We start from the raw sequence: 60,948 nt of genomic DNA on the forward strand, positions 1-60,948 counted from the left end.
GAGGAAAAATCACTTTTGTAATCAGGATCATCCATTTCAAACAGTTGACAAGAAGGTGTGAGTAACAGCAGGGGGAAATTAGTATGAAGAAATTAATTTTTATAGTGACCCACCCACTCCCAGTCTTTATTCAGGCCTAATTTGATGGTGTCCAGTTTGCAAATTAATTCCAGTTCTGCAGTTTCTCATTGGAGTCTGTAATCCTTCACTAATCATTACACTCTGCTGCTCTATTCTTAAATTACTTTCAGGAAACTTAATTCTCTGTTATTAGATCCTTCATTTAGATGTCAAAGTTGGTAATATTGTATCTTTAGTGTTAAATAAGGTTGCCCTTGTCTCACACACAGGCAGGATGATACTTTCTCTGAAAGCTTCTTTAGTGCCTTCTTATCCCATTCCCACTATTCTCTGGGAATATAGACTGTGGAGGAAAATCACTTCAGCTCTCCTTCAATAGAATTCAATCACTTTCACCACCGGCTTCTGGTAGTGCTCATTACGTTCTCCTGTGTAAGAGCCCCAGATGTCTCATGGGGAAACTCAGAAAGCATTCCACTTAGAATCAGGTCTGTGTATGTATAGTAGTATACTCTGTATATTTTGTGTGGTTTATTACTACTATTTAAAAACTAATTTTTGAAAACATTAATAGATGTTTGAGTTCATCCCCTGCTGCTTATTTTCTATATAAAGTCATAGGACCACATTCATCCCTTGTGGAACTCCCCAGAGGCCTATAGAGTTTTCTACCGATAATAAATTTGGCTCATAGTGCCTGATCCTGTAGCTGCTACTCAGACAAAATTCCCAGGGCCAAATTCAATCCTTAGTGGAAACAACATAATTCTGTCTATTGCCTTTATTGGAGCTGCTGATAGTTAAACAGATGAAATTCAATGTTGATAAATGCAAAGTAATGCACGTTAGAAAACATAATCCCAACTATACATACAAAATATTGGGGTGTAAATTGGCTGTTACCACTCAGAAAAGAGATCTTGGAGTCATTGTGGATAGTTCTCTGAAAATATCCATTCAATGTGCAATGGCAGTCAAAAAAATGAACAGAATGTTGGGAATCATTAAGAAAGGGATTGCTAAAAAGAGAAAAAATATCATATTGCCTCTATGTAAATCCATGGTACACCCACATCTTGAATACTGCGTCAGATGTGGTCGCCCCATCTCAGAAAAGATATATTGGAATTGGAAAAGGTTCAGAAAAGGGCAACAAAAATGATTAGAGGTACGGAATGGCTTCCATATGAGGAGAGATTAATAAGACTGGGACTTTTCACCTTGGAAAAGAGATGACTGGGGGGGATAGGATAGAGGTCTATAAAAGCATGACTGGTGTGGAGAAAGTAAATAAGGAAGTGTTGTTTACTCCTTCCCATAACACAATAACAAGGGGTCACTAAATGAAATTAATAGGCAGCAGGTTTCAAACAAAAGAAGTATTTTTTCACACCATGCACTGTCAACCTGTGGAACTCCTTGCCAGAGGATGTTGTGAAGGCCAAGTCTATAACAGGGTTCAAAAAAGAACTAGATAAGTTCATGGATGATAGGTCCATCAATGGCTATTAGCCAGGATGGGCAGGGATGGTGTCCCTAGCCCTCTGTTTGCCAGAAGCTGGGAATGGATCACTTGATGATTACCTGTTCTGTTCATTCCCTCTGCGGCACCTGGCATTGGCCACTGTCAGAAGACAGGATACTGGGCTAGATGCACCTTTGGTCTGATCCAGTGTGGCCGTTCTTATGTTAACCATAATTGAATGTGGCCTTGTCCTTGAGTAAGAATTTAGCCTGATTAAGAACTGCAAAGTTAGGTCCAGGACTCTGTTTGTTACATTTATAACCCTCTCTGCAGCAACCAGTTGTGCAGTCATATACACAGCCATATGACTTTAGACTGCCACAGGAGCTGATAAGAAACCAGGCTCCTAATGACTAATGCTTTACAAATTTTTCCATTAAGTATTGGCATTCAGTGTCGGAAATTTCCACTCTCTCCTCACTTGACACAGCTTGTGCTTTCATTACCATATTCCTAGTATTTTGTGTTCAGAGAAGAGAAGTTTGAGAAGTGCTGATGTTTGCTCTCTGAGTAATGTGCATCTGGCTCCAAAGCAGCCCTGGATGCATGGGCATTCTAGGGTGGGCAGAGTAGAAGCTGGGCATGGGTGGACCAGAGGAAGGAAGGGGTGTGGCTGGTACAGGCTTACGTCCTGGCTATTACGTCCTGCAAAGACCCGTGGGGGGTAATTGGGTCAGGGAGCAAGTTAGAGCTGCTCTCAGGGTTGCCTTAGTCTGTGCCAAAGGCCACACCAGCCTGCAGCCTCCATGACCTTGAATAGGAGGCACAAACTGCACTCCTGTCCCTTTGCTGGGGCCTAAACAGGAATGATTGTGGCTTTATATTGGGTGTTACTGGGACTATGAATCTTCTGGCTGGTGATTTGGGATAAGTCCTTTGCCAACTGCATATTTTCATGGATTAAAATAGAATGGAAGCTGACCTTTATGTAAAAACTTTTTCCTTTAAGGCTTTTTAAAGGACTTTTGAAGGCTTTGAAAACATTTTAGTTTTTCATATAAGGGAGTTACATTTAAAGTTTAAATTTTAAATGGTTCTTTTAAACAAAACACAAGGAATCCTAAAATAATCCTACACCCCCAATAGAATCCTGAAGTTTCCATACATCTGAAATTTGTCTGCAGAGCCTCTAAAGCTACACAGCTACAGGCTCCTACCTCTTACAAAATGACAGAAGATAAGGCCAAATAATTGCATTTATAGGGTTCCCAGGTGTCCCAAACATAGTCTCTGTACCCTTTCATGGCAAACAGGCTCATTGGATTGATGCTGCACCTGCCTTGACAATTTTTAAATGGGCCTTGTGGCGCAAAGATGATATTTCATTGCTGGACTCTGAAAAGCATCTCACCTTAGAGAGAAAAGATGGGGTGCATTGGGCTGAAGAGGTACATGAATACACACAAAGAGAATGGAAGGAAGATGGTGTCTCCCTCTGCTGGGAGCCCCACCCCAACCCGCACTCAACAGTTTTACACCCCATTTTGAGCTCTGCAAATTCCTGCAGAGGTCTGTTATTAGTATTAGTCATGTACAGCCTGGGCTAATTCAGCTCACTGCACAGCCTTCTGAGGCCTGAGTGCCCCAGAGGGCCACATAGAATTTATTCTGAACCGGTTTCAGTTTTGAAATCGTCCCCAAAAAAATTTTTTTTAATTGCTGAGTTGTTCTAAGGTAATTTGAAATGTCATATTTGATCTCTTCTGTCATTAGATTTGTTTTTTATGCATCTATTCATATATACTTTTGAGTGTCTTTTATATTAATTTTTAGTACTTATACAGCAACTTCTATTTTAAATATATGATCTTGGAATATGTGTGAATTAATTACTTGAATACCAAATTATCCCCCAAAACATTTGAAATATCAGATGGAATGGAAATTATGATTTTCACTTATCTTTATTTAGCGATTACTCTCCTAGCTTGACTCAACATCCACGTCTCCTCAGTTGGAGACTGTGTGAGGTGCAGCTCAGGTTTCAGTGTCCTGTGATGTCATGTTTTTTGTCCTTTAAAGACTGCCAAAGTCAACCCACACGAAGAGGAAAGCCAAGACCTGATACTCCTAATGTAAAAAAAAACAAAATAATCTTGAATAGTAAAAAATTAAGCTTTAAAGTTCTCTGTTGTCATAAAGAAGCAGTAAGTAGCACAACTCTGTTTTTTCATTATGACTTTGCAGTTCACCTTGAAGATACTGTGTAAAGATCTGGATGAAGTTTTAGTAATAACTTCACTGACTCAGATGTAGAATGTCAGGTAGCTAAGTGAAGAATTCAAGGCCTACCATTTTAAAGAGTACAAAAACCATTTCACTGTTGTGGTTGTAATCTCAACCTGAGGAAGGACATGAGCAGTGGAAATGTCTTTGATTTTTTGCCCTCTCTGACTTCTGTAAAAAGCCTTCATCTGTGTTTTTTGGTCTTCTCCATTCTGATATTGTTGTGTATATGCTTAAGTGCTCTGGGGCTTATTGCAGCCTCATAAAACAAAAATCAAGTTACCATATGTTCCGTTTCTTCAGGAAGAAAAATGTAAATGAAAAACTTTATCGCTTATGTAGCAGCTAAAAATGACTGCAATGGTACCTTGGAGTCACTGGGCTCACTGATGATATGGAACAGTTGTGAGGCATGGCATGGAAACTATATAACAGTCAAAGATTGTTTCATAAACCCCATGACTTTCTGGCCAAACATAGGTACTCACACAGGTTGTGTTCCTCTCCCAACTTTCACTGAGAGCATTGCTGGCTACAGTCCCATGATGCCATTGGCTCCGCTAATGATAAAGGTATGTACATGACTCTTCCAGTAGGGTTCACATGGCACATAGGTCTGATCAGAGAAGAATTAACTCATGTTTTTAATCCTGTAACATATGCTGGAATTTGAAGGCAACTTGTTCCACAAAACTGCTGTTCCCCCACTGCTCTCACCGTCCATACCTCTTGTAGTTGACATATTACCCAAGATAATGTACAGTTGCCAGAGCAGGCTTGTTGGTGCTTCCCAGTGGGGATATAATCACATTTGCCCTCTGTGTGCCGTGCTTCCTTTCGCCAGGTGATTTCAGCCCAATTTTCCTATGTTCATTGCATAAGCATAAGGGTTGACAGTGTAAATACAAATAACTAAGCTTAAACAGCAAAATAAAACTGACCATAGCAGGAAATAATACTCTAGTGGCTGGTCTCCATTGTGCACATTAAGGACTGGAATTGGAGCCATAGTTCAGTTTCCTGATGATGTCATGTTGTGGCTTTTGAATATCGCTGTATATATTTAGTCCCTTGAAACCATCAGGGCAAGAGTTCCTGCCATTAGTACAACTGTAAACTGCATTAGCGCATCCCCCTGGAAAAATCAAAACTGCTGGCTAAGGGTTAATGTTTCAAGGGTAGTCTGCTCTCTGCCATGCATCCTGATCATTATCTTTGTATACTTATTCCTTCTTCAATAACTTTATCAGCTGAGGTGTGCAAAATTCTAGCTCTACAATTGACAGATTTATAATATAGCTATGGCTGCTGTGATTAGAAAATGAATTTTTATATTTTTATCATGGACACAAAACTTTGGTGCAGTGCTCCCCCCTCCCCCCCAAAAAAGGCTCACTTGCTGATTTTTGTTTCCATGGACTCCCAAACTGACTTAAATAAATCAAGACCACTGTGATATTGGAAATGTTGACACATTAGCTCTCAATTCTGAATGTCTCCTACTTGCTCACCAAGGCTTAAAATGTAATACCATTTGTGTGAAATATCTTGTAAAGTTCATGTAGGATCTTACTACTTGCCTCCTATGTGTTGAAAATAATCTGTCTGCTTTTGCATCTGTGCACCACATTTCCTAGTTTTTCATTCAAAATGCTTCGCCCCAGTTGTAAATTTGGGCCTGCACACAGCTCCTTTAATACATCTTCTCATCCCAAAGCATCTTTACAGACACAGGGAGAAGTACAGCACCACCATTCGTTCCTGTCCATGGCTTATTCCTCCATTAAGCCCAGCCTGATCATGTCCCTACAGATGATGTCCTGATAACTAGTCAGTAGTCAGCCTCTAGGTCTGACTGACCTTGGTTGCATTTGCATTACTTTCTTTGGCATCCTATCATCTATTTGTCTTCTACAGTGTCCCCACCTCATAATATTTTCCATTGCAGTCAATCCCATATCCTGACTTCACATCATACTCTCTTTCTAACCTCTTTTTAAAAAATCATTCCACTTTACACCCGCTATCATCCAAAGAACTCTCCTCTCTACTGCCTCTAGCCTTCTGATGTTTCATTTAATATAACTGCTTCCAAACCATAGAGTAATATCGTTAGTACACAGGTTTGATAACTTTTCGTTTTGGAACCAAACAATTTTTTATCAGTCCATAATTTGATTAATTTCTGTGCAGCACTTGTAGCTAAAGCCCATCTTATTTAAACCTCATACTTGATGGAATCACCAACACTGATCAGTCTTCCTCGATGCAAATAAGATTTTACTTGTTCTGTGATTTCACCTCTGCTGCATTTCAACATTTATTTATTTCAACATTATTGTCCCTTTTCCAAGATGCAAACCCTTTTGTTTTCTTGTCATTTAGTGTAAGTCCAAGTTGACTACACCCATTTTCCAAGGGACCAATGAGCAACATAATAAATTCAAACATGTCTGCCAGTTTTCAGATGTCAGATGCATAAGCTAAAGAGCTTAACTCTAGATCACCCAACGTCACACCCTCCAATTTGTCTACCATTCTTAATGTCCAGTTTAAGAACATGATGAAAACCCTCCTTGTTTTACGCCAAACTTTGACTTGAACCAATTGCTTAATTTTCTACCAATTGTTATGGCACTACAGGAGCGGGGAATGGGAGAAGGTTAAGAACTTGCTGTGAGATGCACTGTCTGATTATTGGCATACTGTGTTTCCTCACAAAGATGTGCACACAGTTACATGAATTCACCAGGTGGTCAACCAAACACCAGATTGACCATATTATTAGCAGTAAGAGGCATAGAAGGTCACTGTTGGATGTTAGAGTCTATAGGAGTGCCGAGTGTGGCAGCAATCATGAGCTACTAATGGGAAAGATTAACTAAAAAGTCCAAGAAAAAGACAGGTGCAACTGGAGCCAGATTTGATCGTCATAAGTTAAAGGCTAGCTCTCTGAGGGAGGTATATAAGAATGATGCTTCGAGGGTGTTTCGGTCCATTAATTTGCAATGATAAAGAAATCTCACCACTGACTGGATTGGTACTGTTCAAGGAAACAATACAAAATATAGTGGAGGAAGTTATTAAAAGGCATAAGCAAACAAGGAAAAGCTAGACAAGTAATTAAACAAGAACATTACAGGAAAAGTGTAAACAATCCAAGACTGCTGGAAAGATTGAAGAAATGGAAGTGTTGCATAAAGCAATGAAGAAATCACAAAGATTGCACAAGCAAAAGGTTTGGAAAGAAGTTCAAGAGCTAGAGGAAGGGTCAAGAAAAAAAAATTAAAACAATGTACCAGAAAGTTCTATGGAAACACAGTCAGACCAGCAATACAAGCAGTAAGAGAGACTACCAGAGAACTGACAACAAATACCAAAGAGGTGCTGGAAGTATGGAAGTAGCATTTTGACCAAGTGATGAACCCTGCCATTCGCCAGATGCAAGCAGTCTAGACATGCTAGATGAACAGTGCAAGGCGAAGTGGTTATCACCACTGAACCACCATCAGAAAAAGAAATAGAAAGAGCAGCGAAGCACTTAAAAATGGGAAAGCTATAGGAATAGACAGTATAACAGCTGAGCTGCTAAAATGTGGTGGGACAAGCTCTGTCAAAGCATTAAAGAAAAATATATAAGGTATGAGAGCAGGAGGAGGTACCAGATGACTAACTAAAGGCAATAGTTGTACCAATCCTAAAGAGAGGAGATCCTGTCGATCCAAATACTTGTAGCAGTTTAGGCTTATTATCAGTACCAGGAAAAAATCATTATGAAAGTAATTGTCAACAGAGTAAGGCAAGTTTTAGAGGAAATGGTAGGCAAGGAGTACTATGGCTTCAGACAAGGACAAAGTTGCATTGATCGGATATTTGCTCTTTGACAAGTGATGGGGAGAAAAGTCAGAATCATAGGACTGGAAGGGACTTTGAAGGGTCATTTAGTTCAGTCCCCAGCACTCATGGCAGGACTAAGTATTATCCTGACCGTCCCTGACAGATATTTGTCTAACCTCTTAAAAATCTCCAATGATGAAGATTCCACAACCTCCCTAGGCAATTTATTCCAGTGCTCAACCACCTGTCTTCCCCATCTTCCATGACTTTTTGAAGATAATCACTAATGGCCCAAATATGTCCTCAGTCAGCTCTTTGAGTATTCAAGGGTATATTTCATCCGCGTCTGGTAACTTGAAGACATCTAACTTGTCTAAGTAATTTTTAACTTGTTCCTTCCCTATTTTGATCTCTGATCCTACCTCATTTTCACTGGCATTCACTATGTTCAATATCCAATCGCTAAGTTCAGTAGAAACTTTGCTTTTTGGTGAAAACTGAAACAAAAAAGTCATTTAACACTTCTGCCATTTCCACATTTTCTATTATTGTTTCCCCTCTTCCCCCACATTGAGTGAAGGACCTACCCTGTCCTTGGTCTTCTTCTTGCTTCTAATGTAGTTGTAGAATGTTTTCTTGTTACTCTTTATGTCTCTAGCTAGTTTAATCTCATTTTGTGCCTCGGTCTTTCTAGTTTTGCCCCTACATGCTTGTATTATTTGTTTGTATTCATCCTGTGTAATTTGACCTAGCTTCCACTTTTTATAGGGCTCTTTTTTGAGTTTCAGATCATTGAAGAGCTCCTGGTTAAGCCACGGTGGTCTCTTGCCATACTTCCTAACTTTCCTAAGCAGTGGGATAGTTTGCTCTTGTGCCCTTAATAATGTTTCTTTGAAAAACTGCCAGCTCTCTTGAAGTGTTTTTCCTCTTAGACTTGCTTCCCATGGAATCTTATCTACCAACTCCATGAGTTTGCTAAAGTCTCCCTTCTTGAAATCCATTACCTTTATTGTGCTGTTTCCCTCCTACCATTCCTTAGAATCATGAACTCTACCATTTCATGATCATTTTCATCCAAGCTGCTTGCCACTTTCAAATTCTCAACCAGTTCCTCCCTATTTGTCAAAATCAAATCTAGAACAGCCTCTTCCCTAATAGCTTTCTCTACCTTCTGAAATTAAAAAATAATGGTCTCCAATACAATCCAAGAACTTGTTGGATAATCTGTACCCTGCTGTATTATTTTCCCAACAGATGTCTGGGTAGTTGAAGTCCCCCATTCCCCACAAGTCCTGTGCTTTGGACGATTTTGTTAGTTGTTTAAAAAAAGCTTCATCCACCTCTTCTTCCTGGTTAGGAGGTCTGTAGTAGACCCCTACCATGATATCACCCTTGGTTTTTACCCCTTTATCCTTACCCAGAGACTTTCAACAAGTCTGTCTCCCATTTCCATCTCAACCTCAGTCGAAGTGTATACATTTTTATATATATGGCAATACCTCTTCCCCTTTTCCCCCTGCCTGTCCTTCCTGAGCAAGCTGTACCATTCTATACCAATATTCCAGTCATGTATTTTATCCTACATAGTCTCTTTGATGCCAGTTATGTTGTAGTTGTGTTTATTAACTTGCATTTCTCGTTCTTCCTGTTTATTCCCCATACTTCTTGCATTAGCATACAGACATCTAAGATACTGATTTGATTTCCCCCCATGTTCTTTCTTATCTCTCCCTCATCCCTACTATAATGGCCCATGCTCCCCCCAGATTCTGATGAGAATTAAATGATGGGGAGTAAAGATATCTGCTGTTTTCACTGACTTCATGAGGGCATCTGATTCAGCCTGGAAGGAAGCATTATGGAAAGTAGTAAAATTATATGGAGTTCCAGATAGGGTAACTGTAATTATAAAAGTTGTGTCCAAAAACTTCTGTAATACATGAGCAATGCAAACTCTTTCTTAAAAGGTGACTTGGAAATGTAAAACTAAAACACATACCAAGATTACGAATATGTGTTGAATGGTACTAATGATCAGGAGGAGAGGGGCATTCTGCAATGGTAGCTGATGACACCTGAAAGCAAGTAAGCAAAACTGACCTTGAAACTGTGCTTAGAGCCAGGTTAGAGCAAGGGAGGAAAATCAACAGTGTGTGACCTAAAATAGGATTGGCAAGGCCTGCTAGGTCTATCCTATCTGCCTGAAGAGCCTTCACTGCCATTCAGCATGTAATTAAACTTAATACTTAATTTGTGTGTGTTTAAATTCTATGTCCAGCCTTACAGCAGAGCACCAGCTCTTTATTTTGAGCTGTGCCCCAATATATGCTATGTTGGGGATATATTGGCCAACCACATCATTCTTCTGGAGTCTCTGTACATTAGCAAAAAGAAAAGGAGGACTTGTGGCACCTTAGAGACTAACCAATTTATTTGAGCATAAGCTTTCGTGAGCTACAGCTCACTTCATCGGATGAATGCATCCGATGAAGCGAGCTGTAGCTCACGAAAGCTTATGCTCAAAGAAATTGGTTAGTCTCTAAGGTGCCACAAGTCCTCCTTTTCTTTTTGCGAATACAGACTAACACGGCTGCTACTCTGAAGTCTGTACATTAGGTAAATCCATGCTTTCTCCAAAAATATACATTTTTGCAAAATGTTTTTAATACTATGTGCACTGTACCATACACAAATATGGCTATACCATCCTGACTTATAGAAGTCAGCTGTATACTTCAGAGAGGGGTTCCATGGTTGGTTGGTATGAAGTCACCTGTATAGTCTGTACTGGGACACTCCTTAGAATGAGAAGGAATAATATGCAACAGGACTGAGCATTGCAGGATGTTGAGACCTCCAAAAACTCTAGGTACAATTTAAATTAATTATGTGATGAGTGGCCCACTTTTGAATATAGAGGGTCAGATCTGCAGCTGGTGTACGTCCACTGAATTCCATGCTGACTGCTAATAATAGGCTTTTGATATTCATATTGAGAAGTCCCCTTTGTCATTTTGTTTTGTTTTTTAAACTCTGTTTCCCACAATTTTCACTCCAAGATCCTCCCTTCAGCACTTCCTGGAAGTTTCCGTTATTTATATTTATCCCTCAAGGTTCATATTTTACCTCTTGAACAGAGTTAGAGTTAATTGACATAAGCCCAGACTTTTATTTTGGGATTTAATAGGAGGTTTTTATGCTAATTTCACTTTTATGAAGATCACATGTTTGAGACTTCCCAGATGTGCTTCATAAGTGCTTATTCTAGTTTCATATTGCAAAATATATCCACCTAGGGCCAAATTCTGTGCTGACTTCCAGCCTGTACATCATACATTGAACTCACTGGAATTTGCAATGTAAATTAGTGCAGAATTTGGCCCTCAGTGTCTGCTAGTTTACTGTCCTAACTATACTTGGTGTCCTCTTCTAATTGTTAAATCATTGCTACACTCTCTGTTCTGCTAAGAGGTTATCCAACCTCATTCTGCACTCTCATTTTGGCTGGTTTAACTAGCAGATTCATTGCCTATCTGTTATGGATTGTAATTCTCTTATAATACTGTTCTCTATCTATTTCCCAATATCTGACTTCTCCAGCTTGGAGGCACATAAAGAAAGAGCTATAATACTTTCTACTGAGCAATCTAATTGATTTGATCTGTAAGAGTGTGATTCAAGTATAAGGAGGATTAGAGTCATAAGCATTAGATACTTCAAGTCAAGTTCTTGCTAAATTCTGTTTGTCTGCTTCAGTTTCCTCAGTCAATTGTATATTACAGTCATGTATTTCAAGTATCCTGGATTTCAGACATTCAAATATTTGTGAACATAAAAACTAATAAATGTTTGGACAATAATGCAAATAAGTTACCCTTTTAGTTTAACAAAGCAATTGGTTAATATCTACTGATTCTTCCTTTTTTTTTCTTTTTTTTTTTTTTTGTATAAACTTCAGTGATTGATAAGTGTTAGAGGAACCTTAATACAATTCAGAGTCTTTCACTTCTAATTTACCAGTTCAAATCTGATCCAAGTAATTTGGGAACCAGATATGTTACCATCCGATGTCTTATTGCAGGACTGTCATCTATATGAATGAACTGGATGGGCCCAAGTCCAGTTCTTAATGAGCAGACGTGTATCTAACAAAATAACCATCACAATTGGCATTATTTGACATGCTTGTCAGCTGTGTGAGCAAAGAAGAGCAGGATTAGAAGGACATGGAACCTGAACTATATATCCTTCCTCTTTCTTATGAATAATTATTTATATTACAGTTGTGCTTAGCAGACCCGGGATTGGGACCCCATCATGCTAGACACTGTAAAAACACATAGTAAGAAACAGTCCCTACCATGAAGAGCTCACAATCTAAGAAGCTGAGAAAGACAAAAGGTAGAAGAAAAGAAGTATTATTATTCTTTTTTGTTCCAGCAGGAGCTAAGCCACAGAACGATTAAGTAACTTGCCCAGCATCACACAGGGAGTCTGTGGGAGAGGTGGGCATTTTTAACCCCAGTTGCCTGCATCCCAGTCCAGTGCCTTTAACTACATGACCATTTCCCCGTGAAATAATAGTGCCCCATGCTTATGCTTTTCTGCAGGTTCACACTTTAAGAGTAGGTTTTAAGAATTGGAAGAATCTGTTTAAAAAGAAAAGGAGTACTTGTGGCACCTTAGAGACTAACAAATTTATCTGAGCATCCAATGAAGTGAGCTGTAGCTCACGAAAGCTTATGCTCAAATAAATTTGTTAGTCTCTAAGGTGCCACAAGTACTCCTTTTCTTTTTGCGAATACAGACTAACACGGCTGCTACTCTGAAACCTGTTTAAAAAGAGTTAATTCTGAACAGTATTGAATTATTAGGCTCAGTCCTAATAATACTAATTAACTTTACCACTGAATGTGATAGGTCATACATGTTCCTGGAATATTCAGCTAGAAAGCACCTGCGGAGCAGCTGCTGAATGTGCCAGAGATAACCTAAATATTCCATTGTTTTCAACAGAATACTGATGAGGGGATAGGAGCACAGCAGGGAGGAGGATGTTAGTAAGTTACACATCATTAGTTCAGTGTAATTAAGTACAAAGTAGTGGGGCTTGCATTCCATCCCTTTCAGTTTTAAAGAGGAAGTTCAGTTCTTTAAGTGGAACATCAGTGCACTTTAGCATATTCCTGTTTCTGCTGAAGTGGTGCATCAAAAAGAGTAGGGATATTTGGAAATGACATTTGAAGAGCTTCACCTTGTCTATGGTGATATTCCCTTGCTCTGCCTTTATATGAATAGGCAGAGTATTGAAATGTATATCCACCCTCCTCTCTGATTTAGGTCAACTCCATTATATTTTACAATGTTCATACTTTATCATTATATTCATTTTAAACTCTCTTGCTAATCAGCTCTTCATCTCATCTTAAATTCAGCTGAAAATGTATCTTTGCCTGTACCTTTTTAATTCCTCTCTCTCTCAACCGGCACACATCTCTGTAATGATATTTTATGCCATTAAACATTCATTTGTATTGAATTGGCTCTATTTATATCACTGCCCTACTGGATGGAATTGGATCTGTTTGGTTGTATGTCACAGGCCCCATACTGCTAATGCATTATTATTTGGCTCAAATGGCAGGAGGTTATGATTTTTGGAGCAGGAAATTCTAATCCCCCTTGTTTTACTTCTAATCCTGATGTTACTGTCAAGTTCTGAATGGCCAAGATGTCAAGACAATGATAGCGATGGAGTCATCACGGGCCATGAAGTTGCCACAATATGACTGATGCTATACAAAATAGAGTTGCACTGTTGCATGATTGTAAACTGAATGCTTCTGTTCTGACATACTATAAGAGATTAACTCTCCAGTTTTCTGAGGACTGGTTACAATTTATAAATGCCTTTCAGTTTTGACTTACTACTAAAATTCTCTCCAGAGGATTAGTCTATGCTATGGTAAAGTGCTAATTCCACAGAAAATATCATCATGAAGGTAAATTCCAACAATCCCTTCTGAAATCTACCATAAAATTCTCTTGAGTCATGCTGATGTCTCATCTTTTCTAATTCATTCTCCATCTCCCCTTCTCTTCCACCCTTCTCATTTTTGTATGCAATCACTATAATATACCATCAAGTATATATATGACTCATATATCTAGGAAAAAAGCATCAGGGACCAGTTGTCATTATTTATTATATTCCTCCCACCTTCTACTGCTCATCATTATGGTAGCAAGTTCTTTTCCTAGAGTTCTGTCTCTGCTCAGCAGTGTTGACAGAGCTAACTTGGCAACCAGTTCATCCTTCTTAAGAAACACTGGCTTCTTAAGAGAACAACCATTCAAATGAATGAAATGCTAGAGCATATGTTAACTGGCAGACCATATACCCAGCCTGATTTGAAAAGCCCATTTTGTGGATGTACTTGGCATGTCCTGCAGCACTGAAAAGGTTAATTCCTGGCAGAAAATAATATCAGGTGCTGCTTTTGGTGTTGGGCATCAGAAAAAATATGATAGGTACTGTCCTGCCAAAAAAACCTTATCTGTGAATTGTGGGCTCACAGGCACTCTGTGGATCTTTCAGACAATTGCTCTCAGTTCTAAGAAGGTATTTCCCATTCGGTAGCAGCCATGTAATGCCTGATTAGATTACTTCCTGTCAACCCTCCTTCCCTGGTGCTGAGTCACTCTGCCCTGCTTTACTGCCATACAGAATGGCAAAGTGGCTCATGGTAATGATATTGGGAGGGAGGCTGAGCATTGTGTGCTCTTTGCATGCTAATATGGGGCTGTGTTACTGAGCAATAATCGGGCAATGGAGCAGTGAGGCCTTGAGACCTCCAAAATGTGGGTCACGATGAGATGTTGACCTTCGGAAATAGATATGATATTTTCCCCACTTTCTCTGTTTCTGTATCCCATCAACACTATATCCCTATAAGCAGGGTCAGATTAATGCAGGGGCTTTAGGGGCTGCAGCCCAGGGCCTTGGGCTAAGGGGGGCCCCACAGGCCCGTGGGCCGGATGCAGCCCACTGCTTCTTTTCATCCGGCCCATGGCAAGTCTCTGTGCCATGGGCCGGACACCAGTCCCTGAGCCTCGGCACCCACCCCCCGGGGCTGTAGCTGTAAACACCGGCTCGCCGACATGCCCCGTGGCCCTTGGGTGAGGGGCGTTCAGAGAATCTCTGCACACAGCACTGGCTCTGCAGCTCCCCATTGGCCGGGTACCGCGGCCAATGGGAGCTGCGGGGGCAGCGCCTGCAGGCATGGGCAGCATGCACAGCACAGAGCGGCCTGGCCCCTCTGCCTAGGGGCTGGACAAGCCGGCCACTTCGGGGAGCAGGGCAGCGTGGAGTCGGAGCAGGCAGGGATCCTGCAGCACCACCGACCAGAAGCTGCCCGAGGTAAGCACCTCTCGGCTAGAGCCTGAACCCCCTCCTGCACCCCAACCCTCTACCCCAGCCCAGAGCCCCCTCCTGCACCCAAACACCCTCCCAGACCCCACACCCTCACCTGCACCCCAACCCCCTGTCCCAGCCCTGAGCCCCATCCTGCACCCAAACTCCCACCCAGAGCCTGCGCCCCAAACCTTCTGCTGCACCCCAACCCTCTGTCCCATCCCTGGCCCCACCCCAGAGCCTGCGCCCCCAGATGGAGCTACACCCCCTCCCACATCCCAATCCCCTAACCCAGCCCTGAGCCCACTCCCCCACTCCAAACCCCCAGGAGCCCCACAAAATCTAATAGCCCCAGGCCCACAGGAGAGTTAATCCGGCCCTGCCTGTAAGTATAAAGTTACTAGTATGAGTGACTATGAAAATAAAATTAGTATGGGAGTGACTATGCTGATTCTTCTGCAGACCCTAGCAGAAGTGAATGGGGCTTCAGCAGCTTTGTTCTGCTCTCTCTCAGAGATCTCAGTAGGTAGTTGTGGGCAACTGCTCCTCTTCCTGAAGAGTTCTCAAGTGTTGGGTGCCACAAGATGCCATTCTGTCACTCCTCCTGTTTGACGTGTATGGAACTGTTAGGAGGGTTAGTGCAGAGACATGTCATACAGTGTTGTCAATAAGCTGACGACACATGCTTGTATATCTCCATTTTGACCAACTTAAGTGATGTGATTCAGCATCTCAGCTGCTATCTGGTTGAGATAGAGGCATGGACAGAGAGCAAGCTGGCTGAAGCTTAAACCCAGACAAGACTGAGATGAAGATGGGTTGGTGAAAGCAACCAGAGGAGATGGTGGAGGTAATAATTCCCTTTCATTTAGGGAGTATGTTTGCCACTAATTAGAAGTGTTCACAATGTAGGAGGTGATATACAGTTACCATCTGATGATCATCTTACAGGAGTAACCCAGTTACCTCTATACCATCTATGCTGGTTAGGAGATTGCAATTGTTCCTTTTGGATGCAGACATTGCCACTGTTATTCTGAAATTTGTTAACACAAGATTAGACTATGGAAAAGTGGTCTGTGTAGGCCTACATCATAAAATCGTTTAGAGACTGAAGCTGGTGCAGAATGCAGCAGTTTGCTTATTCAGTGGGGCTTTTTGCTGGAGTTTGAGACACCAGTGCTCAGGGACAGGCACTGGCTTCTTATTGGCCTCCAGGTGGAGTTTAACATGTAGGTTATGACCTAGAAAGCCCTAAATGGCCTGGAACAGCCTACCTGAGGAACCACTTCTCTCAAAGGTGTGGCCAGCAGTACCATTCAAGCTGGATCCCCTTCATTATAAAAGAAGGGGTGGCTGGGAGGGCTCTAGGACTCTAGAACTCAGTCTGATAATCTGAAATTGGTGACCTTCTAGGCATGCTGGAAAAAATACCACACATTGTTTGATAAGGACTTTGGAGAATGCTGAGAGGGATGATAAAGGGCCTACAAGAATTTTTCAGTGGCTAGCTAGCTGAGCTTTTGCTGATCATTTCAATGCTGTTGAGATTTAAATTTTGATGTTAGTGACTAGAGCCTTGGATAGACAGCTTTTTAGTTAGTTTAAAATCTAAATAAATATGCTAATAGCTTTAAGCCTCTAAGCATTCACAGTGTGAGCTAGATGTTTCCAGACTGAGCAGAGAGAGACTGGTCTGACTGCTACTGCAGTTAAATTGTTGTGCCTCCTTTCCTGACATGCATGATTCTTGAATTACTAAACATCACTCCATCCACTTCTGTCCTGTCCTCCTTTGTATTCTCATATGCTCCCTCATGCTTTTTGTTTTCTGTCCCTTCTTTCTCTACCCTCAAGCACAGTAGGAAAGCGTTGAGTATGGAACTCTCATACGGCCAGGTTCACACCCCTCTCTCCGATCAGTGTTCTATTCCTACACCTACAATAGGTGAGCAGAGTGGAAAGCGGAATGGACCCAAACTCCAGTGTTTCCCGCTCTTGCTAGTTTCAGTGAGTCTCATGATACTTAGTGTTTTTCTTAAAACCCTGGTTGCTAGAATCTTGGATTTCATTTTAAAAATAAGTTTCCAGTCTTTGTAATTGCAGAGGAAAGCTTAAAAATATGAAGCAAGTGTTCAGAAATGTTCAGAAGTGTTCACAAATGTTCAGAAACCAGAAGGCAAATAAAAAGAACCCAACCCAAGATTTTTATTTTTATTTTTTAAAACCTCATGGCTTTTAAGCCAGTCTCCTGATTTATTGTGCTGTATTTTGGGTTGTGGGCCCTCATTCATGATTTTTAATGCATTTGGTTGGCAATGCACAAATGCACAAGATATATTGATGATGTAATGCATCACATTCAGAAAATTGGGATATACTGCCAAATGCAGAACTTTCAACAGATATGTGACTGTCATTGTCAAGCCAGTGAAGAATATTACAGATGCTGAGGGCCTGAAGATAATGCTATTTTTCTCCCTAAGACTGAAAATCATTCCTCTCACCTGTGCAATCTGGAAACCATGTCACTGGGTATAGGAAAAGCCACCCTCTTCCTACACCAGTTTTGAGGGTTAGTTTTTTTAGAGAAAAGTAATTGAAGCTACAGTTGGTCCATGTCTCCACCCGATGGAACCACGCAGGGAGGAGATTACTCCAGCAAGTGCTATGGATTTGGGATCCTTTGAACACAAGGCAATAACCTTGTTTAAACATGTTATGATTCTATCCTAGTTGATATGCTAAATAGCTTGTACCTGAGCTAAGTGCCCTTCTCATCTTGTTGCTCTTGATTCTGGAGAATTTCAGTTGCAACCTCATTTATGATTCCTGTTTGTTTGCAGGAGATTTTTTATTTAAACACCATGTCATTTATGAACATCATAACCTTTTAAAGTATTGCTGTGCTCAGTGCTGAACAAGACAAAGATAGTCCCTGCCTCAAAGATCTTACAGTTTTTAAAAATGAATCACAGAACTAATTATTCAGTTTTAGTATTTTTTGTAAGTAAATCTTCAATCAGTTGCAGAAGTTAGGGATGAAGTGGGTTGATGCCTGGATAACCTTTTAAAATCACCAAGATATCTAATTTAGAAAATGGCTATATTTCACAAACTTCAGTGGTTTTTATTACAATATATACTATGTACAACCTGTACTGTATGTGTACCGAAATACATATTACACAATATAACCATTATCTTTGTCACAGACAGAGGTGAAACATTCAGACCAACTGACACAGCTGTTTATGTAAACAGGTAGCAGAGACCACCAATTTGGTCGACTTACCCACTCTACACAAACATACATCATACATCATTTGAAAATGTATGTCTACTTTCCAGTGAGGTATAAGAACGGCCATAGTGGGTCAGACCAAAGGTCCATCTAGCCCAGTATCCTGTCTTCTGACAGTGGCGAATGCCAGATGCCCCAGAGAGAATGAACAGAACAGGTAATCATTAAGTGATCCATCCCCTGTTGCCCATTCCCAACTTCTGGCAAACAGAGTCTAGGGACACCATCCCTGCCCATCCTGGCTCATAGCCATTGATGGACCTATCCTCCATGAACTTATCTAGTTCTTTTTTAAACCCTGTTATAGTCTTGGCCTTCACAACATCCTCCAGCAAGGAGTTCCACAGATTGACTGTGCATTGTGTGAATAAATACTTCCTTTTGTTTGGTTTAAACCTGCTGCCTATTAATTTCATTTGGTGGCCCCTAGTTCTTGTGTTATCAGAAGGAGAATATAACACTTCCTTATTTACATTCTCCACACGTGTCATGATTTTATAGACCTCAATCATATCCCACTCCTTAGTCATCTCTTTTCAAAGCTAAAAAGTCCCAATCTCGCCTTATACGGTAGCCATTTCATACCCCTAATCATTTTTGTTTCCCTTTTCTGAACCTTTTCCAAGTCTAATATATCTTTTTTGAGATGGGGCGACCACATCTGCACACAGTATTCAAGATGTGGGCATACCTTGGATTTATGTAGAGGCAATACAATATTTTCTGTCTTATTATTTATCCCTTTCTTAATGATTCCCAACATTCTGTTTGCTTTTTTGACTGCTGCTGCACATTGAGTGGATGTTTTCAGAGAACTATCCACAATGACTCCAAGCTCTCTTTCTTGAGTCGACAGCTAATTTAGACCCCATTGTTTTATCTGTATAGTTGGGATTATGCATATTGACAGATTTCAGAGTAGCAGCCGTGTTAGTCTGTATTCGCAAAAAGAAAAGGAGTACTTGTGGCACCTTAGAGACTAACAAATTTATTTGAGCATAAGCTTTCATGAGCTACAGCTCACTTAATCGGATGTGAAGAAATCTTCCACTGAATGCATCTGATGAAGTGAGCTGTAGCTCACGAAAGCTTATACTCAGATAAATTTGTTAGTCTCTGAGGTGCCACAAGTACTCCTTTTCTAGTTGGGATTATGTTTTCCAATGTACATTACTTCGCATTTATCAACATTAAATTTCATCTGCCATTTTGTTGCCCAGTCACCCAGTTTTGAGAGATCCTTTTGTAGCTCTTCGCAGTCTGCCTGGGACTTTACTATCTTGAGTAGTTTTGTATCATCTGCAAATTTTGCCACCTCACTGTTTACCCCTTTTTCCAGATCATTTATGAATATGTTAAATAAGATGGTCCCAGTACAGACTCCTGGGGGACACCACTATTTACCTCTCTCCATTCTGAAAAATGACCATTTATTCCTATGCTTTGTTTCTTACCTTTTAACCAGTTACCAATCCATGAGAGAACCTTCCCTCTTATTCCATGACAACTTACTTTGCTTAAGAGCCTTTGGTGAGGGACTTTGTCAAAGGCTTTCTGAAAATCTAAATACACTATGTCCACTGGATCCCCCTTCTCCACATGCTTGTTGACCCCCCTCAAAGAATTCTAGTAGATTGGTGAGGCATGATTTCCCTTTACAAAAACCATGTTGACTATTCCCCAACAAATTATGTTCATCTATGTGTCTGACAATATTGTTCTTTACTATAGTTTTAACCAGTTTGCCTGGTACTGAAGTCAGTCTTACAGGCCTGTAATTGCCGGCTGTGACACAGCAGGGAGTGGGGCGGATTTGACCTGGGAATGTTGCAGGGGAGTTTCATTGTGGATGGGAGACTTCCCTTTAGGGAAGATACCTGAGCCTGTAACCTGAGCCAGGAGGGCGGTTGGGGCGAGGTGACACCTTCAGCCTGGGAAACTGGACAAAGGCTGGAGGAGGAGCTGTGGGAAGGCTGGGTGAGACGGCTGGAGGGGTTTCCAGTTTTGGGGAGTTAGCTGGGGAAGAGGAGGAAGCCCCAAGGCTGGGGTCTAATCTCCCTGCCCCCCAGAAGGGCCTGACTAAGGGATCCTGTTTATGCCTGCAAGCTCTGGTTTGAACTGTGTTCCTGTCATCTCTAATAAACCTTCTATTCTACTGGCTGGCTGAGAGTCACGGTGAATCGCAGGAAGTGGGGGTGCAGGGCCCTGACTCCCCCTCATGCCGTGACACCAGCGTCTCCTCTGGAGCCCTTTTAAAAAATTGGTGTCACATTAGCTGTCCTCCAGTCATTTGGTACAGAAGTTAATTTAAATGATAGGTTACAGAGGACAGTTAAAAGAAAAGGAGTACTTTTGTTAGAGACTAACAAATTTATTTGAGCATAAGCTTTTGTGAGCTACAGCTCACTTCATCGGATGCATGCAGTGGAAAATACAGTGGGGAGATTTTATATACACAGAGAACATGAAACAATGCGTGTTACCATACATACTGTAATGAGAGTGATCAGGTAAGGTGAGCAATTACCAGCAGGAGAGAAAAAAAAAACTTTTGTAGTGATAATCAAGGTGTGCCATTTCCAGCAGTTGACAAGAACATGTGAGGAACAGTAGGCAGGGGGAAAATAGTTTTACTTTGTGTAATGACACATCAACTCCCAGTCTTTATTCAAGCATAATGTAAGGGTGTCCAGTTTGCAAATTAATTCCAATTCATCAGGACAGTTAGCCCTGGTCTACACTAGGACTTTAGGTCGAATTTAGCAGCGTTAAATCAATGTAAACCTGCACCCGTCCACACGATGAAGCCCTTTTTTTCGACTTAAAGGGCTCTTAAAATCGATTTCCTTACTCCACCCCTGACAAGTGGATTAGCGCTTAAATCGGCCTTGCCGGGTCGAATTTGGGGTACTGTGGACACAATTCGACGGTATTGGCCTCCGGGAGCTATCCCAGAGTGCTCCATTGTGACCGCTCTGGACAGCACTCTCAACTCAGATGCACAGGCCAGGTAGACAGGAAAAGAACCGCGAACTTTTGAATCTCATTTCCTGTTTGGCCAGCATGGCAAGCTGCAGGTGACCATGCAGAGCTCATCAGTAGAGGTGACCATGCAGAGCTCATCAGCAGAGGGAACGGGGGGCCTGACGATATGTACCCAGAACCACCCGCGACAATGTTTTAGCCCCATCAGGCATTGGGATCTCAACCCAGAATTCCAATGGGCAGTGGAGACTGGGGGAACTGTGGGATAGCTACCCACAGTGCAACACTCCGGAAGTCGACGCTTGCCTCGGTATTGTGGAAGCACTCTACCGAGTTAATGCACTTAATGCACTTAGAGCATTTTCTGTGGGGACACACACACTCGAATATATAAAAACGATTTCTAAAAAACCGACTTCTATAAATTCGACCTAATTTCATAGTGTAGACATACCTCAGTAGTCCTGCAATTTCACATCTGAGTTCCTTCAGAACTCTTGGGTGAATACCATCTGGTCCTGGTGACTTATAACTGTTTAGTTTTCAATTTGTTCCAAATCCTCCTCTAATACACCTCAATCTGGGACAGTTCCTCATATTTATCACCTAAAAAGAATGGCTCACATTTTGGAATCTCCCTCACATCCTTAACTGTGAAGACCAATGCAAAGAATTCATTTAGTTTCTCCGCAACGGCCTTATCGTCCTTGAGTGCTCCTTTATCATCTGGATCATCCAGTGGCCCCACTGGTTGTTTAGCAGGCTTCCTGCTTCTGATGTACTTGAAAAAAAGATGTTCTATTACTTTTTGAGTCTTTGGCTAGCTGTCCTTCAAATTCTTTTTTTGGCCTTCCTAATTATATTTTTACGCTTCATTTGCCAGAATTTATGCTCCTTTCTATTTTCCTCATTAGGATTTAACTTCCCCTTTTTAAAGGATGCCTTTTTGCCTCTCACTGCTTCTTTTATTCTTTGTTTAGCCATGGTGGCTCTTTTTTGGGTCTCATACTATGTTTTTTAATTTCGGGGATACATTTAAGCATTGAGCCGCTATTATGGTGTCTTTAAAAAGTTTCTATGCAGCTTGCAGGGATTTTACTTTTGGTGCTGTACCTTTTAATTTCTGTTTAACTAACCTCCTCATGTATAGTTCCCCTTTCTGAAATTAAATGCTACACTGTGGGGCCGCTGTGGTGTTTTCCCTGCCACAGGGATGTTAAATTTAATTATATATATATATATTATGGTCACTATTACCAAGCGGTCTAAATGTAAACAAAATGAGCTTTCAAATTATATATGATGTGGGAATGTCTAGGTTGGATGCATTAAACTCCAGAATTATGGCCCTTTTTGAAGAATTGCCACATACTTAAATGCGGTGTTGCTGCACTGTATCCAGGACCTTGTAGGGCTTGTCAGTGTTGTAATAAGCTGGTTTCTTTGTTTCTCTCTGACAGATGCCAAAGCATCACGATGGACAGCTGCTGTTTCCCCGGCAGATATTTCACCTGTGAAAAATCAGGACGAGGGGAAGTATAGTTATGTATATAAGACAAAGCCCCTAATATTGGGTCGTCTGGTCACCCTAGTGGTACCTAGGAATGACAGCATGTTAGAGTCAAATCTGGGAAAGATATAGGAGGTACTATTGGGAAGGAGAAAGCATGCTGGAGAAATAACATGTATCATAGCCTCATAGCAGAGAAGCCATAATCAGAATTGAGTCCCCATCATGCAAAGTGCTGCATGAATACATAAGAAACTAGGGCCCTGACCTAAAGGGTGACAAACATATACAACTATTTTAATTTTGGTTTTGTAATTATATAATTAATGGCATTTGCCAATCAGTGCTCAAAGTAGCATACAGCCTTGGGGTAGTGTTGGATTCTTCATTTCTCCTGGATGCTTATTTGCAACATCAGTAAGCTTGCCTTCTTCCAGCTTCACCTCACAAGAGAACAGCACCCTGTGCAGCAGTGCTTTAGTCATAATGACCCAGCCCGTTACCTCCAGGCTTAACTACTCCTCTACCTGAGATTAAAACTAAGACCACACAAAAACTGCAGTTTGTCTACGCCAGAGAAGTCAGCCTGCTAAATCCAAAGAAAGTACCAGTACTCTGCAACCTACATTGGACTCTCTTCCACGTTTGGATCAAGTCCTAGGCAGTGGTCCTGATCTGTGAAGCATTCAATAGGTGAGGCCTGTGCTACCAGAGAGACCCTTTCTGCTACATTTTCCTTCCCCACCCCACACACACACTTTCATCTGCAATTGACTGGCACAGTATAGCTGAGGCTTCATCTTGAAACCCAGGCACTCTCAGGGGAATGCTTTAGACTAGGATTACCAACCACTGGTGATCAGGACAATCCCAAATGCTGTGACCACCCCTTGTGTAAGTGACATTCCATATTTGATGGCGGCTGTCCTATGACCTTTATCCAACTTGGAGTCTCAGCAAGCCAGGGTTGTGAGTTCAATTCTTGACGGGGCCATTTAGGGATCTGGGGCAAAAAATTGGGGATTGGTCCTGCTTTGAGCAGAGGATTGGACTAGATGATCTCCTGAGGTCCCTTCCAACCCTGATATTCTATGATTCTATGATTCAATGCAACAACGTAAAAGTTCATTCACTAAGTGTGATTTTGTACTATGAATAAAGCATCCAGGGTATAGTCTCTTAAAGATGCATTTTTTGTAGTAGATCTTTATTTCCTTAAAACTTAGGAAGGTCACCTTAGCATCGTTGTCGATTCTTGCAGTTTTAGTGCACCTCTCACAATGTGGCGTTTGAGACTCTCCTCTTTTTTCATTTCAAAAGGGTTCTTGCCCTTAGCCTTGGAGAGAGAAAGCTTGAAACCATGAACTCAGCTAACCTGAAGGAAGGCCAAATGTATTTTATTTTTTTAAAAGTCTTATGGTGGTTTTAGGCCTGTCTCGTGCCCTAACTCATGATTTGTTGAAGGCTTGGAGTAGCGCTGCCGGTTTTGGTTGGATGTATTTCTGGAGGTTTCACTACATGACACAATCTCTAATTAAAGATTCATCTTTAATTCCTGGAGATTCCAGGACAATCCTGGAGAGTTACCAACCCTAGCTTGGGGTAAGAGTGCTGCCTCCGCAAGGGAGGCGGGGAAAGCGCCTGAGAGGGTCCAAGGGACTGGGAAGGGAGCAGGGAGGCGGACAGTCCCCGGGCTTGGATCCAGGCAGGAGCGGAGTTGAAGGGGATGGGTAGGCGCTAGGGGACAGCCTTGCATAGGATGAGGAGAGGGGAGGAGCAGGTGGGGGCGTAGGGAATAGGCTTTCCCTACTACGCATGCTCGCACCTGCCGCCGCCTCCTCCCGCCGCGGGTCGCATGCGGCACTCAGGGGACGGGTGCACCAGGCCGCTGTTAGGGGCTGCGCGCCTGGGGAGCGGTAGCTGCGGGGCCATGGGGCTGGCGGAGGGGAGCTCCAGCTGGGCGCTCCTTCCCCCTCCGCAGCGAGCGTAGCCGTCGCTTGGGGCAGAGCCGTCCCTTCCCCCGCCCCGGCCATTGATGCAGCTGCCGCTGGGCGGCGGCGGTGGCGCGCGCCGCAGAGGGGCCGTTTGATTCCGGGCTGGTAACTGTCGGTACCGGCCGCTGCCCGTAGTCGGGCCGAGGCCTGGGGCCGCCCCCAGTATGCGATGGGGAACTGCTGGGCGCAGTGGTGCTGCGGCCTCTTCTTGCGGAGAGAAGCAGGGCGGATCCAGCGAGGCGGAGGGTAAGGCGGAAGGAGCAGCCCCCTGGGGCGGGGAGGCGCCGCATCGGGCTGGCTCCGCCCTGGCGCGGTCGTTACCCCGCACTCCCACCCCCGGGACCCCGCGGGGCGGAAGGGCCTGGCGGCTGCACGGCGACTTACCGGTAGAGGGGAGGGCGCTGGGCGGGCTGGTCTGTTCCCTCCCTGAGGTGGGGCCGACCCCGGGTTGAGCCGGGGGGGCAAATGTGCCGCTGGCAGGGCAGGACGCGGGGCCTGGCACGGGCGGGGTGTACCTGGGAAGGGTAGAGGGAGGCTGCAGGGGGAGAGGGGAGGGGACTCGGTGAGGTGCCAGGTGTCGCTGTGGCCTGGCGGAAGCTCTGGGAGGTGACCCCGCACCATGCCGAGGGCCTCCAGCCTGGACAGAATCCCACTGAGTGAAACCATTTCTTACGGCCACCAGCTGGCTGGTCTGTTAAGCCTCTATCATACCTAGGGGTGCTAAAACTCACCTAACTTGTGTGAGCCTCGGTTCCCGCTTGTTGAGCTAGCTGGTTTCCTCCTTCCTCTAAAGAGGTAATGGGAGAACTCGACACCCACGGTTTCAACTTGAAGTCTTAGCAAAACCTTGTGGAAAGCCTGAGGAGCTTGTCTACATTTGAGATGCTGCAGTTGTGCCCCTGTAGTGTTTCATTGTAGACGTTACCTGCACCAATGGGAGGGCTTCGCCCATCGGTATAGGTAGTCCACCTCCCTAAGAGGCGATAAGAATTCTTCCATCGACCTAGCACAATCTACACAGGGACTTAGATCAGCTTAACTATGCCACTCAGGGGTGTGTATTCTTCATGCCCTTGAGCAATGTAGCTTGGTTGATCTTATTTTCTAATGTAAATTAGCCCTAGGACTCTAATGCTACTTATGAAATTAAACTGAAAACTTTCTATTGGGAATTGGATCCTTCTGGTACTTTCACAAGGTAAATCCTTTGTTCTCCTGCAGTAATTATGACCCCGGGAATAAAAGTAATCTCTGGTAAAGGTGATTTAGCAGTGTCCAGAGAGGGTGTGAATTTAGAATTCTGACATATAGTTCCCAAGTGCCCCTTTGACTGCACAGCTACCATTAGTTTTCAGTAAATTCTTGGAATGCATTGGGGGCAGTTTTTTGTTTCAGAAAGTGGAGGAAGTAACCAGGGAGACAGCCATTTTAGACATGATTCTGACCAGCAGGGAGGAACTGGTTGTGAATGTGATGGTGGAAGGTAGTTTGTGTAAAAGTGATCATGATTTGACAGATTTCATGATTCAAAGGAAATTAAGGAGAGAGCAGCAAAATAAGGACAGTGGACTTCAAAAAGGCAGAACAAACTCAAAGACCTGCTAGGTAAGGTCCCATGGGAAGAAAATCCCAGGTGATAAAGGAGTTTAGGAGGGCTGTGAGTTTCTCAAGGAAACAGTATTAAAGGCACAACAACTGCAAACTATCCCAATGTGAATGAAAGATCCATATTGGCTTTTTACTATTTTTCATATCAGGAGCTCTTTAATGCACTGAAAATCAAAAAAGAATCTTACAAGAAGTAGAACTAGGGATGAATTGCTAAGGAGACATATAAAAGAATAGCACAAGCATCTCGGAACAAAAAAAAAGGCCAAGGTACAATAAGGCCTTGTCTACACTGACAAGTTTCTGCACAACAAGTTATACCACTTTTATTCGGGGTATGCCTACACTGGAAACTTCAAAGCTCTGCTGTGGGAACGCTCCCGTGGCAGCACTTTGAAGTGCAAGTATGGTCGTGCGTGAGCGAGCTCTCCCAGCGCTCCTGGTAATCCACCTCCACAAGGGGATTAGCTCCCAGCACTCAGAGCCTGTCTACACTAGTGCTTACACCTAGCAAGGGACGTAAAAGGCAAAAAGAAGAGCTTCTTTACATACATTAGGAGCAAGAAAAAGATGAGGGAAAGTGTAGGTCCTCCACTTAAGGCTGGAAGGAGACCTAATACAAGATGACATCAAGAATGCTGAGGTGCTTAATGCCGGTTTTGCTTCAGTTTTCGTGAAAAAGGTTAATGATGAACAGATGCTAAACACAATTAACGTTTATGCAAGCCAATGTCAGGAAAGAATGGGTTAAAGAATATCTAGATAAGTTAAACATACTCAAGTCAGGGAGGCCTGATGAAATTTGTACTTAAGGAACTAACTGAAGCAATCTCAGAACCATTAGCAGTTATCTTTGAGAACTCATGGAGGATGGATGAGTTTCCAGAGGACTGGAGAAGGACAAACCTAACTTTAAAAAGGGGAACAATGAGGACCTGGGAATTATAGGCCAGTCAGGCTAACTTTGGTACCTGGGAAGATACTGGAACAAATTATTAAACACTTACTTTGTAAGCACCTAGAGGATAATAGGGTTATGAGGAATAGCCAGTCAGCAAGAACAAATCATGCCAAATCAGCCAAATCTTCTTCGACAGGGTTACTGGTCAAGTGGACGGAGAAAGAGTAATTGTGATATATCTTGATTTTTAGTAAGGCTTTTGACACAGTTCCCACATGATGTTCTCATAAGCAAACCAGGGAAATGAAGTGTAATGAAATTACTATAAAGTGGGTGCACAACTGGTTGAAAGACCATGCTCAAAGAGTAGTTATCAATGGTTTGCTGTCAAACTGGGAGGATGTATCTAGTGGGACTCCGTAGGGGTTAGTCCTGGATTCAGTACTGTTCAGTATTTTCATCAGTGACTTGAATAATGGAGGGGAGAGCGTGCTTATAAAATTTGCAGATGACACCAAGTTTGGAGGCGTTGCAAGCACTTCAGAGGAGAAGATTAGGGTTCAAAATGACCTTGACAAATCGGAGATTTGATTTGAATTAAACCAGGTGAAATTTAGTAAAGACAAGTGCGAAGTGCTGTTCTTAGGAAGGAAAAATAAAATGCATAACTATGAAATGAATAACTTTGGCTAGTACTGCCAAAAAGGATCTAGAGGGATTCTAGTGGATCACGAATGAGTCAGCAGTGTGATGCAGTTGTGGAAAAGGCTAATATCATTTTGGGGCATGTTAACAAGTGTTGTATGTTACCCATGAAAGTAATTGTCCCACTGTACTTTGCACTGGTGAGGCTTCAACTGGAGTACTGTGTCCAATTCTGGGCACCACACTTCAAAAAAGATACGAATCAATCGGAGAGAGTCCAAAGAAGAGTAACAAAAATACTAAAAGTTTAGAAAACCTGACCTCTGAGGAAAGGTTTAAAAAAAAACGAACTAGACACATTTAGTCTTGAGAAAAGAAAACTGAAGGGGGACCTGATAAGTCTTCAAATATGTTAAGGGCTATTATTATTATTTATTATTAAGAGCATGTTAATCATTTGTTTTCCATGGCCACTGAAGGTAGGACAGGAAATAATGTGTTTTAATCTGCAGTCAGGGAGATTAAATCTTAAGAAAAATGTTCTAACGATAAGATAGTTAAGCACTGGAATAGGCTTCCAAGGGAGGTTGTGGAATCCCCATCCTTGGATTTTTTTATTTTTTTTTTAAGAACAGGTTGGGCATGCACACCTGTGCATGCGCGCACACACTCCCCCAAATTCAATAGCTTTAAACTGACTTGGAGTTTAGCTTGATCAAAAGTTAAAACATTTTATGTTTTTATCAACATTTTGAACAACTGTGGCTATTGGTTGATCAAAAACTCTACTGTGCTTGTATTTAGAAAAAAGTTCATAAATTAATAAACTGACTGTTCAAATTTGTGTTCTTTTGGGGGTCTTGATATCTGCAACGTAAGCCAAATATGAATCAATTAGCAGCTGTAAAAATCTAAGTGTAGTCTGTGGGGGAAGGTCTTTAATATATTTCTATAGATATTTAATAAATATTTGCCTTTAGTATATGCTGAACAAATATTTTGCCCAAAGATTAAAAATAATCACCTCTCTGCTGATATCCAACATGAAAGCTTTCAGTCTAGAAAGATTTATTTTTTCCAGTAAGATATGAGCAACTGAGAAAGGGAAAGGCGTTAGAAAGTTGTGAATCTTGTAGATGTTTCATAGAACTGCGGGTGGGGAGAGAGAATATTATGGTATAAGTTGAGACGGTTTAGGAATTCCGAAGACCTCTGTAGCAAATGCTGTGTAAAGTGAATGTTAACTGATAAAATTGGCAGAAATCCCAGGTTCCAAACCATACTGTTAATGTACACAGATCCATACTTATGGGATCTGATGCTGCTCTCGTTGAAGGTAATAGTAATCACTTCTGGGAGAAGGTTCAGCATCTCTGAGGAAATTAGTGCTTCACCTTCATTGTTGTATGCAGTGAGGTCTCTAACTATAAAATTGGAGAGATCTCTTGTAATACTATTTACTTTGCACTTTAGTGCATTTATATATGAGGCTTGCAAAGCACTTCACAGACACTAATCTAATTTGAATTTATCTTTTTATGAAATTGCAAATTGTATGAAATTTTAAAATAAAATTGCAAATTGTATGAAATTTTAAAATAACTTTTTAGCAAAATGTCTACTATATGAATTACTGTAGTAATTGAATTCTCAGTGGGAACAACAAGAAAGGTTGCTTAAGCTGCCTGCTAAGCTACAGAATTTGGTCCTTTTTAACATTACCATTTTTAATTGTGTCCTGAAACAAATTTCTGTTAATATTGCTCTTCAAATAAAACTTAATGTCTGTGGCCTCCAGCTGTAATTAAAAAATAGGTCAGGTCTAGTTTGTCCCTGTCCTCAATCATAAGCTTTTTCTCTTTGCTCCTAGAGAGATCACATCGTTCATAAAAGGCAGCTGTGGGGAATAAGTATAATTGGAGCTCCTGGCATTCTTTTGCTGTCATTTCCATGATAAGATTAAAGTATAAACATTTTTATCACTTATTTAAAAAACAAAATCAGTTTAAATTTTTTTGAATAACTTTCCATATGTCCATGTTCTTGCATATCTAATTTTATTAACAAGAATTTAATATAAAAACCCCCCTGCATCAGTACTTAAATAGGATTGTATTTAGCTTATTTACTCCTTCTGTGGAGTGTAAATGTGAACCCTGTATGTCTTTTTCCTATACAGTATTTTGTCAACTTTAAAGGTTTAATTGGCTAACCTGTAATGTCAAAAAGGTCATGATTTTGTATGAGCTGCAAGAGATGGAGAAGTGAAGCAATACTGTAACCTTTTCTTTTAAAAGTTCTTTCAAGAAAATAATCAAATGTATCCATATTTAAATATAGAATATCATAACATAATATACATATGCACACTAATGACGTACTAATCTATTCTTTAATTTCAGCTCAAGTGAGACAAATGGTAAGGGGTGATGAAAGCAACATTTTCCCCACTCCTTCCTTGTTCACTCTGGGCCCTACCCTGAGAGGTGCCCAGTGCCCTCATGTCGTCCATAACCTTAGTGGGATTTCAGGGCACTGAGTTCCTCAAAGGATAAGGCCCACACTTATCATTTCTGTAAATAAGAGGGAGCAACAGAGCCAAGTGACACAAGATGCTTCTTCTGTTGCTTTTTATCCATCCCTTTAGACCAGTGGTTCCCAAACTTGTTCTGCCGCTTGTGCAGGGAAAGCCCCTGGTGGGCCGGGCCAGTTTATTTACCTGCCCCGTCCGGAGGTTCGGCCGATCGCTGCTCGCACTGGCCGCGGTTTGCTGCTCCAGGCCAATGGGAGCTGCTGGAAGCGGCGCGGGCCAAGGGACATGCTGGCTTTCCCTGCACAAGCGGTGGAACAAGTCTGGGAACCACTGCTTTAGACAATTATTCAATTTAAAACAGGAGGTATGCATTCTGGAGACCGTTTTCAAACATGCTGCTATTGTGAGCTGAAAATGAAAGCAACATGGGGGAGCAATTTAAATGGCTTGGGAGATTTTTTGTTTTCTTTTGGTTTTTTGGTAAAAACAAATCATTAATCTGAGTCTTTTTAAAAATTATTTGGAAACTTGTGCTATTGCAACTGTAGATTAAAACTTAACAAACTAAATAATAATGAACTGAATCATAAATACAGTTTTTAAAATGCCACTACTGGTAGGGTATGTTTCTTGAATTTTGCAAAGTTGGTATTGGCAGAAATCAAAATTGAAAATTAAGAAGCTGATTCTGGAAACACTTCAGGTGCATGACTATGCTCGTGAATAGTCCCACTGACTTCAGTCGGCCTGCTTGTGCTTAAAGTTTAGCTTGTGCCTGAGTGTTTACAGCATCAAGGCAAACATTGTATTTTTAGTTAAACAAAAAAAACTTCCTGAGTGGCATAAAATCTTTTACTTCAAAACAAAATTGCTTCCATGTTAACTATGAAAAGTTATTTAGACTTTAATGTTAAACTTAATGTGAACTTTTTTAAACATACAGGCTGAAAATTTCAAAAACAGAAGGCTAAAGTTAGGCGTATAAGGATTTTCAAAGTCACTGGAGTAACTTAGGGCCCATTGATTTCTAACTGCAAACCCTGATGGAGGCATGTAACCTAATTAATTTGTTTTCCTTCAATATTCTGCCTTCAGTGTGGTCAACATGACAATTATGTTGCTGATACTTGGCTGAGGAATCTGCCTCTTAAGGGCTGCACTCATGGGTGAGAGCTGGGGGTGGGGGTGGGTGGATCAATTACACTTTTTTTTGTATGCAAAAAAAAAAAAAGTGGGGTTATGTGGAGTTCTGGGCTGCAGCATATTGTGTGTTCTTTCCAATCCAGTAACATCACTCAAGGAACTGGGCTTTCTTTGGGCCCTCCCAGACTTGTTACAGTCCATTGGGCTTGCTGTAACATAGCTGTTTTCTCACAACCCTGGGAGACCATTCCATAGCCTAGTACATCTCACCAGTCTGGAAGTTTTCCTAGTGTCAGCCTAAATTTTTCTTTTCTTAATTTCACCATTTCTTTTTTAAAGGTGTGGTGTGTGTGCACATGTGCTCTTTCTCTGTGGTGCAGAACATTTTGGGAGCTGAAGGTCTAGAAAAGCTCCTCTAACAATGAATAAGAGCAGTCACGGTTGGGTTACCCTGGAAGTTATTTCTGGACAGAACAGTAGTTTTTATTTACGCCTGTGCTAGAATTTATAATATATTGATACAACCATACCTAAATCAGCAGTGGTCTGCTATTTGAGAGCCTATATTCTGACTTAAGGGGTGATAGCCTGAAAAAAAAAAGTCTTGGTTGAAAGTCTTGGATAAACTTCAAATTATTCTCGCCTGACTCATTACTTTGGAGTGGAGAACCTCCTTAAGATATACTTAAGTCAGTCAGTGAATCAAAGAAAGGCTTGGGTTTCTGTAGTTGCTATGCGCAACCACCGTCTGCCAAAAATGCATTTGGTTCCCAAACTGTGGTCCATGGAGAACTGGCAAGTCAAATGGTGCTGGTTTACCAACTTGTTTTTTGATGCTTTTTTGGATAAATCAGTAATCTTTCTGCAAAAACAAGGGATATAAAATGTTAGCCCCCTAGCTACATCAGTAAACAGTCAAAGAATGACACTCTACAAGCTGGCATTTGTTACATAGAACACAGCTAGCAGGCATAATGGGTCATACATACCATGAGCAATGAGTTTTTCAGAGGCTGGCCAGAATCATCTGTCTTGAGGGAAATAGGCAAAATGTACTAAAACTGGTTAACACAGTGTAAAAATAAAAATGCTCAATGGCAGCAAATGCAAAGCGATCAGCATCCTGATGCATAAACTCCTTTCCCAGTGAAGGAGTAATTCTTTTTACACCTTCCAATTTGAAAAAAAACATTTTTACATCCTCAGACGCAAGTATTTTTCACACTCCAGTTTGTCTCCCCTGTAATATAGTGCATCAGTTAATATATAGCTCAATTAATAATTGACGATAATAAATTGGCTTAAGCCTTAACATTAAAATGAACTCACAATGGCTTTTGAAGTATTTTGCTCTTGAACCGCTTCTAATTTTCTAATTAAAATGGTACTGATGTAACTATCAGACCTGATTTCATTGTGTCATAAATAATTTTTAGAGTATTTTGAGAAGATATTTGACCTATAGAACTACTAACCTGCAATGAAATTATGGGTTTATTTTCTAGATCAAAGTATTTTAGAACATGTTCAACTGGAGAACACTTCACTATAGAGGTAAGTACTTTTTTTCCTAAGCCTGGAAAACCTTTTTTAAACATTGCACCCCAACCAGACTTTCTGGCACTTGTCATTGTTTGCGTAAAATGGAACCTCTTAACACTATATCAGACTAAAGCACTAAGTGAATCATGAAATAGCAATTGTCTTGCCACTTCTCTTGGTCAAGTAAAAAGACTTAGGCATGTCAGTATTCTAAACTGTAATGCATAGAGGAATCAAAGTATTAGTTTTCTGTGCCCTGTCCAGCAACAGATGAGACAGTAGCAAAAATTCTCAAGTCCTGACTTTACTACAGCTTCCACTACTGCTATACTGGGAGTGAAATGTATCACATTTTTGCCATTATAAATGCATCCTAATTTAGTCTGCTGGATCACAGAATCTGATCTGATCTCTCAAGATCCACCAACTGTGAAGGGTACTCTGTGTTGACAGGAAAATCCTGACTGTCAAGCAAGGAAGCGTCTCTATAGTTGCACAATCAAAGACTATCAGTTTAGCTAAGGGCAGAGTCTGTCACTTGCCTAATCTGTCAGCTTCATGGGAATAACAGAGTTGAGTGTGTTCATAGAACATGTCAATATAGCACACATGCCCTTGTCCCAAGAACTTGAGGATAGCTCTTTCCTCAAAGATGGAACCTGGCATTGTTGGGAATAAATTTGTAGTAGCTACAATTGCTACCTTACTTGGTTGTCAGCAAGGGAAATAGAAGGTTATGTGGACAGAAAAATCTCCCCTTCTGCAGCATAAATCTGTCTGTGAGTGTTCCCTGCAGCAGCAGACTGATAGTGGAAAGACGGTTCTGTCCTTTTCTTAACCTCCGAGGTGGCTTAGACCAGTTTCTCCCTTCCCATTTATAGTAGTTATTCTGTACCTTATAGGAACTCCTACAGGCTGTGCTGCCCACTGATGCTAGTAGATTGACTCCACTAAAGATGTAGGAAACAGCGCTGGATGGCTTCTGTTGGTTTTATTTTGGTCTTTGTGATAGGTCAATCTACTGCAGTGGCTTGTGCAACTTATAAGGCTGCATATATTTTGAATTCAGCCTTCTGTGCTTAGATCCCTTTTTAAAGCACCCTGATGTTTTTATGGGCTCTTATTCCTTGATATGCAAAGTTGTCTTCTTGCTTAGAATCCTGGCTTCTGTTTCAAGTAACTGATTATTCCACCTGAATTTGTTACAGTATATCCCCAAAGTGGAAAGGGATGAATCAAGGTGTCTCTGGGGAAGAGGTACATCTATGCTGCAGCTTTTCAGGAGGCAGGTTGTGGGAGGGGAGTCTGGGACCATGTTAGGATCCATAACTGGAAGAGAGGATTTTCCATCTTTGGCTGAGGAAAGCTTGTATTTATTTCTTAAGAGATGTCAACAGTGCCTAGAGCTTTTGTATAGGCAATTTATTTGTTTTTATAAGTTAAAATAAACTTCATCATTTTTGCCCTCTGAATATTTTTTCAGAAAACATGTCATGAATTTCATTTGTTTTAATATTTTAGTGTTAGAGGTAGTTTGCATTACAGCTTTTGGCTTTGGTGCACTTTTATACTAATATACAGTACTTCCGTGTCTGTAGTGCCTGTGACTGATAGTTTTACGGCTCTTATTCATATCAGAATACATGACTGAGAGAATTCATCAGTCATTAACTAATAAAACCATAAATTATCCTCCCAACAGAGTTGCTTGGGCACTGTATAATATCAAATGCAACAAAACTTTTTATTCTAACTCTTATCCTCTTAATTATTACATTCTGTGTAGAAGAAAACAACTTACAAGCAATGTTTGTAGGGAAGCTGGTCACACTCCAAAAGCAATAGCTCTTCACAAAGTAGAAGATTTGATAATTGAATATTATTGTCTTCAGCTTTAATTGGAGCAGCGTTTCCACAAAATATGCCTAATAGGTAAAGCTGTTGTAATTATGCTGATTTTTATGTGTTCATTGAAGTGCGGTGTTTGTATCACAATGTCTGCTTGTCAGTAACCTTGTATACTCTGTTGTTTTTCTTTGCAGTTTGAGAATCTAGTGGAAAGTGATGAGGTAAGTACTTGGGTTTCACAGTACAGCACTCAGTAATTCAACACACTTTCACACTTCTGTTTGTAGTCCCAAGATCCACATCTTGCTAACCCTTCTGGCTACAGCTAACTTCTGCATTGGTCTCTTCATAGAAGAGTTGCTGGTATTTCTTTGACGCTATCAGAGCTTGATTTTCTTCCTCTAGGATAGTAGTAAATAATATTCCTCTGGTTGCGGGGGATGAAGAGAAGTGGGGCTGCAAAGGGAAGTGCAGGATTATTATAATGGGAATTATGAAAAAAATTATACATGATAAAAGATTCAGTCTTTAGGTATATCCTACATAAGAGTAGGAATACTTGGCTAACTGTAATCTTTTTGATAAAAGCATTTTGATAAAAGCACAAACATTCCCCATTCCCCAAAATTGAGTAGTGGCAGTACAGCATGCTTTTATACAGAGAATTTGAGTTTGGCACCTGAACTATTATAAGCTCTAACTTGAACTGGTAAAAGCGCTGTAGTCAGTGTCTTTAGTCCCATCTAGGAATGTGTGCATTGGAGTTACTCTTTGGTAATGCTCCCCTTCATTTCTGAAGCCTAACACAAGGAAGTAGTTCACCAGTGCTACAGTTTGTTGCTTTCAGTCCATGCTTCATTGCAACTTAAGGTTTTTGAAGGAAAGTAGTAAAGAGAGGATTTCTGTGTCAACAAGCCTCTTTTCCCAACTCCCTGGCAACTCCAAAAAAATAAAAATAAAGACACAATAAATACCATTCGGGAGGTACAGTTATAGAACTTCTCAGGGACCTGGAGGGAGGTGAACTCTGTCCATGTGACCCAAAATGCATTTGAAGACATGGCACAAGAGTGAAATTACTGCATATAGGGCATACAGACTACACTTGCTCTGCTAGTTTTTGCTATCTAAGAATGAACTTGTTCAGATTTTGGTAGTGCAAAATTTAAATAGTAACCCTTACTGGTCTCTTTTGCACCTTCAATAAACAGGATTGGCATCCCTTGTGGTTCCAATGTCTGTACATAAGCAGTAATCTACAAGGTGTAGGTTTATAATGGATACCAGCACAGTTCAAGTGTTCTGAGGAACTAGGTCAAAAGTGGCATTTTTCAACCATCTGTGAAGTGCAGATAGTTCTGTGACTGCTGCTTAGAAGTGTCCTTGCACAATGGCTTTAAAAACGTTCTTTAAAAAAAATGTGGCATGTGTCAGTCACTGGCTTCTGAACAGCTCACCAGTTTTCTCAAATGGAAAATTGGAAAATGGACTGCTTCTGGCATGGCTTAGTGTTTTTTCTTGTCAAGTTTTTAAAAAAAGAATTATAGACCTTTCTAAAATTAATCTAATAGGTTCTTTAGTGCCTCTTGAGGGCTAGTAGCCCTAGAACTTGACAAAACTTGTACACCATTTTGACTGGAGCAAATCTCTCTCCTGGGGTACTGCAGTAGTTGGCTTCACTGCCCAGCCTCAGGAAAGGTGTTATGCTGGACAAACAGCAAAGGAAGAAGCCAAAAAAAGAAAATTTGCTTCTGATGCAATTCTTCCCTCATGAAATTCCTAGGCAGAAATGTGTGCCTTTCAGTGACTGAGGGCAAGTCTACACTTAAAAAGTTTCAGCTGTGCTGCTGCAGTGCTTTAGTGAAGAGCTTCTCCCGTCGGCATAGTTAATCCACCTCCATGAGAGGCAGTAGCTTTTTTGATGGAAGAAGCTCTCCCGTTGACCTAACGCTGTCTACGCTGGAGGTTAGGTCAATATAACTGCGTCGCTCAGGAGTGTGGATTTTTCACACCCCTGAATGACGTTATACCAAGTTAAGTTTATAGTGCAGACTGACCTGAAACAAAGACCCAAGTTGCTGAGGTCACCTCCTCCCAGGCTAACGCAGAATGAGGTAAACATATCACTGATCTGGTTGGTACAGAGTAGAAGATTCTGGTGCTGTATCCAAGCCAGACCAGAATATGAAAACATGAAAGTTGCTGTCTGGGCAACACAGTGGGGGAATGCCAATTCAAGTTTTATGCAGTTCTCTCACCCTGCTTGTACATAAATTGGCTCAAGCCACAAACCATGCCAAAGGACCAAAATAGGCCTCACAACTTCACTTCCGAACAAGCATGTGCTGATGATGATGGACAATATGTTGGCCAGTCATGTCAGCAAACACGGAGGTCCCTAGGTCCAAAACGCTTCAGAGGGAAACTAATGTGTTTTTCACATGGGCTGAAAAACACCCTTTTCCAGCAAGAGTGCTTCACGTCTGGGAAAAGGGTGACATAAGGGGAGACTAGCTAAGCTGACAGACTAGGAAGAGTGGAATCTTCACCATGAGGTCTTCAGGAATCTGAAGTTTTTCAGGCAGCAGCTATGGAGCTCTCTTCATCCATGGACAGTACCAAAGTTGCCCAGGTTTTACTCCTGGATAAAGAGCAAAGGGTGGTAATAAGTTGTGCTATTTAACAAATGGCCCATCAGCCTGCTCTATATGTCCCATGTAGTTTCTGCATGTTGCTGCCTATCATGTAAAAGGGAAAAGAGGGTTGGGGGAGAAACCTAATCCCACAAACTCTTTAATGGCCAAAACAAGCTGGACACCATAAGAGAGGACCTGCCTTGTGATCTACCTATACAAGAAATACCCTCCTTTCACAGGCTGCCAGCATTCTATCACAGTGCAGACAGGCTGAGACTAGCTGCCTGTTACTCAGAAAGGTGAAGATGGAAAAAGAGGATGCTTGTAGCTCATTCTGTTGGATCTCTAATTACATTTGTGTATTGCTTCTGATCTTTAAACTTTTGTCTATGAAAGTTTGGTGGTGGTGTTTGTTTTTTTTTTTTAAATAAATGTAGATTGGTTAGTTTGTATATTAAGAAGTAGGTAATGGATTATCTTAATTACATTAATTTTATTTATAATTTAACAGGGAGAAAGCCCAGGAAGCAGTCATAGGTAAGACGTGTTTCAAGAGCTTTTTTTAGTAGCTTATGTCCTCTTCCACCATGTCAGTCAAGTTACATATGACCAGCAAAATTCATGCTGACTTTTCACTTAACTGATGCCTGAAAATTCTAATGCCAGACAGTTACCCAACTTCAGTGGATAACTGTGCACTTACAAGATATTAATACTTGTAGTGGTAATTTATTTTAATATAGTTTAAAATACTTTTTAATGGAATTTAATCAACAATAAATCCTTAATTTTTTGTAACCCACCTGATTTTTATATTTAATTCTGAAATGATGAACCTACACCTTAAATCTACTAGTTTTGCAAAGTTTACATTTATGTGGCATTCACAACCACTTGGATCTGACTAAAACAGCAAATAGCACCACAACCACAGGGGGATGTTCTTCTTCACTGCCTTTGGGGCACATGAATAGACTGTGCCGTGAGGATGATAGGAAGCAAGACACAGTGATCTTGAATGGGCGAGGATGGAGGGTCCCAGAGCTCGAGCTCCAGCCCCAGCCCAAACATCTACATAGCAATTTAAGACCCACAGGCCCAAATCAGCTGACCTGGGTCAGCCACAGCTGTGCCATGGCTCTTTTATCCCTGAGTAGTGTACCTTTAGAGTGCTCTGTGCAATTGTGGCAGCCTGTGGCTTGGGTATTGAATCTAGCACCCCAGACTCCGCAGTCAGTCACTGGAGTTTGCCTGCTGTCAGACTCTCACTGCACAGCCTGCGGGGGTCGAAAAGCCAGAGAGGCAGTGGCAGAAGAGGACAGAGAGGGAATGCAATGGAGGAAGATCATCCTAGGAAGCAGGTCCAGGCCCAGGTTTGGCCAAGGTAATTAAGGACCTTAGGTAGCTTTCCCAAGACTGATCCTCCCCTTCTCCATGCTTGAGAGTGAGGGTAAAGAATACAATAAGGAGGGCTGTAGAGAGGTCCCAGTTTCGTGGAGGTGGGGAGGCAGGGTTAGAGGTCCTGGACTGGTTCTGGAGGTGGGGAAAGGGAAAGGTCCCAGTTTCTGGGTGGGGTGGGGGGACAGTCACTATAGCTCTAACATTCACAAAAGTGTATCTAAAATTCACCACAAGCATTCAAAGTGCTAGGCTCGACCCCCTACCTGTATTTACCTTTGGCACTGGCAGCTGATCCAGGCAACATCCTTAATTTTTTTCATAAACACCCCTAAAAAATCTCAAAGCAAGGTTGGCATCTGAGTCAATAGAAGGACTTCAAATAAATCAGTATAAAGCAACAATTTTTTTTCGGTAGTCTAGAACAAGATATTTAAGATTTTTCTGAAGTATCCTTCTAAATTTTAAAAGTTTCAACTTCTTTTAAAGGCTATGACACTTGGCTTTTCTTTTCCTCACAGGTATTCAACTTTGTTCACAGTGTAGATATTTTCTAAAAGTATATTTCAGTGATTATGCATAAAAATATTTTTAAACTTAAATGCGTGTTAGTAAATTAATTGAAGGTAGATCTGTATAATATACAGCAAGATTGCTGATGTTTGAGTTTATTAAACATATACTTTATTTAAACTACTGATGCAAAGTTAAAAGCAAGTGGCCTTTATTTAGGCATACAAAGATAAAACAATGCAGAAGCTTTGTCTGCATTTCCTGTACCTGACTTTCATAAATATCTTGCCTTTTTAAACCTGTAGCTTTGGGTTTTGTACTTTAGGTCAGTTTAAAAAAAAAAAAAAAAACTCCCCTTCTAACATCCCACAAAAATTAGTTTATTGACAAACATTCCACTAGTTGTGGCGGAAAATCTGGACCACGGACAAGGTTCCAGTGAATTCTCCACTGCTCTATAATCCTACAGGCTTATACCACTCACTCAATCTTAACTTGGTCCCCTAATATTTGCAAAAGTATATACAAAAGTTACAATAACAAGTTCCTAAAATTATAAAATCTTTCTATTCCATGAATTAGTATCCAGCATGCTATAACATTTAATATATCCTGCAACATTATCACTTGATTCTGCAACTTCATCGGACGCCGTGTTGGCACAACAACTTGTCTTCAAGAGTGGGACCTTGCTCCCTGTGAAACACAGTGTTCATTGCTTAGTTGCTACATAATACAAAGTGCACATACGTTTACATAATTTTAATCAACATGAAACAGATCTTCCATTCCAGTTCTTTAATAAAAACATTGTTCTGCTTCTCCTACACTTTGATCTGAGAGAATATTTTGAGCTCTGATATAACTTCAGTTACCCGGGACTACTTCCCTTTTGAAATCTTTACTACGTATTAAATAATGTGTAATAAAAATATGTCCAATATTTCTATTAGAGATTAGAAAAAGGGGACATAATTAAATAGGATGGGACAGCAGTGAGTGAAAGGTCATACTGCACTGAGAAATTAGTTGGAATCTTTCAATCTTAATTTTGAGGCTTTTATCCTTCTCTTAAAAGGGGCATAATTTTTATAAAGGGTGAGTTCTTTTTTGGGGGAACGCGATTTCATTTAAATACACTTAAATCACATTGCCTTCAATAAAATGTGTTTTCGTGGGGAATATATCTGTGTATGTAGAGATAAATAGTAATGCTTGAAAAGCTGGGGTGTAAATGTACCTTGCTGTGCATTAACTGTCTGTGTGGACCACACTCTGAGTTCCCTAGAGTGTGCTTTGATCTACTCCCATTTCACTAGGGAAGATTTAATGCACAGTAACAGGGTCCACATGACAGTTAGTGCATGGCATACTAGTATTAGGTAGATTTACACCCCAGTTTGCTGTGCATTAACTGTTTGTTTAGGTAAGCCCTGTAACTTTAAACCTTGTTTTAGATATGAACTGTACTTTCAGCCTGCTCCTGTGTTTGGATTAACTGTGTCTGGCCAATCCAGTTAGAACTTCAGGTCAAAAGGCTGGCTGAACAATTTAGAATTCTAAATTAACTGCTTCCTTCTTTGCCTCATTAGTGTACTTCCATTTATTAGCCTTGTCTTATTAGTTCCCAGTCTAACTAATAATTTACTAAAGAGTGCCTCTGTTTTTTCTCCCTCTTCAGACCTCTGACGGAGGAAGAAATTGCTGCTCTGAGAGAGAGACATTATGATTCCATTGCTGAAAAACAGAGAGCATTTGATATGAAACTTCAGTCAGAGGTAGATAATTGTGATGGTTCTATGACTTGGATAATTTTATGATTAGAAATAATGGCCTATTTAAAAATAAAGCAAAACAAGTTTTAACTTGTGGCAAATCATTGTTCTTGCATTTATCAGTTAACAGGATTTTTAGTTGTCCAGGTACTGTAGCTGTGCAATTAAATGTGTATGAAAGATGATCACTTAATTCTTTTACTGCTTAATTAAATGGAAAATATAATAAATAAGGTAGATAGTCCTCTGTAGAGAGCTGTTAAATTCAAACTATGCCAGCCTTTTTCCTTTGGAAAGGAAAAAATGTGCTGTGTATTTTATTCAGCTTATTTAGTGGAGAGGGGCGAAAACTTTTTTTTAAATGAAAGAACCTAATTCATCATGTCTGCTTTTAACATCATATCCCATTCACTAATTTCCATATCATATCCCATTAATTATCATCACTTCCAGATAAACACCTCTTTAAATACAAATGCATCTCATGTTTAAAACTATTTATATAATTTATATGGTCCTCGGTAAAACACCCTTATTTATTTAAAACAGCTCACTATTTTCCCAGGAGTCTTTGTTTTAATAGGGAAATGTATATCCGACTCAATTTCAATAGTTGTTTGAAAGAAGAAACTTGCAGACTCGCAATACTTTGCATATAATTATGATCAAGAAAATGGTTTCTGACTATACAGTCTGATAGTTTGCTTTTTGTTTGTCTTTTTATGAGTAACTTTTTTTCTTTTAATTTAGTAAACTTGTGTTTTTATTCATAGGAAGATAGATAGGTTCTGCTTTTGTTAACCCTTATTATTTTGTTCATATACAGTTAGCCTTACAAGAGGAGAAGTTAAGAATAGAAGAAGAGGCTTTATATGCTGCACAGCGTGAAGCAGCCAGGGCAGCAAAGCAGAAAAAGCTCTTGGAGGTGAGGGGAAAAAGACCCCAATACATATCAGAGCTTCTGTTCTATATTTTTTGTACACAGACTGTCATAGTTTCATTTATTTTCTCAGAAATAATTTCTGAGATGCAGCTTGGTTTGTAGTAGTGTCTATTTTCATGCATAGTCCCTGAAGTCTAGTATCAAGTATTTTTATAGCAGAGTAGTGCATGTGTTGCATAAAACATTTGTGCCTGTGAATAGTAGCAGTGTTAAATGCCTAGTGCCTGTTGCTATTGAGATTGGGGTCAGCTGATAACACTTAGCGTGGATGTCTTAAAAAAGAAAAATGGCTTTTTGTTTTCTGTTTATCCAGTAGACAGTTGCTGGTCTGTCTTCTGTGATACTTTGACTTCTTCATGCAAGTGTGATTATATGAATAATACTGTATTTTAACCCATACGTGTTAGTACATATATTTTTCATCTCAGTTCCTTAGCTAAAAGATGAGTATAAATTGTCTAATTATATGAAGTGTCTGTAAATTTAAAAGAACACTTAGAACTGTATGTCTGACTTTTTTCAACATCCATTTAAATGCTGTTTGTGGCAGCGGTTACGGTATGCCCAAGAGAACAAAACTTCCCAAACACAGTGTACATGTTAATTACAGACAGTTTTAAAAGCCCCTCGGTAGACTCTCTGAAGAAAGTAAAACTTATGAAAAATTAATCCCTGCAGTCAACAAGATATTAGGTCGGAGCCCATTTTAGGACTAACTACCATTCAACCTTTTCTTATTGAAAAGTTAATGCAGTAGTTCACTAAATGAACAGTGTTACCAGCAAGAGTCTGACATGACCATCATGGCCAGCTCACAGCGAATGGGACACTGTAGGGCAAAGATGAGATTTAGTTTTCTTCCGATATCAAATGTTCCCAGATCATTTCAAGATGCCTTTCTGTTCTGCATTTCTTTTCTCTTTTTTTTCCTATTATTGTGTTCTCTATTCTTTCTCAATGGGTTTTTCTCGCCTTCTGCTTTTTCTTATTCTTCTGTATTTGGTCTCTTTCAGGTCATCATCAGTAATTTTGTTTTATGCATAGGACTGTAAAAGTTCTTTGGGAGAAACCCTACCAAATGCCCTGTTCTGAAAACTGGTCTTTCTTATCCAGATCCTAGGACATATATAATATACCTTTTTGTTTTTAAACAGACTACCTTGTTGAAAAAGGTTGAATGACATTAATCGATGGGGAGGAAATTAGTTACTCTTCAAAAAGTCTCTAAATCTTATTTTTGTTTTTTTATTTAAAAATATAGTCATGTGGCTACAATTAGAAGAAACCAGTAGAGTTCTAATCTTGTTTTAGCCATCTTAAAAGCACATTTCAGGGATATGAACTCAAGTTCTGACATGGTCCAAATAAACTAGAATTCAGTTATATAAAATTCACAATCCAACTCTGCCTGCCTGAAACTCCATGCTTGCGCCAGGCATCAGTCTGTTAATTCAACAAACAGGTGAATCATTGGAAATATGGCAACATCTGAACCTGATTTTGACCACTGTTGCTTATGTTAAATACATCTTTTATAGTTCATTTGTTTCCAATAGAAATAAAGGCTAAGGTACTAAATTGAGTAGAGGTGACATAATCGAGTTCTGCAAAGCAAAACAATAATTTTGAAATACTTGCATATCCTGGGACTTACCTTCTAATTTATAGAATAAGTTTAAAGATGGATCTACTTCATAAAGTAGAAACCAAACATCCAATTTGGCTTAGTATATGTGATCCTTTCCTTCCTTCAATCCACTTTCTCTCATTCACCAAGTATCAATAAGAAATGCACTTTCTCCGTAACTTCCCAGTTCATCGCTGCATTCAGAATCTAGTTGTGCTAATACATTACATGCCAAATACTCCACAGTGGGAAAATGCTTTTGTGTCAAGAAAAGGCATTGTCATATTGGAGTTTTGTATTAAATAAAAATTTTCACTAGACCCATTCATCCCTTCAGAAGGAGCTCTACTACAGCCATGTGGTGCTTGAATGAATCTTTTGTTTTACTACTCGCACATTTTTGTCCTTTTTCTCTCCTTTATGTACCTGAGAAAATATATTTGCTACACACCAGGGCTCTAGCTACTAAAAATTAAACTTGCTCATTTCATTTCAGCTTTCAATATAATCAAAGTGAAGTCACACAGATTAATTTAATTAAATCAGTTATGAAACTGCCCAGCAGGTACCTGGATGGTCTTACATTTTTATCCCCAAATTTTTCTCTCTGGGATTGTGGGGATGGAGATGTTAGTCGTCTTAAAACCAAAAACTGTTCAAAAATGAGTGAAACCCTATGCCCATAACATATACATCTTGAGGCCATAAAAGGAATCCTATTACTAGGTTGTATCTCATTCTCAATCTGTTTACACATAAGTATACAAGGAAGGCTTTAAACTGTAGAATTTAAAGGAACCAACAAATAGTAACGTTTTTGTTCATGCAAATCAAACACTTTATCCTGGTGTAGAAATATATGTGGCAATATTCCTTGTGCTGAGGTAATGTAAAGAAATAAAATTGCTTCTCTAAAAGTAGATTTTTTTTTGTCAGATTAAAGATGTTTTCTACTGAACACATACTAAGGACTGAACAAACATCCAAATCATCATATCTCAACTGCTTTTAGAAAGTACTATGCTGAGATAAGAATAACTAAGAAGGAAAGACGCTATGGTGAATAACCATTCCTATATTCATGTTTGCAAGTAGGATGGTGCCTCATGATCACATTTCTTGTGTGCAAAATTGGTTAAAATGAAGAAGGCTCTTTCCCTTCCAGTTAGAAGGGACTGATACTGCTGTGGAGAGAATATATTCATCCTCTGAGATTAGAAAGAAAAAGTTATTTTTATCTAACACATACTTCATCTACTTAAGAATCTGTATTAATATAATCAAAGTCCTGTCTCTTTCACAGCTGAATTGGGGGAACTGGGATAACATTTTTAGGCCTTGCAGCAGGGAGGTAGTCAATCCCAGGAGGTTGAAACTTGTTTTAATATTTTTAACGATGATACGAAGGGTATTAAGTCTATTTTTTCAGAGTGATTCTTGAAAACTTCCTGATTATATAATAACTTACACTTTGTTTGGTAGCCACATAGAGTACAGAGGATTATGCAGCGAGCACCAGCAGCTAATAATGGAGAATATCAAAGGTAAGATGTGAAACAAAATACTGTTTTTTTTTATTAATGACTAGTAGTGGGGGAGTTTTCAGCATCTGAGGATGTATTTTTTCCCATCTTCCCCCAAACATGTCATTTGCGCTCTTCTCCAGAGCTTCAAGATATCTGGCTGTTTCAAGTAAGGGGATATTTTAATTCTGAAAATGCTGTTTTCCGCTCGCCACTAAAAAGTAGCCATTCTTGCATGTCGTCATCATATTTACACCCCATATAGCAAGGATAGATTGCATTCCTACTGCCATCCTCTGGAGTTACTGGAATAATGCATTCAAAATGCTATTCCAGTCTAGAGTTATGCGAGTTATCCCTTTCTCTGATGTCTTTCATGATTCAAGTTTGAAATCTGCATTATAAATGTAAGTTAATCAAACATTAATAGAATGGTGTCAGAACTTTGTGCTCTCTGCTGTCGCAAAACATTTTTTCTTATTAGCACTAGTTTGGGGAGAGGTATGTGGAAGAAATCAAAGAAACAATATTGGGAGCAAATGGGCAAAGAAAGTGAGCCACACAGCCACATTTTGAATGGATCAGAGGGGAATTATATACTTGTTAAGGAGACCAGAGAGAATATGGTTGCAGTAATCACAGTGAGAGATGAAGAGGGCCTGAACTAGTTTTAATTTTGTGCATGGAGTGCAGGAGTGGGGATTTTTGAAATACCATGGAGGAAGAAAATGAGAATTTGGATACTGGATGTATAGGGTAAATGAGAGAGGGAGGAGTCAAAGATAAACTGCCAGGTTATAGGTCTGAGATGACCGAGATGAAGGTGGTGACAGAGAATGAGGGAAGAGGAGTGGATTTGGGAGGAAGGTTCAAGGAGTCCAGTTTTAGCCATGTTATCTTACCTGCAAATTATCAAAGGAGATGTTAGAGAGCAGGGATGCAGGATTGGAAGGAAGGAGACAAATATGGAATGGATTGTAATTTTGCAACTCATCTGCATAAAGATGGTAGCTAAAACTGTGTGAGCAGACATGATTTCCTAAGGTTAACAAGAGGGTGCCCTCTACAATGCTCTGTGAGATCCCCATGAAAAGTGAGATATGAGAACCTATTGAAAGATGCTAATTCATATAGACTTTTTAAAATGGTGAACCTATAAATATGCTAGAAAACTGAAAATGCTAGGCTTTATCACTGATACATACCTCTGGATGTACCGGTAATAAGCAAAATGTTGTTTTTACAGCTCAGTGGCAGAGGAGGAGTTTGATTGTTCTTTGAGAAATATAAAGCTCCACTATGAAGCTTTTCGAAGTAGCAGTAAGTGATTTTCAAAATACATTTTGAAATTAGATGTTCTATAATTAACTGTGGAGCAAATTGTGTTTGAATATCCTTCTCCGAAGAAAAATCTCCTTGTTTTCCCACGTTTGGGTCTATATTTCTGTATAAGACAAGGTAGGAACTTCTGTTCCTCTTGGATTTTTTGATCTGTGGAGGCATCTGGAGATGTACCTCATATACCCTTCAGACAGGTGCCTATACTGTACCCAGCACTCAGTTGTTTCATCTAATAAAACGAGGTTTGAACTAGCACCCAAACTGAGCTCCTTAGGCTGACTTCTACTGGCTATCCAGGGTTTTCTAGGCACTGAAGCGGCAGTGTCCCACAGAGACATCCAGAGAACACCTAGGTGTTGCAGGAGAAGGTCCTGTATATCGGTGGTTTTCAACCTGTGGTCTGCAGATTCCTGAGGGTCCGCAGACTATCTAAGATTTCCATTCCAAATTTTTTAGGGGTCCGCAAATGAGAAAAGGTTTGAAAGCCATTGCTGTATATGGTACTCTCACCCTTGAATCAGTTCTGACCCAATACCCCCTTCGTATTAATGGACTCTGCATTGTTGGAAGCGCAGTCTCTGAAGTATTAAAAGAGTATCTGGCTGCTTGTAATTCAGGATCCCGTAGAACTCTAGAAATCCTTGTTAACCCTGGCCAGATTCCAACTTGGATAATTGCATTCTACATCTAAATCCCTGTGTAGTTTTAATTGGATACAGTATTCTTCACTGTCCTACCTTAATTGTTTAATGTTGTGAACTGTTAAAAAGCTGCTGTATGCCCTCCCAAAGGAGGATACATTTCATTACATTGGTGGATGGAAGTGATTCATCGAATAGTGATGCTGAGGCTCAATTTTAGTTAGTTTTGCAAGGTGCTTAGATTCTAAGTAAAAGTTGCTGTGGATGTGTGATAGTTTTGGCTATTAAATCTTGAACCCAAATATGTATTTGAATTAAAAACACCTTCTTGATGTAGGACTTTCATCTGATGCTACCATTCTGACACCAAACACGGAGAGCAGCTGTGACTTAATGACCAAAACAAAATCAACAAGTGGAAATGATGACAGCACTTCACTAGATTTAGAGTGGGAAGATGAAGAAGGTACTTATTCTATCATACAGTCGTGTTTGTCATACACTCTTATATAGGTCAAAAACTTTAACCATTTCAGTGACTTATGCATTGTATGCTGTTTCTTCTAAAGAAGAAAATGGCTTAAAACATTTTGAGCATGCTTTTTTAAATGTGTGCTTTATTCTCTTTTAAGATCACACTGTTGGTGAAGATGATGATTTTGTCATAGGAAGATTAGCTTAAACAAGTTTATTAGAATAACTCTAATATTTTCACCTGTCAGAGCAATGAAAACTAAGTTCCTTAGAGTCTTTAGCAAATTTGCTTCAGGTTTCAACATTGCATGGTAACCTTACTAGTAGTAAACCTGCAACAAAATATAACAGTAAAGAAATACTGCCCCCTTGTGAGCAAGTAGCATCAGAAATCTATTACTGCTGCTTGCTTTTGTTGTTACACTACCTAGGATGTAAAAATAATTAATTTAACGGGTAGGCACACGGGTATGCACTGTTTAAAGGTAAATATATTCCTTACCATTTACGTGGGGTTTTCATTCTTCACACGCAACCCAAAATGTAGTGATCTGGAGAAAATCTACGACTTCGTCTTAAATTCACTTTTGAAAGGCAGAATTTTCTTTGAGCTCTCTAAAAATATCCAGGTTCATATTTGAGCATATTTCTGTATTGGGGAATTTCTGCTGAAGTAACCTGAGCCTAAATGATGATTTTTTTGAATATATTATTAAGTACCTTGAACTTTATCCATTAGTGGATTGGCACCCAGTGCGGAGAGTAGGTTTTATTTGCTCTCCTTGGCTTGCCCCACACAGAAGGCAGGGGAAAATTGCATTTTGGACTTCCTCAAGCTTCTGGGTTCCTTTTACAGTCTTTGGTAAAGCCCACTGCTATATCCAACCAAGTGATTACAAAAGCATAGATGAACAAGGTGGGTTACATCTGAAGGGGAGGTGCAATTTTCACCAGCTATAGTTGAGGGGGGAAATGCTGTTGTGGTGACTGAAAAAATGTTGGCAATCTCCAAGCAATAAATCTAACTAGACCACAAACTTGTGGACTGCAATGGTTGGCAGTCTTCAACTGATAAAGCAGTTACAGATTAAACTGGCATTTTATTGCGACCCTTGCCAGAAACATCACTTCCATTTTGATTGTGTTGATCTCTAGCCAGCTGGCTAAATAATGGAAAATTTATTCACATATAATTTGATGAAAAATTGCCAACATTCAAAACTAAGTATTCAAGTAGTTATAATTGAGATCCCACTTTTTGCCAGTCATTGAGTGATTCTGCCAATGGTGGTATCTGGAACATATGAAAAGGGAGCGTATATTTAAAGTTGAATGTGATGGCTGATCACACTGCAACCCATATCATCGCATGGGCTCCCCAGTCGTGTTAAATCTTGAATAGAAAAAATGGCAAGGTAGATCCTTGAGAAATCCCTGCAGGGGAGAAGGCATAGTTTCAGTGCTCTGAAAACAATTAGAAAAGACTGAGCATGACCATCTGAATGGATTCTATCCACCCCGTCCGGGTCTCTCAGTTGTCAACACCACTGACGCAGTGTGGGTGAATGTCTGAGAAGTATCAGCAAAGATATCTGTCCATTTGACCCGCATAGGCTGTTTAGGTACTGTGTTCATGGGTGCTATCAAAAGACGTGTGTAAGGGAGAGATTTGATCTCATACTACAAAAAGCCAGAAAGGTTAGAAGGGTATGGGAAAAACTTTGCGTGCTCAAGTTCTTATATATGATCTGGTTATACATTTTTGCTCTTAATGAATAAGGGATTGTTTGATTGTAGACCAAAAGTATACCAATTTTTAAAATGGGTCTCTGCCTAGTGGCCACCTAACTAGAATAAACCTTGTGAGGGAATTACACTTTGCGTGACCAAAAGAAGTTTCCCAGTTAGGGAGCTCTGAACTAAGGCTTCTGGAAATGTCTAAGTTTGTCTATATACCTTTTTACTTCATTTTCAAATTAGATGATTAGTAGTGGTGGTAAATATTTATATTATGATAGTGCCCAAAGACCCCCATTGGGATTGGGGCAGCATTGTGCTGGGTGCTCTACAAACACAAAAGAGAGAATCCCTGCCCTATAGACCAAGAGTAGACCAAGGGAAGGAGATGAGGATACATCATAAATCAGATGAGTACCACTAAACCATATATAGTAATGTTGTGGAATCACTGTATATATTTGCAGCATATTTAATCCTGTTTGGTATAGTAATTTGGTAAAGTGTTGCAGCCAACACAGGGGAATTCTAGGTAAAGAGAAACTGATCTCAGAAGTAAAAGTTTACAGCTTAGGTACAAGTGATCATGACTTGATCACATTTATAATGTGCAAACAGAAGAAAGTCCAGTCTAGTAAAAAATAAGAAACACACACACATATATATATTTAGTTAGTACTTCAATAGGGCCAATTTCACAAAGCTGAAAACAACTGTAAGCCAAATCTGCTGGGAGGAAGAATTTAATTAGAAAAATGTGAATGATGATTGGGAGTCATTTAAGAACTTTATTAGATGCTCAAAAATCCACAACAGAGGAAGAAGGCTGTCCTGGTTAAAAAACCAGCGTGGTTTAATGGAGAAGTGAAGGCAGCTATAAAAAAAATATCTGAAACAAATGGAAGAAAGGGGGAGGTTCATAGTAATGGCTACAATCAGAAATTAGGAATTGTAGAAAATTTGATAAGTCAAGGTATGAAATTTCTCCTTGTATCCAGGGCCAGCAGAGTTAAGGAAAATAAGGAGTTTTTTTAAAATATATAAAGAATCCTGACAAAGGTATTAGTCCATTACTAGAGGGAAATGGTAGCATTATCAGTAATAATGCAAAAAGGCAGAGTGTTCAAGAAATATTTCTGTTCTGAATTTTGGGGGGAAACAGATGATGCAGTTTCATCTTAACGTTACTCCTGGGGGAATTCTGTGCCAAAAAATTAAGACGTCTGTGCACAATATTTTAAAATTCTGTCAAAATAACACAATATAATCACACTAGTTTCAATTATTTTGGTAATTTATTTCAAAATACCTGTCAGCAAGTATGTCTGTAATAATACAGACAACAAAAAAGATTCAGGAAATGTTTTTGGACAAATAGATTTACTGCACATATTAATACAGAACTTTTGAGTAATTCATTTAAACTACAATACAGAAACTTATTTCCTGGACCCCTCAGAAGCCGTGCAAAGACTTAGGGGGAGTCAGGGGTAACGGAGGAGCTGATAGAGATGGAAGTAATTGCTGGGAAGGAGCCTGGAGTGAACCTGGAATGTTGTTGGGTGTGGGTGGGAGAAGTATGGAATGTTTTTTTTTTTGTTTGTTTTTTTGGGGGGGGGAGGGGGGTGTTAGGGAGTGGAGGATCCTTCTCTGTGCAGACCCTGGCTGACCTGTAGTCTCTCCCATTCAATCAAGCACATCTTCTCTGTCCCCATGTGTCCCTGTCCCCCCCCCATATCCCATGCCTTCTCACCTGGCCCCACAGGCAGGGAACTGTGAGGAACGCAGCCTCTCGGCCTTCCTATCCACTGCTGCCTGCTACATCCAGTGAGCCGGCTGTCCTTTGTTCTGGTGCCACAGCAGCCCCGGTAGGCGAAAGATGTAACTGCAGTGTCTCTCCGGCAGAATGTATTTTCTGCAGGGGACATGAATTCTGCATGTGTGCAGTGTTGCGGAATTCTCCCAGGTGTATACAGTGATGGTAACACACTTTCCATTTCACTAGTATCTTTGGAAGTTGTTAAAACAGAAGCTACTAAAGTTGGACATTTTTAAATTAGCGGGTCTAAATATCTTGCATCCAAGAGTTTTAAAAGAGCATGCTGAGGAGCTCATTAGACTGTTAATGTTGATTTTCAATGAGTCTTTGAATACCAGGGAAGTTCCAGAAGACTGGAAGAAAGCTAATTTTTAAAAAGGGTAAATGGGATGACCTAGGTATTCATAGGCCCATCAGCCTGACATCAGTCCCAGGCAAGACAGAGTAGCTAATATGGGACTCGATTAATAAAGAACTGAAGGAGGGTAATGTAATTAATGCAAATCAGTATATTTTTATGAAAAATAGATCCTGTGAAACTAACTTGACATCTTTTTTTGATGAGATTACAAAGTTTGGTTGATAAAGGTAATAGTGTTGATGTAATATATTTGGACTTCTATAAGGCATTTTACTTGGTATCGCACAACATTTTGATTAAAAAACTAGAATGGTATAAAATTAGCATGGCACACATTAAATGGATTACAAACTGGATAAATGATAGGTCTCAAAATGTAAGTATAAAAGGGGGATCATTGAGTGCGTATATCTCCAGTAGGGTCCTGTGGGAATTGGTTCTTGGCCCTGTGCTATTTAACATCTTTATCAATGACCTGGGAGAAAACATAAAATCATAATTGATAAAGTTTGCAGATGACACAGATTGGGGAAGTGGTAAAAAATGAGGAGGACAGGTCACTGATTACGAGCGATCTGGATTGCTGGAGGCCAGTTTACCAAGCAAACAATAACATATAGCCATATTAAAACCCAAAATGTATGTGACAGGTTCGATCACAGAAACCCGCTTGGGACTGTCACCTGATGTGCTGACACTACCTCTGAGCCTGTTTTCTCTGCCAGTTTGGGCTTCCAGAACCCTGCCTTGTCGAGCCAGACATGCCAGTCTGCTCCAACACAGACCCAGGGTCTGAACCACATGCCCCAAAGCTGAGGCTTAACTGAAAACAGCTTAAGAAGTGCTCCTGTCTTTAGCACCCAGACACCCAGCTCCCAATGGGATCCAAACCCCAAATCAGTTTTACTCTGTATAAAGCTTATACAGGGTAAACTCATAAATTGTCTGCCCTTTATAACACTGATAGAGAGAGATGCACAGCTGTTTGCTCCCCCAGGTATTAATCACTTACTTTGCGTTAATTAATAAGAAAAAAGTGATTTTATTAAGTATAAAAAGTAGGATTTAAGTGGTTCCAAGAAATAGACAGAACAAAGTAAATTACCAAGCAAAATAAAACAAAACATGCAAATCTAAGCCTAATACAGTAGGAAACTGAATACAGGTGAATCTCACCCTCAGAGATGTCCCAACAAGCTTCTTTCACAGACTGGACTCCTTCCTAGTCTGGGTCCAGCAATCATTCTCACCCCCATAGTTACTGTCTTTTGTTCCAGTTTCTTTCAGGCATCTTTTGGGGGTGGAGAGGCCATCTCTTGAGCCAGCTGCAGACAAAATGGAGAGGCTTCCAGGGCCTTTTATATTCTCTCTCTTGTGGCCAGAAACCCCTTTGTTCTTCTGTGTAAAGTCACAGCAACAAGATGGAGTTTGTAGCCACCTGGGCAAGTCACGTGTCCATAAATGATTCAGCTTTTTGCAGTCCGACGCCATTGTTTACATGTTAGTTTGAATGTTCTCAGGAAAGCTCAGATGTGGATTGACGTCTCCCGAAGTCCATTGTCAGTTAAGTGTTTCTTGATAGGGCACTTACTGAGAATAGTCTTTTCTCAAGAAGCTGACCAAATGCTTCATTGAGGCTACTTAGAATCAAACACATTGAGATACAAGTATATAGCCAATATTCATAACTTCGGATACAAAAATGACACACGCATACAGACAGCATAATCGTAACCAGCAAACTACAACCTTTCCATAGACACCCCACTTGACCTCCTCTGTACAAGACCTGGTGCAATCATAACACCCTGGTTGCAATAATCTATACGGTCACAGTTCATGTCAATAACGTCACAGTATAGATCTGGAAACAAAGAACATAGGCCATATTTATGGGAGGGGGAACTCTATTCTGGAAAGCTAGGACTCAGAGGGAGCCTGTGACTTTGAAAAAGATTTGTGTGTTGTGGTGGATAATCAGCTGGATATGAACTCCCAATGTCACACTGTGGCCAAAAGAGCTAACGTAGTCCTGGAATGCATAAACAAGGGAGTCTCAAGTAGGGGTATAGATGTAAAATAACTTCTGTATTTGGCACCGGTGCAACCACAGCTGAAATACTGTGTCCAGTTCTGGTGTCCATAAATCAAGGAGAATATTGATAAATTAGAGAGGGTTCAGAGAAGAGCCATGATAATGAAGCTCAATATATTTAGCTTAACAAAGAGAAGGTTAAGGGGTGACTTGATTACAGACTGTAAGTACCTACATGAGGAACACACATTTAATAATGGATTCTTCAGTCTAGCAGGGAAAGGTATAACATGATTCAATGGCTGGAAGTTGAAGCTAGACAAATTCAAACTGTAAATAGGGCTAAACTTTTAATGGTGAGAGTAATTAACCTTTGGAACAATTTACCAAGGGTTTTGGAGGATTCTCCATCACTGATATTTTTAAAATCAAGATTTGATGTTTTTCTAAAAGATTTGATCTAGGAATTATTTTGTGGAAGTTCTATGGCCTGTGTTATACAGGAGGTCAGGCTAAATTATCACAATGGTCCCTTCTGGCCTTGGAATCTATGACTTTACTGATATTTTCTATTCTTGCTCTGAATATCTTTATGGTAAACAAGTTATCATATACAGTTAACGTGGAACTGCAATAAAGTTACACTGTCATTTCACCCTGTTAACAGTATAACTTGTTAAAGGGTATTGTGTATCTTTATTGATGACACCTTCAGTGAAGTATCAGTAGCAAAGGAACAAACACATTGAAATATTGCTAAACTTCCCAAGTACCCAGTGAGTGGATGTAAACTTTTTTCCTGGAATCTCAAGTGATAAAGGATGTTTGTTATATAAATAGCATACTGAAGCAGAATCACTGCAGTAATCCAAGTTTAAAATGAGAGGGATTTAAGTAGGAGGGTAGGGTAAACCTGACCATAATGAGAACGGAGGCACAGTAAATCTTTTATTGCCTCTGCAAGCTTTCACTTCTTTCCATTGGCAGAGGAGACAGTTTATACACCTCTGGAGATGATTCAGCATTGCTAACATCCCTTTCTTTTGAAAAATCTCTAACATGTTATGCAGATTTCTGATCAACTTGGCTTAGTTTGTGTATGTATCTTGAATGTGTCCTTTTTGTACAAAGCAAAATGGTATCTGTGTCTAGGGAAACACAATTTCTGAACTTCAGAATCTGTTTCACTCGGTGAAGATTTCTTCTGATATCACTGTCAGGAAGCTACAAGCAGATACATTACTACAGATCATATGATTTAATAGGAGTTAGTAGCTTTCACAGAAATTTCATGGAACCAGAAAGTTTTTAATATGTTTGTATGTGTTCAGAATACATACATACCTATCAAGTAGAAAGGGCAGCAGATTGGTTAGTGGGAAAGACTATCAACAAAACCTGATCCTATTTAGCCATTCTTCTTGCTTTCTTTAATTTAAAAAAAAAGGCTAGAAAATAGTTTCATTATCAAATAGGTAATCAATTTCCTTGGCCAATTAACGACTAAAGAAGGTATTGATGCCCTTACTTGCATTGACATGAACAAGACTGCTTGCAGAGTGAGGTACTAGTCAGTAAGAGCAAAAGTATCAGAATCTGGCTCTAAATGTGCTTTTGTTAGCATTTAATATTTTAGCAAAAATGTGGTGACACATTCTCCTCTTCCCATGGTGTCCTGTCTCTCTCTCTCTCCCCCCCCCCCCACCCGTCCCAAAAAAAAAATAAAGTTATGGCTTAAAAAGTTATCTTAAATTGCAGGCATGAACAGAATGATTCCATTGAGAGAGCGCTCTAAAACAGAAGAAGATATACTCCGAGCAGCACTAAAATTTAGCAGCAAGAAGACAGGAAGTAATCCAGCCTCAGCTTCTGATGATTCAAATGGCTTGGAGTGGGAGAATGATTTTGTTAGTGCTGAGATGGATGATAATGGCAATTCAGAGTATGCTGGATTTGTGAATCCTGTAATAGAACTGTCTGTGTCAGACATAAATAAATCCGATGCTGATCAACAAGACAGATAGTGAAATTGTGTGGCTGTTGTTAATGGCAAAATGTTTAAAGTTAAATGGAGTGTACAGAATTTGAGTCTCGTGTAAGAAAAGGAAGGAAACCATATTGTAATGCTCTTTAGCAAGGAATTGGAATGATTGGTTATCTGAGTTACTTCAGAAATTAAGTGCAATTTTATCATCTACCTTATAATGTTTATGAAAATACTGGGTTGATTCTGTCTTGTATATTTCTGGAAATTTGGGATTCGTATAAAATTATCTGCACTAATTTAAGATTCTCAGCTTGACATAAACTATATTTTAAGTAGCCACTTTGTTTCAATATATTTCTCCTGATTTTGTTTTACATGTTGTCATTGGGCTAATATTTATCTTGAAAATAAATATTCTACATAAGTTATCTTAATACTTGAATGTATTACTTGGTGGATAAGGTTCTGTGGCCTGCAATGTGCAGGAGGTCAGACTAGATTATCATGATGGTCCCTTCTGACCTTAAAGTCTGAGAATGTGAAAGCGGTGAGAGATTACTTTTATAAATTGCCTTTTTCGGTTATGTATTTGATTTGTTCTTTAACATAGGGAGGCAGAGTCAATAGTTTCACATGTGAAATTGTCTATTTGCAATTGGTTTATTACCTCAACTTATTTCTTACCTTTTTTTTATTTCAATTATTTTCTTGTACCAAGCATAATGATTCCAATGGCATATCCAATAGAAATTTTTTTTTACAAGATTTGTCATGTAAAATGATGTATTATGTTTAGTGAAAGTATGCTACCTAAAGATTTTTTATAGCTGCTTTTCTGTACTTTAACAGAAAATTTTGAAATTTGAAAGTTAAAGGAAAATTTAGAGGACCAAAGGTTCAGTTTTTTTCACTTACAACTCATCAAATGCTGCTAGTACCAAAGTGTTTAGAGACATTTTTAACTTGTGGAATACTTACAATTTCTTCAGCTTTGTATGAATAATTCTTAAAGGCAGCATCATGTGAACAGACTTGCAGTATATGGAAAAAGAAAAAGAGTACTTGTGGCACCTTAGAGACTAAGGCGTTCACGAAAGCTTATGCTCAAATAAATTGGTTAGTCTCTAAGGTGCCACAAGTACTCCTTTTCTTTTTGCGAATACAAATTAACACGGCTGTTACTCTGAAACCTGTCAGTATATGGAAAAAATCACTTCTCTGCTAGGTTTGAAAGAAAGAGATCCTAAAACAGAGTTCCCATGGCTATATTAACACAAACAGGAATACACATCCTTTCCAGTTACAAAACAGTACATTGAACTTTTCGAGCTTTCCTGTGCTTTGTAACTGGATAGTTACCACCACTGATATGGGCTGAAACTTAAGCAGGCCTTCAGTTACCGCTAACCATGTGGAATCTGATGCATAATTTCCCCTTACATTTTGATTATGAATTATGTAAAACAAAAACTAACTGGAGAAACTGTGTAAAGCACAACTGTAAATGTGTTTTTCCTGAGCTAGCAGTAAAGCTTTACTCTCCTAATGTAAATTGTATGTTCCTCTATAGCCTCTTTCTGAATAAGGATTTTCATGTGTGGCTCTTTATTTTTAGCATAAAGGCAATGCACTTCCTCAAAGTTACAAAAAGCTACATCATCAGAAATAACTAAGTATATATTGTCTAAAGCGTGTCTAAAGCATTTAGATATCTGAGCCCCTATAATATGGCAGGTTCATGGCAGTTTGATCTTCCTCATGCCTTTTATCTAAAATTAAAATACCAGACACTTTGATTAAATATGTACATACAATGACACTTTAGGAAACAGCTAAATCTTTTAATGTATTTAACATTCCATTTCTTAATTTAAGTTGTAGCTATGTTGTTGGAAATATTTTAATGTAATATCTACATTTGCAATGCCTCTAATATGTTTTTTAAGAGTTTGTACACATCAAATGTATATTTTTGTTTTGGTGTAAGCAACTACTGTGTAATTTTTTTCTTGACATATTCATATACTGAATTCTAAGGAAGGGCAACTTTCTCAAGCTGTAAATAAACTTTTTTTTTTTTTACATGAAAACTAACCCACACAGCCTTTGTCACTTTCTTCTGTTTAAAAACCCTGTTCTGCAAACCATGGTCACAAGAGAACTACTGTTGATGACAAAGGGTCTTGATTGCTGAGCAAGTAGAAAATCAGCAAGAAGGGGGAAGATATAACTTGGACTACAGATTATTTTATTACAGTGACACACATACTTTTAACCATGGTTATTAGTAGCATTCCACTTTCACAGTTAAATGAGTCACAATCATTTTGACTTAAAAATGACAGTGGAGTCAGTATTATTCTTAAAATAATTTAAGAAAGATTGCTGAATGAGACAAACTGCTTTTAAACAGCCATTGAAACAGCTCTGCAATATGTATGCTCACACCCTTGAAACTGTATAAATTTACACAAGTATAATTTAAAATTGATTTTTGAAGGATGGAAATATCTTTACTTCATCATGTCAGTTACCGACTTCCTCCTTTTGTCTCTGTTTTAAGAGAGAAGCTGATCAAGTGTTAATGTATTTCTGCTTTTTTTAGAGAAGTTTTTTGTTTGAGTAAGTTACCAAAGTCATCTTTATATATGGGCTTTGAGTAAAAAACGGGGGAGGGAGTTTCCGCTCCATTTGGAAAATGAAAGTAAAGTCGCTTTTCACTTTTTTTTTCTTTATAGGTTATTTCAAGTCAACTTGCACTGTTTACTGTACAACTGAAAGACTAGTCAATATTTTAAACTTAAGGTTGCAACTAATAGTTTGTAGGGGTTTTTTTAAAAAAGTGTCCATGAGTTTTTACTGTAATGGGAACATTTCTAATAGAAGTCCTGAACTTAGAGTCAAATGTGAACTAGTAGTGTCTCCAAGATTCACCCTTCTTCCTGCAGGAAGTATTGTAGGTAAATTAGCCACTGCAGCTTAAGAAAGCAGAGGGATTTTAGTGTGTTGCCCAAAATTGCACAGCGGTAGAGCAGTGATGATACACGATCACCTTGACTTGCAATTTCCTTTTGTAACTATTGGACAATACTGCCCCGCATAGTGAGAGAGCTGTTTGTGAAAGGAAAGTCTAACAAGATGCAGTAGTAGAGCAATAAGAGGGAACATGCACGGTCTTAGACTGCAGTGTTCCTTTGTTTTAGTCATTGTTAATATGTCTCATAATTGCTAAAATTCACTGTTGATCCCTTCCCATTTGTCTGATCTACTAAATTCTGCCAAAAGCTGTCATCTCTGCTATTACAGGGGTTTAGAAGTAGCCAAAACGGATGGATAATCCTGATCTCATGATGCAAATATCACATTGTCCTTACGTTTTTTCTCAGTAGGATGTCAGGTTCACTGACTTAGGTGGCTGCCTGAAAGAATTTATGTTGGAGATTAGTGTTTTAGTCAGAGGAGTTTTGTTTTCAATAAGTTAGGGCGCAGGTGATTGCAAATGATCACCACCACCCCAATTTTTGAAGACCATTTTTAGTTGGTGGTTCAAAGGTGGTAGATTTTTACTGTAGAACCACCCAGGCAGCCTCATCAGGACAGAGGATCAGTTGTGTCACTTTGTGGTCAAGTTGCTGCGCAGAATAATGCAAGCAATTCCACCAGTAAACCAAACAGTTTCCGTTCAAAAAACTTATGCTGTGTGCTTTAATAAAATTCCACAGATACCATTAAACCACTGGTCACGTGCGCTGGACATATTCAGCACGGTCAACTAGACTTCATAAAAAGAAAAGGACGACTTGTGGCACCTTAGAGACTAACAAATTTATTTGAGCATAACCTTTCGTGAGCTACAGCTCACTTCATCATGCTCAAATAAATTTGTTAGTCTCTAAGGTGCCACAAGTCGTCCTTTTCTTTTTGCAGATACAGACTAACACGGCTGCTACTCTGAAACTAGACTTCATGTGAGCGAAGTTGTTTGATGTAGTGATTTTTAAAAGGCTGCTAGCACTCAAGTGTTCAGTATTGGTATTCTTAATGTTGCAATCACCAGTGTAGCCAAACCAAGACAAGACTCAAGAAAGAGTCATGTGGACCCCCTATGTTTCTGCATTACTAAGCCAAAAATGTAGGGCAAAGCTTTCCTTCAAGGGGCTTATGGCAGTCGTTAGGGACAAGGATAGGGAGGTTCCATGAGTCTTTCAGATCTCTAACAAAGCTTTTGTAATGTCCGTTGTTACTGTTTTACTTTCACTATTTTGCTCTGTGGGGGAAAAAAACAACTTAGTGTATTTCTAAAAGAATAGAAGAGTATCTTTAAAACAGCCACACATACTCCTCCAGGACAGAAGATTGCAAAAATCCTTGGGAGTGGGGCAGGGGTGCCGTCGGGGTGGGGCCGGACTGGGGAGGTCAAGCACCCACTTGCACTGGGAGAAGTTGGTGCCTATGTCTGAGAGAGGTACAGCAGACCCTTCAGGATTTGCCATTTGAGGGTCCCATTCTTCTTTTCAGAAAAGATGGATGATAGGCTACATAGCCTGAAAGATTCCAGGGCAACAGTGAAGTCAGGACAACTGGTTGGTGAGAGGCCAGTCCCAGTTTCAAGTGCTGTCCAGCATGGCTGTCATTCAATTCACCTTCAGTGCACTGGGGCTTTTACTCAATCTGGACAAATCAATTCTAAAACCTGTGCAAAGAGTAGAGTTTATTAGAGCACTCTGTGATGCTATAAAAATCAGACTGAGCCCACCTCCACGTTAATCTGCTTGAGTCACCCTCAGTGGAATGGACATGTGCAATCACAGTTACCTACCTTTGTGTAACTGTTCTTTGAGAGGTGTTGCATGTGTCCATTCCATGACCTGCCCTTCTTCCCCCCTCCATGAGAGTCTATCTGGTAAGAAGGAACTGAGAGGGCTCAGAAGTGGCTCTGCCCTCTTATATTGGCACACAATGGCACATGGCAGTGTGTCAGTGCTCAAGCCATCCTGATGGGTACCACTGAAGAAAAAAAGTTCTCCGACAACTGTGCATGA

The 60,948-nt window shown here is 39.9% G+C and overlaps 1 protein-coding gene across 2 annotated transcripts; it reads left to right on the forward strand.

Moving 5' to 3' along the window:
* Nucleotides 1–24,683: 24,683 nt before the first annotated feature.
* Nucleotides 24,684–57,984, forward strand: AP1AR (adaptor related protein complex 1 associated regulatory protein). Of its 2 annotated transcripts, XM_074950749.1 has the most exons (10): nucleotides 24,684–25,122; nucleotides 33,212–33,260; nucleotides 35,291–35,317; nucleotides 38,244–38,269; nucleotides 41,325–41,421; nucleotides 42,245–42,343; nucleotides 45,471–45,532; nucleotides 46,758–46,831; nucleotides 47,831–47,959; nucleotides 55,678–57,983. In XM_074950749.1, the coding sequence occupies exons 1-10, from the start codon at nucleotides 25,046–25,048 to the stop codon at nucleotides 55,941–55,943; spliced, it is 906 nt and encodes a 301-aa protein (XP_074806850.1). In that variant the 5' UTR covers nucleotides 24,684–25,045; the 3' UTR covers nucleotides 55,944–57,983. The 2 variants fall into 2 exon arrangements, with proteins under 2 accessions (XP_074806850.1, XP_074806851.1); XM_074950750.1 differs by lacking the exon at nucleotides 42,245–42,343 and having other exon boundaries at nucleotides 55,678–57,984.
* Nucleotides 57,985–60,948: the final 2,964 nt, after the last annotated feature.

This window comes from Natator depressus, chromosome 4 (assembly GCF_965152275.1).
Source record: "Natator depressus isolate rNatDep1 chromosome 4, rNatDep2.hap1, whole genome shotgun sequence".
Lineage (NCBI taxonomy): Eukaryota > Metazoa > Chordata > Testudines > Cheloniidae > Natator > Natator depressus.

Coding starts and splice junctions, on each gene's coding strand:
- AP1AR (XM_074950749.1), top strand. CDS start 25,046: ATGGGGAACTGCTGGGCGCAGTGGTGCTGCGGCCTCTTCTTGCGGAGA. Junction 38,270..41,324: donor AGCCCAGGAAGCAGTCATAG/GTAAGACGTGTT, acceptor CTCCCTCTTCAG/ACCTCTGACGGAGGAAGAAA. Junction 46,832..47,830: donor TGAAGCTTTTCGAAGTAGCA/GTAAGTGATTTT, acceptor TTCTTGATGTAG/GACTTTCATCTGATGCTACC.